Raw genomic sequence first — 61,607 nt, forward strand, 5'->3', positions numbered from 1 at the left:
CAAAAAAACATTTAAGTGTGAACTTACTATCCCATTGCCTCCTGCATCAACTATCACCAAGCCACCTTTCCTGGCTCCACATTTCCCTGGATTCCACGGACATAACTTCAACTTTTCACAGTGAGCTTCACCAAACTAGGTCCACTCCTGGAATGTTCTAAGCTCTAATCATGCTCATATCCATCTATCAAACATAGATTGTTGGTTTTCAAAACCAGTCTGAGCAGCACTGACAGATTAATGCTGTCAGGCATTTTTCCTCAGCCAGCAACCTCCCCATTTTCTCCAATCTCAGAACTTCTTCTGAGCCCATGCTGGGGATTGCAAAGAACACCCCATGTTTCTTTCCTTTCCAACCTTGGTTCTTGTCAAAACCATGTTAAGAAAAATTGTGACCTTTATCGTCCATTTCTCTTGAAAACTGGTCATAACTGATTATGCATGCAAAAGATATTTAAGTATGAAATGTGTTACAGTTTCCTTGGTTGCCTATTAGAATTGCCTTCTACATTCTGACAGCATAGAATCATAGAATAACTGTTATTGACTTCTCACTGATTCTCTTGCACAGAACCATGTAGTTTAGTTGTCTTACCAACAGTATAGCTAAAAAGTAGCATGCCTAACATACTAGTGAGCTTCAGTTCTTGTCTGCAAGCTTTCAAATTACTTCTCAGTGACTAACCCTGTCCTGGGTGATCTTGTGATAAACCCCACTCCTGTTGCTTGGCAGGTTGGACTTTGCCACCCAACAACATTTGAAACTGTCTGTTCAATGAATGCTACCAGTGATCAATGGCTTGCTCACTCAGTACTAAGAAGTATTTACAACCACAGTAATTCATCATGCGAAGTATATGCTTGGTTTTTATGTCAAATTTCTGAACTGTCAAACTTCTCAATTGGATAGCTGCCAATCGGGAAGACAAAGTTAATTCCAGCAAGTCGGGCTTCGAAGGAAATGCAAATCTGTCTATATACTCAACCTGCCACTTTAAAGACTGAAGTTTAACTTGAAGGTGAGAATCTGATTTTATGCCTCCTGCCAGATTAATTTCATCTGCCTACTGTTCTTCTCACCATGCTGGGGATTGCAAAGAGCACCCCATCTTTCATTTCTTTCCAACCCTGGCTCTTGTTAAGAACATGTTTAAAAAAAATTGAGATCTTTATGGTCCATTTCTTTTGGAACCTGGTCATAACTGATTATGCATGCAAAAGATATTTCAGTACGAAAAGTGCTACAGTGTACGAAAGACGAGCGGAGGGCATGAATTTCCCTAAAGATTCTTTTGCTGTGCAGCTTTATGCCCATATCCGAGAGTTTATGATTAAGACAGACTGGTGAAATGAAGATAAGGTCAAGATCTGTCCCCAGGCTTGACCTTCTTATAAGGCTAAATGTTACGCACGAAGGTTAAATGCTACAATATATTGAACTGAAATGAATTAAGTTTATAGTCACATGTACTGACACGATTACGGTGAAATGTTTACAAGTCACCACTTACAGTGCCATCTTAGGGACAAAAGGTACCTAGGTACATACAAAGCAGAAAACTAAGGAAAACAAAGTTAAAAGTTAAACATTACAGTCTTTCTTAACAAAAAGTATAAAATAAAGAAATACAGTTAACACTTCAATACCACAGTCCATAAGCACCTAGCCTCTCACTCCTCACAAAGGCTTGTCTTCCAAACACTCCGGGCTCAACCTTGCCCCTGCCTATGCTCTGGGCTGCTGGCTCTCACAACCTTACAGCCTGTTCCTGCTACCACCGGCCACCCAAGGCTGCCTTCTCCCACTCTCACCGCACACCACCCCGGGCTGCCTTCACCTAAATCCCATTGCACACCACCCCGGGCTACCTTCACCCAAATCCCATTGCACACCACCCCAGGCTACCTTCACCCATATCCCATTGCACACCACCCCAGGCTACCTTCACCCGAAACCCACCGCACACCGCCCCCGGACTGCCTTCTCCCATATCCCACCGCATACCGCCCCAGGATGACTTGTCCCAAATCCCACCGCACACCACCCCAGGCTGCCTTCTCCCACTCTCACCACACACCACCCGGGCTGCCTTCTCCCACTCTCATCACACACCACCCCGGGCTGCCTTCGCCCTTTCCACCGCACACCACCACGTGCTGCCTTCTCCCACTCTCACTACACACCACCCCGGGCTACCTTCTCCCAAATGTCACCGCACACCACTCTGGGCTACCTTCTCCCAAATGTCACCGCACACCACTCTGGGCTACCTTCACCCAAATCCCATCGCACACCACCCTGGGCTGCCTTCTCCCACTCTCGCCGCACATCAGCCCGGGCTGCCTTCTCCCACTCTCACCGCACACCAGCCCGGGCTGCCTTCTCCCACTCTCGCCGCACACCAGCCCGGGCTGCCTTCTCCCACTCTCGCCGCACACCAGCCCGGGCTGCCTTCTCCCACTCTCACCACACAGCACCCCAGATTGCCTTCTCCCACTCTCACCACACAGCACCCCAGATTGCCTTCTCCCACTCTCGCCGCACACCACCCCGGGCTGACTTCTCCCACGCTCACCACACACCACCCCACACTGCCTTCTCCCACTCTCACCGCACACCATCCGGGCTGTTTTCTCCCATTCTCGCCACACACCACCCTGGGTTGCCTTCACCCAAATCCCACCGCACACCACCCCGGGCTGCCTTTTCCCAAACCTGACCATACACTACCCCGAGCTTCCTTCTCCCATTCTCACTAAACACCACCCTGAGCTGCTTTCTCCCACTCTCTCCTTCTTCACTACCTGCTGTACCTGCATGCTTACCTTCATTGACTGGTGTACAAGAACACCCAGATCTCTTTGTACTGTCCCTTTACCTAAATTGATTCCATTTAGGCAGTAATCTGCCTTCCTGTTCTTGCCACCAAAGTGGATAACCATACATTTATCCACATTAAACTGCATCTGCCATGCATCTGACCACTCACCTAACCTGTCGAGGTCACCCTGTAATCTCCTAACATCCTCCTCACATTTCACCCTGCCACCCAGCTTAGTATCATCAGAAAATTTGCTAATGTTATTACTAATACCATCTTCTATATCATTAATATATATTGTAAAAAGCTGTGGTCCCAGCACTGATCCCTGCGGTACCCCACTGGTCACTGCCTGCCATTCCAAAATGGAGCCGTTTACCATGACTCTTTGTTTCCTGTCAGCCAACCAACTTTCAATCCAAGTTAGTACTTTGCCCCAATACCATGCGCCCTAATTTTGCTCACTAACCTCCTATGTGGGGCTTTATCAAAAGCTTTCTGAAAGTCCAGGTACACTACATCTACTGGATCTCGCTCGTCCATCTTCAGAGTTACATCCTCAAAAAATTCCAGAAGATTAGTCAAGCATGATTTCCCCTTCATAAATCCATGCTGACTCTGACCTATCCTGTTACGACGATCCAGATGTGTCGTAATTTCATCCTTTATAATAGACTCCAGCATCTTTCCCACCACTGAGGTCAGACTAACTGGTCTATAATTTCCTGCTTTCTCTCTCCCACCTTTCTTAAAAAGTGGCACAACATTAGCCACCCTCCAATCCGCAGGAAATGATCCCGAATCTATCGAACTCTGGAAAATAATCACCAACGCATCCACGATTTCCCGAGCCATCTCCTTCAGTACCCTGGGATGCAGACCATCAGGCCCCGGGGACTTATCAACCTTCAGACCTAACAGTCTTTCCAACACCAATTCCTGGCAAATATAAATTCCCTTCAGTTCAGGTCCTTCAGTCACTGTTACCTCAGGGAGATTGCTTGTGTCTTCCCCAATGAACACAGATCGAAGTACCAATTCAATTCTTCTGTCATTTCTTTGTTCCCCGTAATATATTCCCCTGTTTCTGTCTTCAAGGGCCCAATTTTGGTCTTAACCATTTTTTTGCCTGTCACATACCTAAAAAAAGCTTTTACTATCCTCCTTTATATTTTTGGCCAGTTTACCTTCGTACCTCATTTTTTCTTTGCATATTTCCTTCTTCGTAATCCTCTGTTGTCCTTTAAAAGCTTCCAAGTCCTCCGTTTTCTCACTTATCTTTGCTACGTTATACTTTTTCTCTTTTAACTTTATATGTTTCTTAACTTCCCTCGTCAGCCACGGCCACCCATACTTCCTCCTAGGATCTTTCTTCCTTTTTGGAATGAACTGATCCTGCATCTTCTGCATTAGACACAGAAATATCCACCATTGTTCCTCCACAGTCATCCCTGCTAAGGTATTGAACCATTGAACTTTGACCAGCTCCTCCCTCAAAGCTCCATAGTTACCTTTATTCAACAGAAATATTGTCACTTCCGATTGTACCCTCTTCCTCTCAAATGGCAGATTGAAGCTTATTGTATTATGGTCACTACTTCCCAATGGCTCCTTCACTTCGAGGTCCCTGATCAATTCTGGTGCGATGCACAATACCAGATCGAGAATTGCCTTCTCCCTGGTAGGCACCAGCACCAGCTGTTCTAAGAATCCATCACTGAGGCACTCCACAAAGTCTCCACACACCATCCTGAGCTGCCTTCTCCCACTCTCACCGCACACCACTCTGGGCAGACTTCACCCAAATCCCACCGCACACCACTCCAGCCTGACTTCACCCAAATCCCACCGCAGACCACCGCGGGCTGCCTTCTCCCAAATTCCACCGCACACCACCCCGGGCTGCCATCTCCCAAATTCCACCGCACACCACCCCGGGCTGCCATCTCCCAAATCCCACTGCACACTACCCCGGGCTGCCTTAACCAAATCCCACAACACACCGCTCCGGGCTGCCTTCTCCACTCTCACCACACACAACCCTGGGCTGCCTTCTCCCTTCCTCACCGCACATCATCCCGGGCTGACTTTGCCCTTTCCACCGCACACCACCCCGGGTTTCCCTCTCCCACTCTCGCTGCACACCACCCCGGGCTACCTTCTCCCAAATGTCACCGCACACTACCCCGGGCTGCCTATTCCCACTCTCACCGCACACCACCCCGGGCTGCCTTCTCCCAAATCCCACCGCACACCACCCCGGGCTGCCTTCTCCCACTCACACCGCACACCACCCCGGGCTGCCTTCTCCCAAATCCCACCACACACCACCCCGGGCTGCCTTCACCCAAATCCCACCACACACCATCCCGGGCTGCCTTCTCCCACTCTCACCACACACCACCCAGGGCTGCCTTCTCCCACTCTCACTGCACACCTCTCCGGGCTGCATTCTCCCACTCTCACCGCGTATCACCCTGAGCTGCCTTCTCCCAAATCCCACCACACACCACCCCGGGCTGCCTTCACCCAAATCCCACCGCACACCACCCCGGGCTGCCTTCACCCAAATCCCACCACACACCATCCCGGGCTGCCTTCTCCCACTCTCACCGCACACCACCCCAGGCTGCCTTCTGCAAAATCCCACCGCACACCACCCCGGGCTGCCTTCTCCCACTCTCACCGCACACCACCCCTGGCTGCCATCTCCAAAAATCCCACCGCACACCACCCCGGGCTGCCTTCGCCCAAATCCCACAACACACCACCCTGGGCTGACATCTCCCACTCGCACCGTGCACCACCCCATGCTGCCTTCTCCCACTCTCACCACACACCACCCTAGGTTGCCTTCACCCAGATCCCACCGCGCACCACCCCGGGCTGCCTATTCCCACTATCACCGCACACCACCCTGGGTCGCCTTCTCCCAAATCTCACCACACACCACCCCGGGCTGCCTTCACCCAAATCCCACCGCACACCACCCTGGGCTGCCTTTTCCCACTCTCACCGAACACCATCCCGGGCTGCCTTCGCCCACTGTCACCACACACCAACCCAGGCTGCCTTCTCCCACTCTCACCACACACCACCCCGGGCTGCCTTATCCCAATCTCACCACACACCACACACCGCCTGCCTTCTCACACTCTCACCACACATCACCACCATGGGTTGCCTTCACCCAAATCTCAACGCACACCACCCCGAGCTGCCTTTACCAAATCCTGCCACACACCACCCCGGGCTGCCTTCTCCCACTGTCACCGCACACCACCCCGGGCTGCCTTCTCCCACTCTCACCGCACACCACCCCGGGCTGCCTTCTCCCACTGTCACTGCACACCACCCCGGGCTGCCTTCTCCCAAATCCTACCGCACACCACCCCAGACTTCCTTCTCCCACTCACACCGCACACCACGCCGGGCTGCCTTCGCCCACTGCCACCACACACCACCCCGGGCTGCCTTCTGCCAAATCCCATCGCACACCACCCCGGGCTGCGTTCACCCAAATCCCATCACACACCACCCCAGGCTGCCTTCTCCCAAATCCCATCACACACCACCCCAGGCTGCCTTCTCCCAAATCCCATCGCACACCACCCCAGGCTGACTTCACCCAAATCCCATCGCACACCACCTCGGGCAGCCTTCACCCACTCTCACCGCACGCCATCCCGCGCTGCCTTCACCCAAATCCCACCACACACCACCCCAGGCTGACTTCACCCAAATCCCACCACACAGCACGCCGGGCTACCTTCTCCCACTCTCACCACACACAACCCTGCATTGCCTTCTCCCACTCTCACTGCACACCAGCCCAGGCTGCCTTCTCCCAAATCCCACCGCACACCACCTGGGTGCCTTCGCCCACTCTCACCGCACACCACCCTGGGCTGCCTATTCCCACTCTCACCACACACCACCCCAAGCTGCCTTCTCCTAAATCTCACCGCACACCACCCGGGCTGCCTTCGCCCACTCTCACCGCACACCACCCCGGGCTGCCTTCTCCCACTCTCACCGCACACCACCCCGGGCTGCCTTCACCCAAATCCGACCGCACACCACCCCGGGCTGCCTTCTCCCACTCTCGCCGCACACCACCCCGGGCTGCCTTCTCCCAAATCCCACCGCACACCACCCGGACTGCCTTCGCCCACTCTCACCGCACACCACCCTGGGCTGCCTTCTCCAACTCTCACTGCACACCACCCCGGGCTGCCTTCACCCAAATCCAACCGCACACCACCTGGGCTGCCTTCGCCCACTCTCACCGCACACCACGCTGGACTGCCTATTCCCACTCTCACTACACACCACCCCGGGCTGCCTTCACCCAAATCCCATCGCATACCATCCCGGGCTGCCTTCTCCCAAATCCCACCGCACAGCACCCCCTGCTGGCTTTTCCCAAATCCCACCGCACACCACCCTGGGCTGACTTCACCCAAATCCCATCGCACTCCACCCCGGGCTGCCTTCTGCCACTCTCACTGCACACCACCCCGGGCTGCTTTCTCCCAAATCTCACCTCACATCACCCCGGGGCTGCCTTCACCCAAATCCCACCGCACACCACCCCGGGCAGCCTTCACCCAAATCCCACCACACACCACCCCAAGTTGCCTTCACCCAAATCCTACCGCACACCACCCCGGGCTGCATTCCCCCAAATCCCACCGCACACCACCTCGGGCTGCCTTCCCCCAAATCCCACCACACACCACCCCGGGCTGCCTTCTCCCAAATCCCACCGCACACCACCCCGTCTGCCTTCTCCCAAATCCCACCGCACACCACCCGGACTGCCTTCTCCCAAATCCCACTGCACACCACCCCGGGCTACCTTCTCCCACTCTCACCACACACAACCCTGCATTGCCTTCTCCCACTCTCACTGCACACCAGCCCAGGCTGCCTTCTCCCAAATCCCACCGCACACCACCCGGACTGCCTTCGCCCACTCTCACCGCACACCACCCCGGGCTGCCTTCTCCAACTCTCACTGCACACCACCCCGGGCTGCCTTCACCCAAATCCCACCACCCCAGGCTGCCTTCACCCAAACCCCACCGCACATCAGCCCTGGCTTCATTGGTCCATTCTCACCACGCACCACCCCGGGCTGCCTTCACTCAAATCCCACCGCACATCACCCCGGGCAGCCTTCACCCAAATCCCACCACACACCACCCCAGGCTGACTTCACCCAAATCCCACCACACACCATGCCGGGCTGCCTTCTCCCAAATCCCACTGCACACCACCCCGGGCTGCTTTCTCCCAAATCCCCACCGCGCAGCACCCCGGGCTGCCTTCTCTCACTCTCACCGCACACCAGCCCGGGCTGCCTTCACCCAAATCCCACCGCACACCACCCGGACTGCCTTCGCCCACTCTCACCGTACAACACCACGGGCTACCTTCGCCCACTCTCACCACACACAACCCTCAGCTGCCTTCTCCCAAATCCCACCGCACACCACCCGGACTGCCTTCTCCCAAATCCCACTGCACACCACCCCGGGCTACCTTCTCCCACTCTCACCACACACAACCCTGCATTGCCTTCTCCCACTCTCACTGCACACCAGCCCAGGCTGCCTTCTCCCAAATCCCACCGCACACCACCCGGACTGCCTTCGCCCACTCTCACCGCACACCACCCCGGGCTGCCTTCTCCAACTCTCACTGCACACCACCCCGGGCTGCCTTCACCCAAATCCCACCACCCCAGGCTGCCTTCACCCAAACCCCACCGCACATCAGCCCTGGCTTCATTGGTCCATTCTCACCACGCACCACCCCGGGCTGCCTTCACTCAAATCCCACCACACACCACCCCGGGCTGCCTTCACCCAAATCCCACCACACACCACCCCTGGCTGACTTCACCCAAATCCCACCACACAGCATGCCGGGCTGCCTTCTCCCAAATCCCACTGCACACCACCCCGGGCTACCTTCTCCCACTCTCACCACACACAACCCTGCATTGCCTTCTCCCACTCTCACTGCACACCAGCCCAGGCTGCCTTCTCCCAAATCCCACCGCACACCACCCGGACTGCCTTCGCCCACTCTCACCGCACACCACCCCGGGCTGCCTTCTCCAACTCTCACTGCACACCACCCCGGGCTGCCTTCGCCCACTCTCACCGCACACCACCCTGGGCTGCCTTTTCCCACTCTCACCGCACTCCACCCCGGGCTGCCTTCTGCCACTCTCACCGCACACCACCCCGGGCTGCTTTCTCCCAAATCTCACCGCACACCACCCCGGGGTTGCCTTCACCCACTCTCACCACACACCACTCCAAGCTGCCTTCTCCTAAATTCCACCGCACACCACCCCGGGCTGCCTTCACCCAATTCCCACCGCACACCACCCCGGGGCTGCCTTCCCCCAAATCCCACCGCACACCACCTCGGGCTGCCTTCCCCCAAATCCCACCACATACCACCCCGGGCTGCCTTCACCCAAATCTCACCACCCCAGGCTGCCTTCTCCCACTCTCACCACACACCATCCTGGGTTGCCTTCACCCAAATCCCACCGCAAACCACCCCGGGCTACCTTCTCCAAATCCCACCGCACACCACCGCGGGCTGCCTTCTCCCACTCTCAGCGCACACCACCCCAGGCTGCCTTCACCCAAACCCCACTGCACATCAGCCCCGGGTTCATTGGTCCATTCTCACCGCACACCACCCTGGGTCTGCAATGGCCCATTCTCACCACACACAACCCCGGATTGCCTTGGTCCACTCTCACCGCATGCCGCCCTGGGCTGCCACGGCCCATTCTCATCACACACCACCCCGGGCTGCCTTGGTCCACTCTCACTGCATACCATCCCGGGCTGCCATCACCCAGTCTCACTGCCGGCTGCCCCAGTATGCCCAGTTCCACCTTCGGTACGGCCACCCAGGACTGCCTGCTCCCCATCCCACTGCCAGTTGTCCGAAGGCTGCCTTCTCCCGTTTTCGTTCCCAGCCAGCCTAGGCTGCCTGATCCCACTGCTGCCCCCTTCTTTTGGCATTAGGCTCAGGAGCTAAGCACTGCCTACCCTGCAACCCCCATATAATAATTTCCAATCTCGCTGTAACATTACCGATGGACTTTACAATAAACTCTGCCACTTAATGCTCATCGATGCACTCCACATGCTTCTCTGCACATGTTTGTAACATTCACCTGGCTAGATTTCAGACTTTTGCCTAGCTCTCCATCTGTTTCTCTTTTCTTTCTCTTGGCTCCATTTATACTGTGCTATTTATACCTAGTGAGGAGCCACTCTGAGTCATCATTGCAAGATGGCTGACAGTCTCCAGACAGACGTTTACTACAACCCACAGACTCACATAACTACCTGGACTACACCTCATCCCTCCCAGTATCCTGCAAGAACTCCACCCCATTCTCCCAATTCTTCCACCTCTGCCGCATCTGCTCAGATGAGGAGACATTCCGCTTGCAAGCTTTCCAGTTGTCCACCTATTTTGAACAACATGCTTTCTTCCCTCTGTCATCCAGACAGCCCTCTGCTTCACCACCTCCATTCATTGTTCCACTGCTCTCAACCATCCCCCCTCCCAATTCTATAAAGACAGAGAATCCTGGTCCTCACCTAGCACTCCACCGGTCTCTGCATCCAACACATCATCTTAAACACCTCTACCAACTCCAACTGGACTCCATCACCAAGAATATCTTCTCCTCCACATCCCGCTCAGTGTTTAGCAAAGACAGTTCTTTCCAAAAGTACTTGGTTTGCGCTATTCTCACTACTGACACCCCCGAAACCCCAGGTACCTCTCCCTGTGGCTGGAAAAGATGCAAAATTTGTCGGTACATCACCCTGCTCACCTCCATCCAGGGCCCCAAACAGTTCTTCCAGGTGAGACAGAGGCTCACCTGCCTCTCTTCCAACCTAGTTTACTTCATCAGATGCCCCCAATGTGGTCTTTTCTACACCGGGGAGACCAAACGTAAACTTAGGGAACGGTTCACCGAGATCTCAGCTGGGCTTGCAGGAGCTGACTGGACCTCCCAGTCACCTCCCATTTTAATTCCCCTAACTACTCACTTTCTGACATGACCATCCTTGGCCTCCACCATTGCCAAAATGAACCACACCGCAAATTGGAGGAACAACACCTCATCTTCCGCTGGGACAGCCTACAACAACCTCCCTTTCCATCCCTTGACTCCCTACCACCAACCAGATTCACTCCTCCAAATGTTTTCACCTATCCCCACTTCACCACCCTGCCCTCCACCACCCCTTTTATTAGATTAGATTAGATTAGATTACTTACAGTGTGGAAACAGGCCCTTCGGCCCAACAAGTCCACACCGCCCCGCCGAAGCTCCCCCTACACCAACCCCCCAGTTCTGACGAAGGGTTACACTCAAAACATCAACCTCTCCACCTCTTGATGCTGCTTGGCTTGCTGTGTTATTCCAGCTTCCTGCCTGGCTATACAGGGTCCTAAATGCCTTTACACAAGCTTTTCTCCCCAGTCGTACCACTATCATTTAATAAATATTCTCAAGTGAGTTAACAAGATTACTTCTTTTACAACATTTATTGATCACTTTTCCTGATAATATCCACCTTTTCTCAAGTCTTTAACTTATAGTCTATGTCAGTAGGTGGGTGAGAAAAGTCTTTGATTAATAAAGGAGAATGTGAGGTAAAGTTGCTGACCTTTGAATTTCTTTGCTGGTTTCTGTTAGTTCAGAGATTTAATTGATTTGGTGGCCTGGCCACATGTCTAGAACGGGTGATACAAACCAAGGAGTCAGTCAAAGGAGGTGGTGCTATGATTTGTTCCAGTTGGATAGGTGGCTCCTGCGATGATAGAAAATGATGTGACTGCAGTTGTGATGCAAGAATCCTTCAGTTGATCTAAAAGATGCTGCCTAGGCAGGTGCTCTCTGATGGTATCCCTTCTAGTTAAGATTAATTGTCCATGTTTCAATGTCAGTGATGTTTTTGGTTGCATAACATTTGTTGTAGTTCCACAATAACCCACTTCAGAGTTGACATTCTTTTTTGGGAAACAATCCAGATTACTCTATTATTGTCCTTTGGAACTAAGTTGCTTGGTAGCATGGGAAGATGAACTGTGTCCCATCAACAATTCTGATAGTGACAGCCCTGAGGAGAGTGAGCAAACTGGTAAATGAGCTGAACAGTAAGGACGTCTGAACTTTTCTTCAGTAGATTTTTTGTTCTTTGAGCCACTCATTCTGCATATCCTAGACTGAGGGTATCTGGCTGAACTTGTGATATGTCGAAAGTCCAGTGCCTTTGTAAACGCTTTGAACATTGTGCGAGTTATTTTCAGAAACAACATATGGAATACTATGAGTGGTGAATACCTGTCTTAGGACTCTCACAGCAGTTTCAGTGGTCATTCATGTCAGTTTTTGAAACAAACTATCTTTAGCAGCACCGAACTGGCATGAGGTACAACTGGCTCTCTTACATGAAAAAGTCAGTGCCAAATGGGCACAGGATCTAGGAATGAGAGGTACCACCATTCATTACTGTGTATGACACATGTATTAAAGTTAAAAACAAGGCCCTCAAACTGTTTGAAGATCTCTATCAACTGACCTCACAAGCTCTTGTTCTACTTTGGTGAATGTGCTGAAGAATGCTGTTCCACAGTGAATGGGAAATTACCAGTCAATTATTGAAAAACTAAATCCTCATTGATAGCAAAGTGCTGCCTACATTCAAAGTAAGCCTTCAGAACACAGTCTCCAAATGAGATCCAGGTCCCCCTTTAGTGCAATACTTGGACACAATCATGCATTTAGAATCCTTCCTTTGTATCTTATTATGAGGTTAAGTTTGTTTGGTGGGACTGGCCATAGTTATTGCCTGGACATTGGATTGTATTTCAGCCCCAAAATCATGCTGATCAGATGTGAGTTTATCAACTGGGGTTCTGAAAAAAGTACCTGCCAACATCTGATACTTACCTTGGTCATATGAGATTCAATAAGTTTGAGATGAAATTATTGTACACAAGAAGGCATTTTTGCAAACTTGTTTTGATCTAGCGAGGAGACCAAAGGTCTCAATCAGTCTCAGTCATAACTTTTGAAGTCCAAACTGTCGCAAAACATTTTTCAACAGCCCATGTAACCAGAAAAGCCTCTTTCTCCATGACAACATACCAAGTTTTGTATTCAACAGGGCTTAAATTGTAACATATTAGGTTTTCATTTTCCTTCTGACTATTCCTGATTAAGAACTCTTCAATGCCTGTGGCTGAGACAACATCATGGAATATGATGAATTGTAATGTGCTAAAACATCAGTAGAGGTCAATATGTCCTTAATGTTCCAAGATGCCTGTATACCAATCTTATGCCTTTGACTCCATAGAATCATCATGGAATCTCTAGTGTGCAAACAGGCCATTTGGCCCAACAAGTTCACACCGACGTTCCAAAGAGCATCCCACCCAGAATCAACACCCTTCCCTTTCCCTGTAACCTTGCCTTTTCTATGGCTAATCTACATAACCTACACATCCCTGGACATGATAGGCAATTTACCATGGCCAATCTACCTCACCTGCACATCTTTAGACTGTGGGAGGAAACCGGAGCACGCAGATACTGGGAGAGCATGCAAACTCCATACAGTCACCCGAGGCTGGAATTGAACCTGGTGCCTGGTGCTGTCAGGCAGCAGTGCTAACCACTGAGCCACTATGACAACCTTAAGAGATTTTTCAAGGGTTCTGTAACAGAGCTGAGATAAAAACTTAGATAATTCATTCACCACACCCAAAACTTATTACAAACCATACAATTACTTTGGAGTCAGAAGTCTTTGACTAATTTTTCAGAGGAACAGCTTATACACCATCCTTGCCAATAATATGACATAGGAGATGAATGAAATCTATCAAAAATTCACGGGTCATTCAGTGTAAGGCTTCATAGAGTCATAGAGATGTACAGCCCAGAAATAGACCCTTTGGTCCAACTCGTCCATGCTGACCAGATATCCTAACTTAATCTAGTCCCATTTGCCAGCACTTGGCCCATATCTCTCTAAACCCTTCCTATTCATATACCCATCCATATGCCTTTTAAATGCTGCAATTGTACCAGTCTCCACCACCACTTCTGGCTGCTCATTCCATACATGCACCACCCTCTGTGTGAGGAGGTTGCTCTTTAGGTCACTTTTATATCTTTCTCCTCTCACCCTAAATCTATGCCCTCTAGTTCTGGACTCCCCTACCCCAGAGGGAAAAAACCTTGTCTATTTATCCTATTCATGCCCCTCATGATTTTATTAACCTCTATAAGGTCACCCCTCAGCCTCCGAAATTCCAGGGAAAACAGCCCCAACCTATTCAGCATCTCTCTGTAGCTCAAATCTTCTAAACCTGGCAACATCCTTGTAAATCTTTTCTGAACCCTTTCAAGTTTCATAACATCCTTCCCAAAGGAAAGAGACCAGAATTACATGCAATATTCCAAAAGTGGCCAAGCCAATGTCCTATACACCCGCAACATGACCTCCCAACTCCTGTACTCAAAGCTCTGACCAATAAAGGAAAGTATACCAAACGCCTTCTTCACTCTCCTATCTACCTGCAACTCTGCTTTCAAGGAACTATGAACCTGCACTCCAAGGTCCCTTTGTTCAGCAACACTCCCCTTAGCAAAGGCAAATCTTAGCAGGACCTTACTATTAAGTGTGTAAATATTTGCTTTTCCAAAACACAGCACCTCACATTTATCTAAACTAAACTCCTAATTGTAAACCTTCCAGAAGTGATACCAAAAGTCTATTGGCACAATATCAATTGAATAGGGTGATAAAAATGGAGACAAGTCAAAATGTCTTGTCCAGAGGGATGTATTCAAAACCTACTATTGATATTCAGATTCAATTGATGAAAAGCGTAGTTAAAGCCTATTGACTGTAGGCAAACGAGGAATTTCTTGAGCAACTGCTTTATTAGATTGTGTGATATCCACACAAATTCATAATAAGCCACTAAACTTTGGAACTGTGACCAAAACTGAGCGCAATCCTGTGGGTTTTACCAGACAATCTATTTGTTTGGAGTCAACTTTCAAAGTTTTCCTAATCCTGTAAATAATTTGGGATACTGGCACAAAAAGACTTTTTTTTGTAGTGCTTGTGAACTGCTGTAACCTATATTGAAGGTTAAGGGCAATGCATGTATTCTTACCAAGTAGGAAAGATTCCTGATTGGTAATGTTATATGCTTTCTCCTCACGTGTGTTCTTTGAATGTCAGGATGACATGCAACATTCCTTTAACTATAGGTAAGGCACCCCTGACTGCACACAGCTTTAAACCAGGTCATAAAGTATTCATCTCAGCTAACCATGGGATATCATCCACTGTAACCATTACACTGGCACGGGCATCAAGTTTAAGTTTGGTTGGATAACCATTTCCATAGAAAACTTTTATCAAATCTACATCAGGTGACTGTTTAATATCTCCATGGGAAGGATAATATTTGAATTCCATAGGTAATTGCTCCTTGAATTAAAAACACCTGTTCTATTGCAATATTGACCTATTCCTGAAGGCGCTGTTTCAAGATACACACTGGTTTGCAAATGATTTGGTTTGATGCTGTGTATGTTCTTTAGGTTGCAGCTGTCTTTGACAAGTAACTTCTTTTCCAACAATGAATATATTATTGGTGTAAGTCTGAACAGGTTTTTCTTTGCTCATGTAAGGATTGAGACAAGATACTATAGTATTAGATTGTTTAGGATTTCATATTGATGTTGTCTCATCCAAAATATTTTTCAGATGAGATGTCTGTCTTCACTGTCTTCAAATGCTGTATTGTACTTTAAGTAATTAACACTCATTTATCAATAATGAATCAATGATCAATGATGATCCTATTAAAAATTGAATGTTTCCATAGCTTCATTGTTAAATAGCACATTCATACTGAGTCTCCTGGGAGTTCATATGTGATACTGAAACATGATCTTGCCAGTGTCTTATTTGATTTTGAAGTGAAATATTAATCAAAAACCACTTTGAGGTTGTGATGCATCATTTGTTTCTCATCAATCTGTTGCTTATATAACCAATGATCTGACATTCTTCCCATGTAGTGAAAAATTGCAAACCTGTACTTCATTTGATTTGGTATCCAATTCTGAAGCCAGTCAAAATCTTAGGAGTTGAGCTTTCCTCATTTGTCAATTGGTTGATCCATCAAATGGAGCTGATAGATTTTGTTTCTAGGGGGAAGCTTAGTACAGGTGAATTTTGTTGGATGTGCTGATTGTTGATGAGCACTTCAAATTGTTGTTATTTTCTTGACTTGGATGATCATTGATAGAACTTTTATATTCATACACTGCACTATTTTCTACTGTGTTGTATTCTTAGCTGATGAAAGCTCTTGTTGGATCTTTGTTGTTGCAAAACTTCTAATACTAAAACTGAAAGCAGTCCAAGTGTTTGCTGTTGTACATACCATTTACAATGTGAAGTTGGGTCTTCCTTTACCAGTATGGTGTTTTCTTAGAAATGAATGAAGTTATTCCTTTTATAAGATTGCTAAAGGGGCTTTTCAAAAGATCTGGAGGCAGAAACGTTCTTCAGTTAGCATTGGTCAAAAATATTCAATAATTTCTTATCAAAGATAGCTGCTATCAAATGTGCTATCTATTCCTGAATTCCACACAGTGATCAAAATTGCACTCCTCAACCTTTTCTCTTATTTATTGGGTTTTTAATAAAACTGCTTATATTGCATTTCTCACTCAAACCATTAAAATAATAAAGATGAGATTAACTTTATTGTCAGGACTAATTTTCTTAACTTGCTTAGTGCTAATTTTGTCATCATCTAAATGGTTTAGAAATTGTAAAATCACCATTGGAAGTCTTAACTCTGATTCTCACTTTACATTTTGGGTGGAAACAAAACTCTGTTTTCTTCTAAGGGACTCAATATGTTGGGGTGCCTGGTAACTCGGTCTTTTCATGAGTGCTCAATCCAGATTTATCCCCTTGATTGTACGATGCTGCTCCTTTAACAAGCTTAAACTGTTCTTGTTTTTTTTTCAGAGAGGTCATAAAAGCAGTGATTCTGAAAAGTTTGGGCTTGGATGGGTTCTGGGCCAATTTGATTATAGCTAACAGATACTGCCCCAAGAAAAAGGCTTTCAAGTTTTTCAAAGAAACACTTGTACAATGAAAGGGGAGTGACAAGTTCTCCCAGCTCAGCTTTTCTCTGGTTTGGTTTAGTTTTAGCAGTCTCACTGTTCACTGAAAGCAGTCAGTTAGTTTTGAGGCTGCTGATCTAAGAAACAGCTCCATGGAAGGGGATATTCCATGCTGCCATCTCTCTCTCTCTCTCTCTCCTGTAAGACCCGATGCTTGATTTTAACTTTTGTGAAAAGGAGTGCTTTATGGGGATTATTGCAAGTATTTGGAATAGCACCATTAAGTTGGGATAATCTGTTGAGTTTTTAGATAGGTTAATCTTTTTTGTGTGTTTCATTCGGTAATCTTAAACAAAACAGACTTTATTTACAAAACTAAGTAGTTTGACTAGCTGCATCTCCTGGACTGTCCACTTTTCACCTGCTGAAAACAGTGAGCAAAGTTAATATCTGGGCTACTTTCTTGAAATGTTTTGAGGGGATCTGGCCTGGTCCATAACAGATGCTGATCTCGCTGGTTTTTTTCTTTAAAGTTTGTTTCCAATTGTTCTGAGGTTGAAGGTGTGTACTGTACCTTTCAGAGAGAGTAAATGCTGTTCTGCACCAAGAGCTTACAAGCAACCATGTATATGGCTGAGGTGCATAACCACCTGATGGAGGAGCAGGTCTGAAAATTAGTGCTTCCAAATAAACCTGTTGGACTATAACCTGGTGTTGTTTGATTTTTAACTTGTTCCCATCTTTTTTTGTGTGTGAAGCTTTATGCCACATCCAAAAAGAATTTACTTCTCCCATTGTTCATTTTTTAAAATCTCAAACTGCCTTAGCTAAATGTTATCCAATATGATCATGGAAGTGAGTGAAGAGACATGAAATCCATACATTCTGTAGCATCAGCAAAAACCGGACAATAGTATCAGCTAAATTGTGTCCTTGTATACTTAACTCTAAAGTATCCTTGTAATGAACAATGTTTAGGCATTTCAGTACTACTAGCTATAATACAAATCTGCAAGTCAAAAGAAAAAAAGAAACCAAGCCCTAATCTTAATTATAAATGTATACACAACTATATATCTCAACTGTACACATAAAACAGAACAAATCCAATTAAGCCATCATGTATTATTTTCAATCATGAGCAAAGTATTGAAAATGCCTTCAGCAGTACTATTAAGAGTTATCCATTTACCTCTAACCTGCATGCTGTTGCTCAGTTCAGGTGGGGCCAGAAATACTCAACTCCAGTCCATATCGCAGCCTTGGTCCAAACATAGATAAAAAAGCTGCATTCCACATGATGGGTGAGAGTACATCCCAAGATAGCTTTTGATCAAGTGTATAATCAAAGAGTCCAGGTAAAATTGAAGTCATTGGAATCTGGAGGAAACTCTTCACTAGTTGGAGATATAACAATCACAAAAGGAAGATTGTTGTGGTTTTTGGAATCCAATTATCTCAGCATTAGTGCATCACGACAGATGTGCTTTAGGCTAATGTTCTCAAACCATCCATTTTAAAATGTATTATCAATGGCCTTCTACAGTTAAATCATCGGTGAAAATGTTCATGGATGATAGCATCTGTACAGTGCCATTCACAACTCTTCAAATAATAAAACCAAACATGCAACAAGAACTAGACAACAACCATTAAGTTGCTTGATGACAAATAACAAAAATGCCAGGCAATGATCACAAGTAAGAATGGAGCTTAAGCATTTCCCTTTTACATTCGACACTACCATTTTTGAATACAATATACAACCATCAACATCATGAGGTCAAGATGACCAGAAATTTAATTGAGCCATCCATAAAATTCTATGGCTATGAGATAAAATTGGGCTGGATATTTGATGGTGGGATACTTATCTTCAATATCCAGAAGGTTCAAGACTGGAGTGCAAAGGAATATTCAATTCTTGCCTGAATGAGAGCAATTCCAATACACAAGAAACTTAACACTATTCACAACTAAACAGACCCCTTGACCAGTATGCGACTTAACATCCAGTCCCTCCTCCAGGAGGAATAGCAACACAAAAGCAGCAGCAATGTGCCCATCTACAAAATTAATTGTATCAAATTGCCAAAACTCTGTTAGCAGCAGGTCCTAAACCCACAACCTCTATCACATTCCTCTGGGGAAGGGTTACTGAACCCAAAATGTCACATGATTTCTCTGCACAGATATTGCCAGACCTGCTGAGTGTTTCCAGCAATTTCTGGTTTTGTTTCTGATTTCTAGCACCTGCAGTTCTTTCAGTTTTTATCTCTAACACCTCATAGAAGAGGAGCAACAGATGCCTGGGAATCTGGACGTTCCCCTCCAAGTCACATAATATTCTGACTGAGAACTATCCCTCTATTCCTTTATTGATGCAGAGTCAAAATCCAGGAACACCCAACAGCAGTCTTGGTACACCTTCATCTACACAGACTGTAGTTGTTCAAAATGTTTCAGATGAAACTATGCAAGTAGCAAGTGACAACAAATAAGCCCTGTAGTGTATGTCGTAAATAGCATGTGCAAGACACAAGTGCAAGCAAATGGCCATGACCTACAATAAAATTCAACCATCTCCTCTTGACCATATTGCCATTTTTCAATACAACACAATTAACATCATGGGCTCACCATTTACAAGAAACTTAAGGTAATTAGGGCTGGACAATAAATTCTGGCTTTGCCAGTGACAGTCTCATCCATAAAGGAGCTAACAAAAAGGAACACTCAGTCTACCATGTCTTTGTTGGCTCATGCTGAAGTTCTGTCAGATACTTTTAAGATGATGTACTGAAGGCAATATAATATCCAGACTTGGGCTGACAAGTGGAGAGTAACAGTCATGCCACACAAACATCAGGCCATGATCATCACCAACAAGAGGCAATCTAACCACCGCAACTTAGCATTCAATGGTGTTACCATCACTGAATTCCCCACTATCAACATCCTGGGGGCTATCATTGCCCAAAATTCAACTGGACTTACCACATAAACATTGGCTACAAGAGCAGGTCAGAGGCGAGGAATACTGTGACAAATAACTCACCTCCTGATTCCCCAAAGTCTATCCACTATCTACAAGACACAAGTCAGGAGTGTAATGGAATACTCCCCACTTGCCTAGATTAGTGCAGTCCCAACACCAAGAAGCTTGACACTATCCAAAACAAAGCAACCCACTTGATCGGCACTACATCCACAAACTTTCACTCCCTGGACCACCAACATTCAATAGCAGCAGTGTATCCATCTGCAAGATGTACTGCAGAAATTACGAAGGTCCTCAGACAGCCTTCTGAACCGACAACTACTTCCAACTAGAAGGTCAAGGGCAACAGACATATGGCAGCACCACCAACTTCAAGTTCCCATTCAAGCCACTCACCATTCTAACTTGGAAATATATTGCCGTACCTTCACAGTCGCTGGAACAAAATTCTGAAATTCCCTTCCTAATGCATTGTGGGTCAACCACAGCAGGTGGACTGCATCAGTTCAACAAGGTAGCTCACCAACACCCTCTCAAGGGCAACTACGGACAGGCAAAGAATGCTGACCAGCCAGCAATGCCCACATCCCACAAACAAAAAAAAGTAAGTTGTTGTTAAGTAAGCCTGTTGAGCAGAGGTGGAACAAAAACTTGCTAATAACAATAGCTAAAATTTATATCATGAATTTTCTGCCAAAGTGCAAAAGCAATGCTTATTATTTTTATTTGAACTGCAGTTAACAAATTATTAAATTGAATGCATGATTCATGCATAGTATTCCCTTATAAAATTGGCAACCGGTTTGTTAAGATTCAAGTACGTGTTAAACTTTCTACAGAAAACGTTGGCGGCAATAAAGTGATCAGTGGCAGGAATGCTACAGGACAAGATTTTCCAGTGAATCCGTAGTGAACACATCTCTGTGGATTGTGAGACAAAGTCAACAGGGCAACTTAACCAAAGCATAGAAAACATACACAAAGCTGTGCTAGATAAACTTTGGTTGAGCTACGAGTGAAATCTTTATCAATTTAATGAATATGTTTATTGGAACACAGAAAACAATAATGAACAGCAGTATTGCGAGGGAACAAATAAAACTATTCAATAAATCATCTCAACAATTCTTCATTTTAAAATGTATCCATTAAAATATGTTAGCATCAAAGCAATCACTTTGATAAACATAGTAATTAAGAGCAGAGGTTGACTATTCAGTCCTTTGAGTCAGCTTTATCATTCAATAAGATTGTCACTGATTTGCTTCCGTTTTGAATTCCACATTCCCATCTGCATTTGATAACCTTCTGTTCCTTTGCCTAACGACAATCTTTCTGAAACAAAACAGAAATTGTTGGAGAAATTCAGCAGGTCTGGTAGCAACTGTGCAATGAAAGCAGACTTAACATTTCAGTCCCGTGACCCTTCTTCAGAAATCTGCCTTGATCTGTCTTGTTCACAACATACTTTCCAACTATTATTAGAGTCTTGGAGATGTACAGCACGGAAACAGACCTTCGGTCCAACTCATCCATGCCTACCAGATATCCCAAACCCAACCTAGTCCCACCTGCCAGCACCCGGCCCACATCCCACCAAACCCTTCCTAATCATATACCCATCCAGATGCCTTTTAAATGTTGCATTTGTACTAACCTCCACCACTCATCATCACCACTATTCTATACACATACCACCCTCTGTGTGAAAATGTTGCCCCTGATGTCTCTTATTTCTTTCCCACTCAATCAACACTCAATAGCAGCAATGCCCTCTAGTTCTGGACTTTCCCACCCCAGGGAAAATACTTTGCCTATTTACTCTATCCATGCCCCTCATGATTTTATAAACAGCTATGAGATCACCCCTCAGCCTGCGAAGTTCCAGGGAAAACAGCCCTAGCCCATTCAACTTCGTCCTATCGCTCAAATCCTCCAACCCTGGCAACATCCATGTAAATCTTTTCTGAACCCTTTCCAGTTTCACAACATCTTTCCAATAGGAAAGAGACCAGAATTGCACGTAATATTCCAAAAGTGGCCTAATCAATGCTCTGTACAGCCACAACATGACCTCCCAACTCCTGTACTCAATACTCTGACCAATAAAGGAAAGCATACTAAATACCTTCTTCACTATCCTATCCACCTGCAACTCCACTTTCAAGGAGCTATGAACCTGCATTCCAAGGTCTCTTTGTTCAGCAACACTCCCAGGACCTTACCATGAAGAGTATAAGTCCTGCTAAGATTTGCTTTCCCAAAATGCAGCACCTTTCAATTATCTAAATTATACTCCATCTGCCATTTCTCAGCCTTTTGGCCCATCTGATCAAGATCCTGTTGTAATCGGAGGTAACCTTCTTCACTGTCCATTACACCTTCAATTTTGGTGTCATCTGCAAACTTACTAACTGTACCTCTTATGCTCGCATCCCAATCATTTATATTAATGACAAAACGTAGTGGACCCATCACCGATCCTTGTGGCACTCCACTGGTCACAGGCCCCCAGTCTGAAAAGCAACCCTTCACCACCACCCTCTGTCATCTACCTTTGAGCCAGCTCTGAATCCAAATGGCGAGTTGTCCCTGTATTCCATGAGATCTAACCTTGCTAACCAGTTTTCCATTGTGAGACTTTTCAAATGTCTTACTGAAGTCCATATAGATCACATCCACTGCTCTATCCTCATCAATCCTCTTTGTTACTTCTTCAAAAAATTCAATCAAATTGTGAGACATGATTTCCCACACACAAAGCCATGTTGACTATCCCTAATCAGCCCTTGCCTTTCCAAATACATACACATCCTGTCCCTCATGATTCCCTCCAACAACTTGCCCACCACCAACGTCAGGTGCACTGGTCTATAGTTCCCTGGCTTGTCCTTACCACCCTTCTAAAACAGTGGCACCACGCTGGCCAACCTCCAGTCTTCTGGCACCTCACCTCGGACTATTAATGATACAAATATCTCAACAAGATGCCCAGCAATCACTTCCTCAGCTTCCACAGAGTTCTTGGATACACCTGATCAGGTCCTGGGGATTCATCCACTTTTACATGTTTCAAGACATCCAGCACTTCCTCCTCTGTAATATGGACATTTTTCAAGATGTCACCATCTATTTCCCCACAGTCTATATCTTCCATGTCCTTTTCCACAGTAAACACTGAGGCAATGTACTCATTTAGTATCTCCCCCCGTTTCCTGCAGTTCCGTACAAAGGCCACCTTCCTGATCTTTGAGGGGCACTATTCTCTCCCTCGTTACCCTTTTGTCCTGAATGTATTTGTAAAAACCCTTTGAACTCTCCTTAACTCTATTTGCCAAAGCTATCTCACGTCCCCTTTTTGCCCTCCTGATTTCCCTCTTAAGTAGACTCCTGCTGACTTTATATTCTAAGGATTCATTCGAGCTATCTTCTCTATACCTGACATGTGCTTCCTTCTTTTTCTTAACCAAACCCTCAATTTCTTTAGTCATCCAACATTCCTTACAACTACCGACCTTTCCTTTCACTCTGACAGGAATACATTTCTCTGGATTCTCGTTATCTCATTTCTGAAGGCTTCCCATTTTCTAGCCATCCCTTTACCTGCGAACATCTTCCCCCAGTCAGATTTTGATAGTTCTTGCCTAATACCATCAAAATTAGCCTTCCTCCAATTTAGAACTTCAACTTCGACCTTTCCATCACTACTTTAAAACTAATAGAATTATAGTTGCTGGCCCAAAGTGCTCCTCTACCGACACCTCAGTCACCTGCCCTGCCTTATTTCCCAAGAATAGGTCAAGTTTTACATCTTCTCTAGTAGGTACATCCACATATTGAATCAGAAAAGTTTTTTGTACATACAACAAATTCCTTTGCATCTAAACCATTAACACCATGGCAGTCCCAGTCTATGTTTGGAAAGTTAAAATCTCCTACTATAACCACCATATTATAGATTAGATTAGATTACTTACAGTGTGAAAATAGGGCCTTCGGCCCAACAAGTCCACAGCGACCCTCCGAAGAGCAACCCACCCAGACCCATTCCCCTACATTGACCCCTTCACCTAACACCACAGGCAATTTAACATGGCCAATTCACCTAACCTGCACATTTTTGGACTGTGGAAGGAAACCAGAGCACCTGGAGGAAACCCATGCAGACACAGGGAAAATGTGGAAACTCCACACAGAGATGGGAATTGAACCTAGGTCTCTGGCGCTGTGAGGCAGCAGTGCTAACCACTGTGCCACCGTGCCGCCTACTTTTTAAAAAATCCAGACTGACCATCCGAAGAGTAACCCACCCAGATCCGTTCTCCTACCCTATTACTTTACACTTCCCCTGACTAATGCACCTAACCTACACACCCCTGAACACTATGGGCAATTTAGCATGGCCAATTTACCTGACCTGCACATCTTGGGATTGTGGGAGGAAGCCAGAGTACCCGGAGCAAACTCATACAGACATGGGGAGAATGTGCAAACTCCACACAGACAGTCACCCAAGGCTAGAATCGAACCCAGGTCCCTGGCACTGTGAGGCAGCAGTGCTAACCACTGAGCCACCGTGCCCTATCTTACAGATAATTGAGATCTCCCTACAAATTTGTTTCTCAATTTCACACTGACTATTAGGGGGTCTATAATACAATCCCAATAAGGTGATCATCCCTTTCTTATTTCTCAGTTCAACCCAAATAACTTCCCTGGATATATTTCCGGGAATATCCTCCCTCAGTACAGCTGTAATGATATCCCTTATCAAAAGTGCCAAAAATGCAGTTTAATTTATCAGTCCTATCCTGTTCTCTGCTTTGTCCCTGCCTGCCCTGACTGTGTGACTCTCTTCTCAACTGTACCAGTCTCAGATTTATCTCTTTCCTCACTATCTCCCTGGGTCCCACCCCCACTTTAGTAGCTTAAATCCTTCTGAGCAGATCTAGCAAATCTCCCTGCCAGTAAGATTAATCCCCTTCCAATTCAGGTGCAATCCGTCCTCTTTGTACAGGTCACTTCTACCCCAGAAGAAATTCCAATGATCCAAAAATGTGAATCCTTCTCCCATACACCAGCTCCTCAGCCATGCGTTAATATGCTCTATCCTCCTATTCCTACCCTCACTAGCTCGCAGCACCAGGAGTAATCTGGATATTACTACTCTCGAGGACCTCCTTTTTAAATTCCTGCCTAACTCTCTATATTCTCCCTTCAGAATCTTATCCTTTTACCTTCCTATGTCATTGGTTCCAAGGTGTACAATGACTTCCTGCTGTTCCCTCTCCCCCATGAAAACGTTCTGCACCCTCTCTGAAACATCCTTGAACCTGGCACCAGGGAGAAAACACACCATTCTGATTTTCATTGCTGGCCACAGAAACGTCTGTCTGTACCTCGGACTAAAGAGTCCCCTAACACAATTGATCTCTTGAAACCTGAGATTCCAACCATTCCAGCCAGTCTCAAGACCAGAAATTTGGCAGTTCTTGCTACATTCCACTGAGAATCCATCATATTTTCCAAAACAGCATACTTGTTTGAAATGGGGATAGCCACAGAAGACTCCTGCATCACCTGCCTACCTCTCTTACTATTCCTGGAGTTAACCTATCTATGTGACTGTAGCTGCAACATTTTTTTCCCTTCTATAACTGCCATCCATCACATCCACTTGCTCTTGTAAATTGCTCATTGCCTCTAACTGTCTCTCCAACCGATCCATTTGATCTGCCAGGATTCGCAACAGACAGCATTTATTGCAGCTATAATCCTCAGTAACACGCAAACTCTCCCTAAACACCCACATCACACTACTAAAGGCCATTTTTGCTTCTTCCAATCTACAGACACAGAAAATAGCACAGATCCAGGCTAACTTAATAGGTAATTGGTCTGAATCTTATCTGAAATTGGTTAGGTGTCATTTGTGTCAAGTTTCATGGAAGGTTTTCCACATTATCATCCTAAATGCAACTCATTAACTACGTGCCATACTCCTTTGGTTCTCTGTTTGGCTGATGCTATCCAATTCTCTCACTCCTTGTAAGCAATAGTAACCCCACTGCCAGGATCACTGTGTGGTGTTATATTTAAAATGCTTTGTGCACCTGGTAAACAATCAGCAGCTTGGAGCTGCTCTATCTAGAGTCTTAGAAATGTACAGTATGGAAACAGACCCTTGAGTCCAATTCGTCCATGCTGACCACATATCCTAAATTAATCTAGTCCCATTTGCAAGCCCATATCCCTCTAAACCCTTCTGATTCATTTACCTGTTTGGATCCCTTTTAAATGCTGTAATTGTACCAGCCTCCACTACTTCCTCTGGCATCTCGTTCCATACAAGCAGCACCTTCTGCATAAAAAAAGTCACTCTTTAGTTCCCTTTTAAATCTTTCCCCTCTCACCCTAAACCAATGCTGTCTCATTCTGGACACTGCCAACCCATGGACAAGACCTTGTCTATTTACTCTATTCATGCCCCTCACGATTTTATAAACTTCTACAAGGTCACTCCTCAGCCTCCGACGTTCCAGGGAAAACAGCCAGGCAGGAGACTGGAAAAACACAGAATCCAGGCAGCATTAGAAGATGGAGAAGTCAATGTTTCAGTGTAACCCCACAGCCCCAGGCCTATTGACAACCACATTCAATGTATTTGCCATGTTTGCTATTCTGCACGTGTGACATTGATGTAGACAGTGCTGTAAACTATCATTAAAATAACAAGTTACTAATAAGGATCAACATTCTTGTCTTCCTAAATATTTGTTGTACCTCTATGCTAGCTTTCTGTACTGGTATAAAAATCCATTTGTGTTGCATTTTCTCCATTTAAACAGAACTGGTCTTTTGTTCTCCCATCCAAAATAAACAACTTCACATTTCCCCTCATTATACTTCATTTGCCAACTTTTTGTCCACTTAATCTATCGATATCTCTCTATACAGAGGAACTCTTTTATCTTAAGAAGATCGCAAGGTCCTGATGGAAACATTACATCAAAGATGTGTTTCCAACACTGATCGTGTCTTTTGTTTAGTGATTAAACGTGAACTCGGCAACTGAAATGCTGCTCAAAACAGTCCTGGACATCGATGGGAGCCCAGGCACTGTCTCCAAGTGTCTGACCTCCCGTCCTCTCTCTCTCCACCTACATTTTCCCTGGAGTTCTACATAGGGATGTACCCTACACCCCACCCCCTTCCCTAGATAATCTCTCAACATTATCCTGTGCAGTAAGAAATTGTATGTGCGTGCTATTTGGAGACTCACTGCCCCCACCACCCCCAAAAAGGCAGCAGCAGTGTACAGTCCATCCGCCCTGGAGAAGGGGCAGTGGTGGCCAGGAGTGCACAAGTGGTGAGGTGCACGAGGGGGCGGGGCATGGACGGGGTTGGATGGGGAGACGGGTGCGGCTTGGACAGGGCTGGGACACGGACAGGGGATGGGTTGCCAGCAGATGAGGGGTGGTGTTGGGCAGGGTTGGGGCAAATGAGGAATGGTGTTGGATAGGGTGGGGGCAGGGGCCGGGTGTGGGGCCAGTGTTTGGGGGATGGAGGCTCACGCGCGATGTTCTGCTACCTAGTTCCCTGAACGGGAAGCAGACGTAACAGAAAATTCCGAGCCCCAGAGGAAAGGCATTGAATCAAATTAACCAATAGTGCCCACCCTTCTCATTCAGATAATCCAGGTTCCTCTGTAAACCATTTGTATCTCCTTCGCAATTTGCCTTTCCACCTATTTTTGTGTTGTCTGCAAATTTGGCTCAGTAATTTTGCTTCCCTCGAAGTCATTAACATACATTGTAAATACTTGCTGTCCCAGCACTAAACCCTGTAGAACCCGACTGGTTACAGGTTGCCAACCTGAAAAAGAACCCTTACTCCCGACTCACTGTTTATTGCCCATTAACCAATTCTTTAGCCAAGCCAATGGGAATCAGTTTCACTCAGCTGACTGGGTTGGTGGTTTGCAGTGCTATGTGACACCAACAATGTGGGTTCAATTCCCATCACTGGTTTGAGATTACCATGAAGTACTCTCCTTCTCAACCTCTTCCCTCACCTAAGGTCTAGTGGCTGTCAGGTTAAATCACCACCAGTCACTTCTCTCTAATGAGAGAGCAGCCCCTTTGGTCCAGTAAGACTATGGGGACAGACAATATCTAAGCCAATACAATGGGATCCTCTTTTATGACTTAACCTTTTGTGAAATATCTTGTCAAACACCTCCTTGAAGTCCAAATACTCACATATACTGGCTCTGTCTATCCATTCTGGTTGACACTTTCTCAAAAAAAACTTAGTCAGATATGATTTCCCTTTCATGTCCCAGAATATAGAATAATCAAGGAGTTGCTTTACTAAGTGTGCTAGTTTGTCGATCAATAATTCAAGTTGAACATAATCTGTTCAACTTAGTTTGTGCAACAAAGCAAATCCAATTTGAAGAAAAGATATAATGCCCATGAAACTAGATTTTTGGGTTGGAAAGTTCTGCAATTTTCACAATCAACCTCAAAACAATATAATTCTATCAATTCCAACCTTAACTTAATCAGCCCAGCACAACTGTCTCTATTGATGGGACACATTTCATATTGCATGCCAGCTGAACACCTGACTTAAACAAAAAGGTCTGTGTTTATACCACTGCTACTCAACTGTGCTCCAATTAAATTCTTAAAATAATCATTATCTCTGTTCTCATTCCCATATTAATGGGAACATTTATTACATAATAATTGCTAATTTTTCTATGTCAATATTTGAGACCAATTAACATTTTTCAACCTAAGCATCACTTAGAGATATCAATGGTGAGGAAGTGCTACACAGGACTGTCAGATGCTTGTAGGATGTTGTGGTATAAAATATGGACTACTAGCTATCAAATTCCATCAACTAATTATTAGCTTATATTTCAAGAGCTTTTTTCAAACAGTACACAGTAGATTTCTGACTGCAGAAACAAAACAAGCTGAAAGAAGGCTTACCTATCCTGTTGGAATATTGCATGCAATTCTGGTCTCCTTCCTATCGGAAAGATGTTGTGAAACTTGAAAAGGGTTCAGGAAAGATTTACAAGGACGTTGCCAGGGTTGGAGGATTTGAGCTATAAGGAGAGATTTAACAGGCTGGGGCTGTTTTCCCTGGAGAGTCAGAGGCTGAGGGGTGACCTTATAAGAGGTTTACAAAATTATGAGGGGCATGGATAGGATAAATAGACAAAGTATTTTCCCTGGGGTTGGGGAGTCCAGAACTGGAGGGCATAGGTTTAGAGTGAGAGGGGAAAGATATAAGAGGCCTAAGGGGCAACCTTTTCACACAGAGGGTGGTACATGTATGGAATGAGCTGCCAGAGGAAGTGGTGGAGGCTGTTACAATTGCAACATTTAAAAGGCATTTGGATGGGTATATGAATAGGAAGGGTTTGGAGGGTTATGTGCCAAGTGTTTGGCAGGTGGGACTAGATTCTGGATTCTGGATTCCTGATGAAGGGCTTTTGCCCGAAACGTTGATTTTACTGCTCCTCAGATGCTGCCTGACCTACTGTGCTTTTCCAACACCACTTATCTAGAATCTGGTTTCCAGCATCTACAGTCATTGTTTTTACCCAGGTGGGACTAGATTGGGTTAGAATATCTGGTCGGCATGGACGGGTTGGACCGAAGGGTCTGTTTCCATGCTGTACATCTCTATGACTCTAAGAACAGTTCAACGACAACACTGACTTGAAAGAAACATCAGAATCCAGACAACTTAGAAGGTACCAGCTATATTCATGACTGCTGATACCCATGACAATTTAACAACTTTGGTCTCAGGTTAAACTTTTATGCCACAAGGATATCCAAAGGATTCTAAATGCATATTCTTTTTGGACTGGAGACTATCCTTAAGAGATAGAAATGCTGTATATTATTGGCTTGCAAGTTCTGCTGATGAAGGACTCTGTTACATGACTTTGATAGGACCCATCCTCTCCTTTTTCAACATGATGTGGAGGTGCTAGTATTGACGTTACCTGACGAAAGAACAGTGCTCCAAAAGCTTGTGATTTGAAATGTACCTGTTGGACTAAAACCTGATGTTATGTGACTTCTGACCTTTTTCTGGATATTGTGCTAATGATGCTTAGTAGACCTGCGGTGAAAAGCAGTTTCCACACAGGTTTCTCTACAAGGGACAGCTGGTATGACACAGTCTAACTATATGGAGTGACATTGTGACCAGACCCATTCTTAGGATCACAAGGGACACCAGAATGTCAGCACAGAGATGTCTGGTGTTTGCGTACCGAGGGGCCATACACATGCTACAAAAAAACGATAAGAATACAGGCAATGTTGGGTACATTTTTTCCTGCTTTATTTACAAGTTTGTATATCATAACCCTGCAAAAAGGGCTTATTTTCAATTCCAAGTAAAGCAGAAAATGGTTCAGGCAATTACCACAGCTTATGGACAAACAATGGGCCAGGCCTGTACCACATACAGTGATACTAACCACCTAGCACCCACTGACCTGATTCTTAATTGAAATAAAGAGAAAGCATTACTTCCACATATTCAGTTTTCAATCTCACCTTGGTGACTTACTCCAAGTTTAGTGCACATCCAAGCCTCCTCCAAAACTATATCTTCAGCACTTCCTGTTAATATGACCAGATTGTGAAGTAGACAGAGGATTGGTTAATCCATTTCCCAAAGAACATTGACTCATTTCACCTTGGCTCATAAGGCCCCTTGGAACTAGTCATAAGTGCTAATTAGAACCACTGATGGTGATGTCACTCATGTACAGGGAGGTTTGACTGGAGCACCTTCATTGCCTGGGACACATTTGTTCCAAATATATATTTTATTCATAAAATTTGCAAAAACAATGCAAAACATTTCAACTTGAATCTTACAGAATTTGAATTAAAATTCAACTTGACTCCAAACAGTACTTTCCAGTCAATCCAACTGCAGATTTTACATTTAAGAAATGTATGTCAGTCATTCAGGCAGAGGGCAAAATATTTCAAATTGCAAATTATGGAAAGTACGATAGATATAACATTTTTCTCTATATTACTTTCTACTTCAAGGTGCCTCAATATATATTCAAAACTTTTCATTTGCAGCGTGCATTTGAAGATACAAAGGCTGCGGGATTCTACAGTTTCCAGTCCCCTGGTACATGATGGCTGAAAGGCCTTTCACCACTGCACATCTAGGACAGCTATGCCAAGCTTTAGCATATTCTTCAGCATGATCTGAATTCCTGGACATTGAAATTGCCAGTCTGTAACACTCATTCAAAGACAAACTGGAGACCAGCAAGCTTCAGGGAGACCAAAGCACATTTTTCTACCAGGTTGGTAGTGCTTCATGTAGTAGCTGTGTCTCATTGTGCACCCACAGGTACAGACTACCGAGCACAGAACTGCTCAAAGTGAATCTTGACTAAATGTTACATCCCTATCCTGGCTCATTGAAAAGGGACATTCCTGAGAGTAACTGTCTCCTCCCACAGTCACAAAGATGTGCAGGTCAGGTGAACAGGCCATGCTAAATTGCCCATAGTGTTAGGTGCATTAGTCAGAGGGAAATGGGTCTGGGTGGGTTACTCTTTGGAGGGTTGGTGTGGACTGGTTGGGCGGAAGGGCCTGTTTCCACACTGTAGCAAATCTAATCCAATATCTAACCATCAGCATCCATAGCCAAAAGATCATCAGCTGCTACTTCCAGCACCTCCAAACACATATTCCCCTCCCTTCCCTTGTCCACTTTACACAAGTACCATTCTCTCCAGGACATCCTGGTGCACTCTTCCTTCACTCCCAACACCCACCCTACAGTCCCACAGAACCTTCCCCTGCAACTGCTGAAGGTGTAATACCTGCCCATTTACCTACTTCCCTCCTCAGTATCCAAGGGCCCAAATATACTTTCCAGGTGAAGCAGTGCTTCATCTGTACTTCTCACAATCTAGGTTACTGCATTCACTGCTCACAACATGGTGTCCTTTACATTAAAGAAGCAAAGCATAGATTAGGTGACTGCTTTGCATAACATCTACATACTGCCTGCAAAACAAAAAAAAGACCCTGAGCTTCCAGTTGCCTGCCACTTTAACATTACCCTGTCCCCTTGCCAACATCATACCTCAGGCCTGCTGCAGTGCTCCAGCAAAGCTCAGCGCAAGCTGGAAGAACAGCACTTCATTTTCTGCTTACAGACCCTGCAACACTCTGGAATCAATATAGAATTCAATAATTTTTGGGCTTGAATTTACCCCATGTCCTAGCCTCCTACCACACACACCAGGCCATGTTGTCACACAGGAGAAAGTGAGAATGCTGGAGTTCAGAGTTAAAAAGTGTAGTACTGGAAAAGCACGTATATACCCTCACAAGCAACAGGAGAGTACACTTAAAATAATCTTTCTATATGTACATATGCACATATATACCCTCACACGCAATCAGAAGGTAGTTTTAAACAAGCATCTAAAGAGCCGGAGGATCGAAGTTTTGAGCGTAAGCTCATCAGGACTTGTTATCACATAGTCTGCCATTACACACTACCTATTGTTAACCAATAACAGTCTCCATTAACAGCTATTCACCCTCCCAGCCAAATCGTTGTTGAGTCTTTTGTCTATCCAACTGTACTTCTCTCTCCTTCCCTACCTATCATTTACTCCTTACCCCTTCTCTCCTCTTGAGATGCCTCATCTCCTGACACTAACATTAAAACATAACCTTTGAGGCAACAACCTAAGGTATATTTAGATTCCTGCCTGCACAAAATGATTGCTGGTATTCAGTAATACAGTCACAGAGTTGACAAGAAACAGACCCTTCAGTCCAACTCATCTATGTCAATCAGATATCTTAATCTAGTCGCATTAGCCAGCATTCGCCCATATCACTCCAAGTTAGATAGATAAAGCTAGATAACTTACAGTGTGGAAACAGGGCCTTTAGCCCAACAAGTCCACACCGACCCTCCAAAGAGCAACCCTTCGCCTAACACTATGGGCAATTTAGCATGGCCAATTCACCTAACCTGCATATTTTTGGAATGTGGGAGGAAGCCAGAGCACCCAGAGGAAACACACGCTAACACGGGGAGAATGTGCAAACTCCACACAGTTGCCTGAAGCAGGAATTGAACCTGGGTCTCTGGCACTGTGAGGCAGCAGTGCCACCATGCCACCCGAGTCTTTCCTAATCATGAACCCATCTAGATACTTTTTAAATGCTGTAATTTTACTAGCCTCCACCACTTCTTCTGGCAGCTCATTCCATACACACATCACCTTCTGCGTGAAAAAGGCTCCCCAAGGGTCCCTAGTTAGGCTTACTATTTCCTGTACCACAGGAGTTTCTAGTCTTCCAGGTCTGCTTGGGACACGTGTCAGCCATACAACATTCATAGTTTTGTAGGTGAAGCTGTAGACTTATAATACATCTGGGGTTTGACGACGAAGAAACAAAAAGATACTCTTGACTACTTTAGCCCAATGTTCAACTTGACCACCCTAATTAAGCTATTGAGTGAAAGTGAAATATTTTTAACAAATATACAGTAAGTCTCAAAAGTTGGTCTCGTGTCACTCAAGCAAGGCTTCAGCCTCTCACTCCTCCTCCAGAAAAGAGCCATTTTACTTCAGCGATTCAAGAACACGCCAGAGTGACACCAAATTCAATGTCTCATAAAATCCTAGTCCTGCAAGCAACAGGAGAGTACACTTAAAATAATCTTTCTATATGTACATATGCACGTATATACCCTCACACGCAACAGAGGCAATCAGAGGGTAGTTTTAAACAAACGACAGTTTACTTGGCGCTCGAGGCGTCCATTTTAAAAGGGCACGTCCATCATTCTGCCTTTTTGAGAAATACACGAGCTGTTGATTCGCTGCCTGGAACACTGATCGGCCCTGATTGGGTAATCCTTCTGACGATCAGCTTGGTGCGCGGCCTGAGGCGGCGATTGGTCACAGGGATGGCCCCGCCCTCTTGTGCGAGAGCCCGAGACGCGATTGGTTGTCCGTGGTGGGCGGGGACGGCGGTCGGAATTTTAGATTGGTGGGAACGCATCACGTGGCGGGGTTGATATATGTCAAAGCGTGACGTTAACGGTGGCTTTTTCTTTTGGTGCGCAGCTCGCGGGGAGAACGGCGACACGTGGGATCGCTCCGTCCGCTCGAGCCGACAAACAACGTTTATCAAGATGGTGAAACTCGCTAAGGTGAGGGCGCTATTCTTGTAAGGCCGGACGTGCGATCTACCAGGTTATTTATGGCGTTCGGCTGAAGAGCCCCGGATCTGACGGCAGTGAGACGGGGCACGAGCGAGTTTCGTACTGGGTCCCCAAGAGCTGGCAAGATCGAGGCCCCTGGACCGCGTGTTAGCCTCGGCCTACTACCACCTCTCCCCCCCCCCCCCCCCCAACTCCAACCCCACCGCACGCTCGCTATCGTGTGCACGCACACGTTGGGGGGAGGGAGGACATCAGGTGGCTCCTTCCTTTCACCGTGCGATCCCATCCTTCTCCCCACGGGCCTCGCGTCTGTTTGAAGCCGCTCCCTTCGCTCGGGCCATCCAAACTCCGGGCTTGTCCGATCCGTCTCTTCCACGTGGGGGGTCGCGATGGTGCGCGGGGCTGGCTCTCCGGTGTTCCTGTTCACCGTGGACGGTGCATCGCACGTGTCTAAAGGGACACCCTTGTTTTTACCGACGTCCATGTCTTAGTTTTGATTTTGTTTTGAGTCGATTTCGATCTTCCTCCCCACATTCTCTCCCCCACCCACCCATAACTGTTGCACCCTGGAAAGAAATCCGCCTTGTTCAGGCAGGGCCACGTTTTGCGGAACACGTGTGAGGTCTTGAATGCATGTTGACCATTTCAGGCGGCCTCCCGATCGCTTTTGCTCGCTCGGAAGTTGTTTGTGCATTACTACTGAACCATCCCTCATCATCATTTAGAGTATTTCGTACTTTTGTGTTCACAACACTTAATTTTAAAAGAACGTCCTATGGTCGATTATTATTAAGAGATTTTGTAGGCCTGCAAGCAAGAAAATCATTCTTTAGACATGTTATTTAGAGTATGCCCGAATTACTTTATGGGCAGTGAAATGCTTTTGAAGTGTAATTGCTATTCCGTAAAATACCACGAACGGTTGCGGGTGATCAAACCAAAAAGGCGAGCTGTAGTGTGATACTTGAGCAGCAAATAGTTATTTAAAATAATAAACTTGTACCAAGTTCCTTGCTCTGATCCAAAATAACTTGCTTGTGCTGGGAATCGCAAGTAAAACCCGAATGCTGGAAATCCTTAGGTCTAACAGCATCTGTGCAAAGAAGTTACTATTTCATGTCGCAGACCTTATTAGAATTCTGTTGCTTTTTCCCCCAGTATAGAGTAATACAAAAATATAGCACAGAAATAGACCCTTCAGTCGAACTCATCCGTGCTAACAAGGTATCGCAACCCAATCTAATCCCACTTGGCCCATATCCCTCCAAACCATTCCTATTCATATACCCATCCAGATGCCTTTTAAATGTTGCAATTGTCCTAGCCTCCACCACTTCCTCTGGCAGCTTGTTCCATATACATAGCACCCTCAGTGGAAAAAGTTGCCCCTTAGATCTCTTTTATATCTTTCCCCTCTCACCCGAAACTTTTGTCCTCTAGTTCTAGACTTTTCCTGCCCCAGGGAAAAGAATTTGACTATTTGTCCTATCCATGCCCCTTATGATTTTATAAACCACTATAAGGTCACCCCTCAGCCTCCGACGTTCCAGGGAAAACAGCCTCAGCCTCTCCCTATAGCTCAAATCCTTCAACCCTGGCAACATCCTTGTAAATCTTTTCTGAACCCTTTCAAGTTTCACAATATCTTTCCAATAGGAAGGAGACCAGAATTGCACGCAATATTCAAACAGTGGCCTAACCAATGTCCTGTACAACCGCAACATGACCTCCCAACTCCTGTACTCAATACTCTGACCAATAAAGCAAAGCATACCAAATGCTGCCTTCACCTGCGACTCCACTTTCAAGGAAGTATGAACCTGCACTCCCAAGGTCTCTTTGTTAAGCAACACCCCCTAGGACCTTACCAGTAAATGTATAAGTCCTACTAAGATTTGCTTTCCCAAAATGCACCTCACATTTATCTGAATTAAGCTCCATCTGCCACTTCTCATGCCATTGGCCCATCTGATCAAGATCCCATTGTAGTCTGAGCTAACGGTCCTCACTGTCCCATACACCTCCACCTTTGCTATCATCAGCAAACTTATTAACTATACCTCTTGTTTTATCCTTCAGGCAGGTAAAAAGCAAGGAAAACCTAAAAAGGCTGCCCAGCCACCACCCCCTGAAGAGTTTGAAGAGTCCACTTCGGGGGAGGAAAATGAAGAGGCGGTAATTACTATATTCCAGTCAAACTTCAGAGTTGTGATTTTGTATTAAGCCCATCAAGTCTCCCAAGTGGGCAGGTCACTTAATGCTATTTCTTCACATCTCCCTGCAGCCTTGCAGAATTCCATTACTTTGGATGCAGTGTGGTAGTGTAGTTGAGATGTTAATCCACTTATGGTGTGAACAGTTTTTCTCTCTTGTCTATTCTGTCCAGATACGTAGTGATTCTTGAATGCCTTTTTCAAATCTCATCTCAGCTTTTTCTCCAAGATCTTCAAGATCCAACTTGTGACTAAAATTTTTCATACTTGTAACTGTATTTGTAAACTTGTTTTGCACTTGTTTCAATGTCTTCACACTTTTCTTTAAGTAGGGTGTCTAGAATTGAATTCAGACCATTTTGCACTACTGTCTTGCAAGATTTCACTGTAGTCTTCTTGCTTCAGTACTCAGTGACCCAATTAATAAAGCCAACACTATTGTAAACTTTACTAAGTGCTATCTAAATCTGTTGTGTAACCTCATGACTTTTATGCATATTCACCCAGTTCCCTCTGCTCCTTTCAATTAGCACTATTTGTTCTCTGCCGTATTCTTCCAATCTATAAGTTAGAGTCCTAGAGATATACAGTGGAAAAGTGGCACTGAAAGCACACAACATGTCTGGCAGCATCTGAGGAGCAGGAGAGACGATGTTTCGGACTTAAGCCTCTTCATCAGGAATGTTCCTGATGAAGGGCTCATGCCTGAAACATTGACTCTCCTGCTCCTCAGATGCTGCCTGATGTGCTGTGCTTTTCCACTCTTGATCTCTTGCATTTGCAGTCCTGACTTTCTCAGAGATGCAGCATGGAAATAGACCCTCCAGTCATCTTTGATGCCCAGAGATCTCATATAAATCTAGTTCTAATTGCCATCAACTGCTCCATGTCCCTGCAAACCCTTGCTATTTGTATACCCATCCAGATGTCTTTTAACTATTGTAAGTGTACTAGCCTCCACCACTTTCTTGTAAATGTTTTCTGAACCCATTTAAGTTTCACAACATCCTTCCAATATGAGGGAGACTCAGAATTATGGGCAATACGCCAAAAGTGGCTGAACCAACGGCAATATGAACTCCCATCTCCTATGCTCAGTGCACTATGTCTGCATGGATAGAGGATTGGTTGACTAACAGGAAGCAAAGAATGTGGCTAAGTGAGTGTTATTCTGTCTGGCAATCCATGACTAGTGGTGTGCCTCAGGGTTCAGTGTTGGGACTACAATTATTTACAACTTGTATGGATGACTTCAAGTTAAGGACCACATGTAGGGTGTCAAGAGTTTGCAGATTACACGAAGGTGAGTGGAAAACAAAGTGTTCAGAGGACTGTGAAACTTTGCAGAGGAAAGTAGATACTTTGAGTGAGTGGGCAGAGGTCTGGCAGATGGAATACAATGTTGACAAATGTGAAATCAGCCATTTTATTAGGAGTAACTGTAAGTAGAATTATTACTTGAATGGTAAAAAGATGCAGCATGCTGCTATGCAGAGGGACCTGGGTGACCTTGTACATGAATCACAAAGTTGCTGTACAAGTATAACAAGTAATTAGGAAGGCAAATGGAATTTTGCCCTTCATTGCTAAAGGGATTGAGTTAAAAGCAGAAGTTATGTTGCAGCTGTGCAAGGTACTGGTGAGGCCACACTTGAAGTATTGTGTACAATTTTGGTCTCCTTACTTGACAAAAGGTGTGGAGGGTCTGCAGAGGAGGTTCACTAGGTTGATTCGATGTTGTTGGGGTTGGCTTATGAGGAAAAATTGAGTAGACTGGGAATCTATTCATTGGAATTCAGAAGAATGAGAGAGGATATTATATAAAATGTACAAAAATATGAAGGGAATAGATAAGATAGAAGTAGAGAGGATGTTTCCATTGGTAGGTGAAGCTAGGACAAGAGGCCATAGCCTCAAAATTAGAGGGAGCAGATTCAGGACTGAATTGAGAAGAAAATTCTTCACCGGGTGTTAATCTATGGAATTCCTTGCCCAGTTAAGTAGTTAACGCTACTTCAGTAAATGATTTTAAAGCTAAGGTAGCTTTTTTGTTAACAATTAAGGGATATGGTAAGTGGTTCCGGGTCCATGAAAAGTTCAGCCGTGATCTTATTGAATGGCTTGAAGGGCCGGATGGCCTACTCCCTCTCCCAGTTTGTATGTTGTCTGAAGTCCTGCTCTGATTTGGAAAATGCAGCATCTCCCACAAACTCCATTTGATCCTCTTGTACTCTGAATAAACCTTCTTTGCTGTCCACTATGTATCCACTTTTAATATAATCTGCAAACATATTAACAATGCCACCTACGTTCACATCCAAATCCTTTATATAAATTACAAAAAGTAGTGGACCCAACACCAATCCTTGGGCATATGACTACACCACTTGACATTGACTTTTATCGGCAACAAGACTCTCCCCTTTCACTGATGACTATCCTTTTGAAGTTCTGGTTGCAATGGTTTCAAATTAGTTGTATAGCGGTGATGTATTAAACTGGTTCTTTGGGAATTTATTTTCTTGAATATGGAATGAAGTTATCTAAAATTTGGTATTTGTCCCAATTATGTTATTTCTGACCAGACTTGGGCATGTTCATTGTATTAATGCTTGTATTAATCTCATTTCATTTAAACAATGTTGATTTAGGAATTGCCAGCAACTCCTGTTAAAAAGGTTAAGACCCCACAATCTTCCAACAAAAAAAATGGTAAAGCTGTAAAGAAAGAGAGTAGTGAGGAAGATGATGTCGAAGAGGAAGATGATTCTGGTAAGTTAATGAAAGCTGCAGTACTTGTCATCTAATCTTGCCTCCTTTAGCCTAGTAAAATGTTCCAAGATATTTTCGCTGGATTATTGGTTGAAACTTAGTCTTTGTGTGACATGATAGAAACAGTCCCAATTCACCACCAGGCACATACTTAACAACTTCACCTTTTGACATGGAGCTAGTGAGAGGCCAAGGGTACCCATGGACACTAATTATGCCTCTTTTTTTTGTGTGTGTTACATGGAACAATACTTGTTCTGGTGCTATTCCTTCTTACAACGCGTTCTCCGGTGCATTGATGCTCTTTTCCACCTCAACTGGAATTGGGAAAATTTGTCAATCCTGTCTCTTTTCCATCCTGCTCTCACCTTCCTTACTTTCTGAGACATCTGTTTCCACATCTGGTGATAAGATGGGTATCGATGTTATTATAAAGGCATCAACTAGTACAGATATGTTGACTCTACCTCGCACCCTGCTTCCTGTATAGACTAAGTTCCATGGAATTTTGACCTTCATTGCTAAAGGGATTGAGTTTAAAAGTAGAAGTTATGTTGCAACTGTACAAGGTGCTAGTGAGGTCTCACTTGGAGTACTGTGTGCAGTTTTGGTCTCCTTACTTGAGAAAGGATGTGCTGGCACTGGAGGGGTGTAGAGGACGTTCACTAAGTTGTTTCTGAAGACTTCTGTCTCTGTTGCATCTATTCTGATGGCAACTTCTACAGGGAGCTCCAGGGCCTTTTTCCCTCAGCTCATCATTTCCTGCCACGGTGTTTGACAGGGACCTCAGCTATGTCTGACCCATTTTCCCCTTCTTTCTGTCTCTCAGCAATGATTGGGAACCCTGGTCATCACTAGTCAACCTACCAGCCTCTGAATCCAAAAGTTTATAAACTGCCATTTCTGCCACCAGGGTTTAGGAGAGGGGAAAGTTAGGCCTTCAAAACCAGTGGATATGGCAGCTAAACAACAATGCCCAAAGTGGGACAGAGAATACATAAACAAAACAGCATTGGTTAGGTCAAAGTGGGAAGGAGGGGTGGGAGAAGAATAGTAAAGAAGCAAAAATAGTTGAATGCTTCTAATATTTACAACAAAATAAATGAATTGACGACAGATATTAAAGGGTATATGAATTTTGGAAAGGATGGTAAAAGTATGATGGCAATAAATGATTACATGATGTAGAATCAATTTGGTGGATAGGGGTAAGTCATAGAATCATTGATACACAGCATGGAAACAGATCCTTCAGTCGAACTTGTTCACGCGAACCAGATATTCTTAATAAATGTAGTCTTATTTGCCAACATTTGACCTATATCCCTCTAAGTCTAAAAGTGTGGTTCTGGAAAAGCGCAACAAGTCCGCCAGTATCTGAGGAGAAGGAGAGTTGACATTTAGGGCATGAGCCGTTCATTAGGAATGATCCCTCTAAACCATTTGTATTCATACATCTGTCCAGATGCCTTTTAAATGTCGTAGTTGTAATTGTACCAGCCTCTACCACTTCTGGCAGTTCATTTCATATACACACCAACTTCTGTGTGGAAAATGTTGCCCATTGTATCCCTTTTAAATCTTTCCTCCTGACTTGTACGCTCTAGTTTTAGACTGCCCCACCCTGGGGAAAGGACTTTGTCTATTTACCCTATCCAGGCCCCTCATGATTTTATAAGCCTCTACAAGTTCACCACTCAGCCTTTCACACTTAGGGAAAATTGCCCCAATGTTCTGTACAATCGCAACATTACCTCCAAACTACTCAATATATTGACCAATAAAGGCAAACATGCCGAGCACCACCTTCACTATCCTATCTCTGTCTTGACTTCGGTTTCAAGAAACTGTGAACTTGCAATCTGAAATGTTGTTCAGCAACATCTCCCTGGTCCTTAACATTCAGCAAATACACTTGTACGTTTACACAAGAAAACCAGTGAGATTGTATTTAAAATGCCACTTAGCTGCTCCCTTGCTGTGAGTTACCACACAGTGTTAACTCCAATGTTGGCTTTGAATTTCATGGTTTGTCTGTTTTTCTTGGAACTCCAATGGTTAGAAACATTTAGACAGCAGTGGCAGAAGCTGTGCAGTTGAGACAGCTGTGTAGGTCTCTTTTCTCCCTTTGAATCACTACCTTTTTTTTATAAAGTATTGTTGTTTTCATCTTTTTTTCTTCAATTCTAAAACAATGCATGAGCTTATAAAACAGTAATTACTGCTCCTAGAATTTGAGGAAATTGGCTCCAAAAAGGAGCAGCTTTGTAATAAATGGAAACAAGACCATGGTAGCAATCCTCGAAACATTCCCTAACAAATATATGGCAAGACAGAATAAATGAGATTGAGAGTGTGGATTCAGTCAGGCATCTGCAATGAGACCGATTTAATAAATAATGTTGAGTAGACTGTGCCTGCAATTAATAAAGTCCTACCTTAACATTTTTATTTCAGCAGAAGCATCTGAAGAGAAACCTGTTCCTAAGCGTGCAGCTGTAATGATTAACAAAGCAAAGGAAGAGTCCGATGAAGATGAGGATGGTAAAGAAAATTTTACTGTATGGAGAAGCCCATTTGAAGCTTGCTTATTTGAATTAATTTAACTAGATAACTTGGAATACAGAAGAACCTCAATTATCCAAATTTCAGATTATCCAGCAAGAACCCGATGCTTGGTTAAAATATGTCATCCAGCATTCGATTAATCAAACAAAATGCTCCCTTCTGTCCTTCGGATAATTGAGGTTCCCCTGTAGACAGGGGCCTGAGATATTTGTAGCTCACAGATTCAGTTCTGCAAGATCTACCGCCTTGTATGAGATTAGGTTGTGCTGCTTCATAATTTCTTTATAATCGGTCAACACTCATTGGCAATTCCTGAAGTTGAATACTGTATCTTATAACTGACATATCATAATCACTCTTCAAGAGCTGGGAAATCATGTCTCGTGAACTTGATTGAGATTTTGAAGAAGTAACAAAGGATTAAGGGCAGAGTGCCAGATGTAATTTATTTGGACTTCTGTAAGGGGTTCGACAAGGTTCCCCATAGGAGACTAGCCAGCAAGGTTAGATCACATGGAATACAGGGAGAACTAGCCATTTGGATACAGAACTGCTTGAAGGTGGTGGTGGGGGTTGAGTTTCAGAATGAGGCCTGTCCTCGGTGGTATGCCATAAGGGTTGGTGCTGCGTCCACTACTTTTTGTCATTTTATATAAATAATATGGCTGTGAAGAAAAGTATAGTTAGTAAGTTTGTAGATGACACCAAAATTGGACAAAAAAGGTTACCTCCGATTACAACAGGATCCTGATTAGATGGGCGAATGGGTTGAGGAGTGGCAGATGGAGTTTAATTTAAATAGGAGGTGCTGCATTTTCAGAAAGCAAATCTTAGCAGGACTTGCACACCTTAATGGTAAGGTCCTATGGAGTGTTGCTGAACAAAGAGACCTTGAATTGCAGGTTCATAGCTCTTTGAAAGTAGAGATGCAGATAGGTAGCACAGTGAAGAAGGCATTTGGTATTGGTCAGAGTATTGAGTAAAGGAGTGGGAAGATCATGTTACGACTGTATAGGACATTGGTTAGGCCACTTTTGGAATATTGCGTACAGTTCTGGTTTCCTCCTTATCTGAAGGATGTTGCGAAATATGAAAGGGCTCAGAAAAGGTTTCCAAAGATGTTGAAGGGGTTGAGCGACATGATGCTGAATAGACTGGGGCTGTTTTCCGGGGCACTGGAGGCTGAGGGGTGACCTTATAGAGGTTTATAAAATCATGAGGGGCATCAGTCGGGTAAATAGATGGTCTTTTCCTGAGATGCGAAAGTCCAGTACTAGAGCACGTAGGTTTAGGGTGAGAGGGCAAAGATAAGAGACCTAATGGGGCCATTTTTTCATGCAGAGGGTTGTGCGTGTTGCCAGAGGAAGTAGTGGAGTCTGGTACAATTGCAACATTTATAAAACATGTGGATGGGTAAATGAATAGGAAGGGTTTACAGGGATATGGACCAAGTGCTGGTAAATGGGACTAGATGAGGTTAGCATATATGGTCAGCATTGACAAGTTGGATTGAATGGTCCATTTCCATGTTGTACTTCTGTGTGACTAGACACATGAACAGGCAAGCAATAAAATGATACGCACCATCTGCAGGTATATGGGATTTGTTTAGAATGGCATGGTAGTCAGCACAGATGTGGGTTGAAAGGTCTGTTCCTGTTCTTTATCTGTGGGTGTGTCCATCCTATTCTTTTTTTTTTGTAGTAGATGTTCAGGGCAAAATGGTGAGAAAATGCTTAAGTTTAAACCAGTTGCAGAAAGGGAGCAAGGAAAGTCAAAATGAAAATTTCAAACAAAAGAAAGCTAATTTCATTGTTGAGCAAAGGTGGAGTATCCAAAGCTAGTCTGGAAGATAAAGGACGGAGGTTGAAGTTAAGCAAAGCACATCATAGCAATATTACATCCCAAAAAAGTGATAGAAGCGCTACTGAATAATGTGTATATGTAATTGAAACAAAAGGACAAAATTGGTTGCGTGGTATAAAAAGGACCTTTTTCATTTTTTGTTACTGAGGACAGGGATCCCATTGAGGCACAGGATATGAGTAAAGCATTCAATCTGTGCTGTGGCTCTGTTTTCTAGAAAATATAGTAAATGATACAAAAGATTTGCACATCCAGATGCCATCCATCCTAGCTACTAAGCAGGCTTAAGTAATAGTGGAATAAGATGTAGCAATAATATTTCAACAGATATATAATGTCTGCTCAGAATTATTTGGAGAAAGTGCCTACCAGTAAGGGCTTGTTGTTGATTTGGATATGTAATTAACCAAGGTGCAGAAACTAGTGGGAAACAGATGAACTGTAGAGAATTATGCTACCAAATTCCCTGAGGTTCACATGTGAAGAGTTTGCTTTCTTGCTTATAACCTGGTGTTGAGAAAGGACTAGCTTTGAAGTTCAGATGACTTAAAGCTCGGTGACCTGGTAAGTAGTGAACAAAACCTGCAGAGACCTGATGGGTCAACATAGATATGGATTAGAGTGATGTTGGAAAAGGACAGCAGGTCAGGCAACATGCGAGGAGCAGGAAAATTGATGTTTCAGGCAAGTTGGATTTGTTGACAAAGCATGTAGGTTACTTGCCTTTGTAAATAACACAACTGCAAGTAACCTGCGCTGAAACATCACAGCACCAGTTGAATATCAACTGGGATTTGTGTATACGTCTAGGTATGAACTTTTGGGCAAGGCTGCTTTTGATGTATACCAGGGATGAGGAAGTTCATATATTGTAGAGACTTTGGAGAAAACAACTGCAACTGTTAGGCTTGTCTAATATAGTTATTTAAGATTGCGAAGACCTAATTCCTTTGGCAAACTAGTGAAGAAATTGAAATAATTGGTAAGAAGAACCAGAAGAATGATGACAATTTTCAAGTGGACATACGCTTGAAGATTAGTGGTTTGTGAGTTTTGCAGGAAAGATTTGTTTGTTTGAACACAGCGGGCAGTCTATTTAATGGTGATGGCCTCCTGTAATATATTAGTTGGAGGTGCTTCTTTCTCCATCTGCTCTGGTTGAATAACTTAGCACCCTATCTGCATTTTAGTGTGGTTATTATTGGTCTGGTTTTTTTAAAGGTTCTAAGTATTGTGACTCTTGAATATGTGACTCATATTTGTGGTGCTTAAATATTTTTTAATCCAAAGAATCTGGGGAAGAAGAGGCAATGGATGTCACACCACCACTCAAGGCAAATAAAGCTGGCATGGTGAAAGCTCAGGAAGATGATGAAGAGGAAGAAGATGAGGAGGAAGAAGATGATAACGAAGAAGAAGAAGAAGAAGAAGAAGAAGATAATGATAATGATGATGATGAAGATAAAGAGGATGAAGAAGAAGAAGAAGAAGATGAAGAAGTTGGTAAGTTCAGATATCGTGTGGTAAAATATGCAATCCCAAATGGGAATTTAAATATTTAGTCCAGGTCTTGTGATATTTTTCTAAATACTGATGCTCATTCACATCATACACAAGCCACAATTGCAGTGATTGTAACGGAGTCCACCAGGTGGACTGCATAGAGTATGAGTTCCTTGACTGGGGTTGTTAACCTGGTTCAGTTAGGGAACTGTGGCTGTCAGAAGTTCTGTTCACCAAGAGCAGTCCCTGAGGAAGGTGGACTGCTTTCAAGTTATCTAAACACCAGTTATCCGAATTTTGGATTATCCTAACAAGATCTCAAGATCCCGAATTGTGGCTAAACTGTGTTATCTGAACATTCAGTTATCTAAACAAAATGCTTGCCACCCGTGTCATTTGGATAATTGAGGCTGCCCTATAGTGTGCTTGTGTAAATAAAGGGTGACTTGGTGACAGGTGCCTCTGGCGTTATTTCACCAATGTTGAAAGAAACTAGAATTAGTTTTCAGTGTGATTGTCTGGAATATTCTAAAGGTTTTTGGCCACTGTCAGAAACCTGTCACAGGTGCTGAGTGTTTGTACCTTACAAATGTACTTTGTAAGTGAAATGATGTTCACAAACCTCATCCCTTTGAGTAGTTTTTCGAGTAAAACAAATGCATAACAAAGTTATACACATCAAAATGTTTGTTCGATGTCTGCTAAGGTCTCTGCACCCAAGTTGGTAGGAACTTCTTTTCATATTTCTGTTATTTGATCAATCCATCTGTAATGTTCCCACTTCTTGAGTAAATGGCCTGCAATTTGGAAATCCTTTCAGTAGTACAGGATTGAATATCCATGCAATAACTGCATGAAATCTTACTTCAGTAAGAAGGACAAAACTTAAAACTATTAGGGCAGTGTATTATCCTAAATTAATAATTTGATTTGACTGAATTTTTGCAGAGATTGCTGTACCAACCAAAGCTGGAAAGAGAAAGAAAGTTGAACAGAAGTCAGTGACTCCAGCTAAGAAACAAAAGTCTGACAGTGATGGTGAGTGTGTTTTAATCATAGACCTGTACTGAAATCCACCTTTATATGTTTACATGTTACTGTAACAATGGAAAATCATTTGAAAACAATTCTGAAAACTCAGGTCAGTGGACACCAATCCAAATGAGACTTACCACTGGTGACCAGGAATGTGAGAGATTGTAGAATCACTAGTTAACGATGTGAAGGTTCTGCTATGGCAACTCTACCGTTCCTCAAGGGAGGTTGTAGAGTTTGACAAGTCTTTTTAAAAACGTGAACAATTTTAAATTATTTTTAATATATCTTGGAAACCCCAAGACCCAGAATTTTTAAGCCCAACCATGTGGGAAATTGCGATGTGTCTGGTAGATTGGATAACTTACATGGGTAGTGTACAAATAATGTTCAAATTCATATGTAACACAAAAATCAAGATTCAGATCGAACTTATCCGAATTGTTATATTGCATTTATTTTCTTAAACTGTATATGCAAGTGCAGATGTTTGCACCAATTCCCCTATGAACCAAGGTGTTTTAACTTTTGTAGATATAATTTTCATATTAATGAATTCCCATACAAAAATATTGGAGGTTGCCGATTAATGATCCATATCATAAAACAAATGTTCATCCTAAAAATAATAAAATATGATTTGTGTCCAGTGCCAAGTAAGTTAAGAATTCGTGACACCATGTTCAATTAGCAAGCCCTAAGTTTTTTTGAACAAGTGAAGTGTAATTTTGGGTCAAAAGATGTTGACTGCAAAGATTCTTGTTCTGCTTAAGGAAAGTTGCAGCTTACCAGAAGCAATTTTCCCTGGAGCTCTGAAGAGGTAAATAATTTGCAGCCATAAATTGCTGCTAACAGAATTTTGTAATTTCATTCTGGTGTTTCCCGTACTTTATTTTGCTTGCTTTAATTTGAAATAGTCGCTAACTGCTAGCTTCCAAGAGTACATCAATAGGAAGGCTGGAAGTATGATAGCTTTAGGAATTAAATTTCTTCATATTACTAAATTTTTTCGATTTGCACAGAGGATGATCATCAAAAGGGACTTAATACTGAAGAGTGTGATGTTTCTTTGTTCTGATGTGCAAGTAGTATGCATTATGATATATTGAAGGCTCAAAACTATGCACACTGAGTTTTCTTTCTGCTTTGTCAAAGAATCGTTCTCACTGTTTGTTGGAAACTTGAACTCTGAAAAGAATTTTGAAGAACTAAAAAAAGCCCTGAATGGTTTCTTCACTAAAAAGAAACTGTCAGTCGTTGATGTCCGAATTGGATACACCAGGTAATGTTTCAACTCTGTTATATGAACTGGTTTTCAGGAACATGCCCAACTGGGGGAACCACTAATAGAGAGTTTGGACAACTTCAGTTATTTTACTGATTAAGTTATTAACTGATAGTGATTAATAGTTAGGGGAGAAAAAAAGATCAGGGCGGCATGGTTGCTCAGTGGTTAGCACTGATGCTTCACAGCAGGTTTGAGTCCCGCTTATGTGTAGAGTTTGCATGTTCTCCCTGTGTCTGCGTGGCTTTCCACCAGGTGCTCCAGTTTCCTCCCACAGTACAAAAAGCTGTGCAGGTCAGATGAATTAGCCATGCTAAATTGCCCATAGTGAGGTGCATTATTTGAGGGTAAATATAGGGTAGGGAAATAGGTCTTATTAGGTCATTCTTCGGCGGGTCATTGTGGACTTGTTGGACTGAAGGGCCTGTTTCCATATTGTAGGGAATCTAATCTAATCTAAACATGCATCAGGATTGGCCCTGGCTGATTTGTTTACCATAGAAATAAATGCACTGCTGACTGTTCACCGGTTTTAAAGGGTGGCTGGCCAGCATAGTCTCCTACTAAGAAGATATAAATTTAAGTCTTTTGACTAATCTGTCTGATATTTCGTGGAGATTTTCCACAGTTTCAAAACAGTCTTGAGTGGATATGGCAATTGGATAAACCTTGTTTTCGAGTGGCTACATTTGATCTGTTAAGTTTGTCTTGTGTTTATGTGCAGTTAAGTTTTTTACAACGAGTGTATCATTTCTTAATGTAGGAAGTATGGTTACGTGGACTTTGAAACCAAAGAACAACTAGAAAAGGCATTGAAATTCAATGGAAACAAAGTGCTGGGCCTTGCAGTCAAACTTGACAAAGCACGCAGTAAAGAAAGCAATACAAGTGCCAAAAGAGGTATGAATGATCTGGCTTTTATTTTGTCATATTTTCACATACCAACTTGTACATCTAGTCAGTAGTTTGAATTTATTTAAGTGGACGTTATGTGCAACATCCACTTGACTGATCATCAGATTGGTAATTTTGATTTACTGGATTGGCTGGATGTGTCAGTGTTGGGTTAAGTTTAAACAGGATGAAGAGGAAAACAATTGTATGCCCATTTTTTGCCAGAATATTAGTGATTTGGTCCTGTTACTTATCGATTTTATGTTTACGTAACTTGATGAAGAAACTTTTTTTTTGCAGAGAGAGACTGCAGGACGTTGTTTGTCAAAAACCTCCCTTTCAAGATAACACAAGATGATCTGAAAGAGATTTTTGATAATGCAATTGATATTAGAATTCCTGTTTCTCGTGATGGTTCAAGTTCACGAGGGTACGTTTTAAAATTTTAATTTTGATGGTTATGTATTCAAAACATGGTTTCTAAGCAAGAGATTGACTGTCTGTCTTGAATTCAGCATTGCATACATCGAATTTGAAAGTGAAGCTGCGGCAAATTCAGCATTGGAAGAGAAACAAGGCACTGATGTTGATGGTAGGGCCATCGTTATTGATTTCACTGGGGACAAGAGTATATTAAATGTGAAGGCTGGACAAACACAACCAAGTAAGTGTTTTGATTTTGATTGCTAAACATGAAGTTCACTTAGAAACATCATGACAATGGTTCAAAATACAAATTATTTTTTTGAAAGCTGGATATGATGAATGTCAGTCTGAAACACATGATGAACCTTCTTTTCAGAATTCCTCTAGATAGTCAAGTACTGATCCAACTTTGGCTTTTGAAGGCAAAACTGTATTGAAAATTGAGGAGCTAATATTGACTTTAATTTCATTTCATTTCAGATTCTGATACACTCGTTGTAAATAACTTGGCGTATTCTGCAACAGAAGATACCCTCCAGAATATTTTTGAAAAAGCATCATCAATCAAAATTCTAGAAAAGAATGGCAAACCAGTAGGGTAAGATTAAAGGAATATCTGAAGCACTGAGAATCCTGAAAGTCTCCTACGTAATGTGCCTTTAAAGCTGCAGATGCTCTCTCAAGAGCCAATATTTGATCATTGTTGGAATAGTAACATTTTTTTTAACTTCAATGTAATTTTCCCCAGCTTAGAGTTCTTTTCGTGAAAGACTGAATTTTTTTTTAATTGTTCCAGGATTGCATTTGTTAAATTTGATTCTATTGAGGATGCTAAAGAAGCTCTGGAGAATCATAGCAACACAGAAATAGAGGGGAGAGCCGTGAGATTGGATTTCAGCAATCAAAGGCACAGGAGTGGGGATGGTAAGATGCTGACGATTTGTCCACTTGCAACTTTTCAATTTCTCATTAATTAGTTCACATTCAGTACAAGTATATTTATTTGCTGATCATGACAACTTTTCTAGGTTTTAGCAAGACATTGTTTGTTCGTGGCCTTTCTGATGAGACAACTGAAGAAACTTTAAAAGAAGCCTTTGAGGGTGCTGAGAATGCTAGAATTGCAATAGACAGGGAATCTGGAAGATCAAAAGGGTATGTCAACTTAATAACCCCTTCCATGCCTTCTCATTGAGCTCCTTGCTGTCGAAACTGTGACAGTGAATGGATTCGCAAGAGAAGAATAGTAAACTACAGGCTGCTTCCATTTGAAAGAATGGTAGCTAGTCTGTCACAATTAATATAAAGTTTGTTTATTTCACAAGTTGTAATGAAATTTGTTAAACAGCTTTTTAAAAATATATATTTAATTTTTCTTTACTGGAGGAAATTTCTGCAGTAGTGTTTTTAAAATGCTGTTACTTTGCTTTTAGTTTTGGCTTTGTGGACTTCCCATCAGAAGAAGATGCAAAATTAGCTAAGGATGCGATGGAAGATGGAGAAATTGATGGATGCAAAATTATGCTTGACTTTGCTCGACCAAAGGGTGACAACCAACGAGGTGGTCGGGGTGGTAGAGGTGGTGGAGGATTTGGAAGAGGTCGAAGAGGAGGTCGTGGCGGATTTGGTGGCGGTGGCAGAGGTCGTGGTGGTCGAGGCGGTGGTCGGGGTGGATTTGGAGGTATGAAACTAGGGGTTTTGTGATTTGTTCAGATACCACCAGAAAAGTTTGCAAGTCTTCCCTGGAGACTTGAGTGACTCTTGCTTTTGGATGAAAACAAGTTTTCAGTGCAGTTGGCTGTGTTGCTTTTCATTTAATTCCAATGCTTAGATGCAGCAGTAAATTTTCAAAATTCTTAAAACTCTTGAATTTTCATTTTTATGCCTGAGTTGAATATTGTCCTTGCGGTGTCGAGACAGTGTTGCTGGAAGAGCACAGCAGGTCAGGCAGCATCCGACGAGCAGGAGAATCAATGTTTCGGGCCGAAGTTCCTCCTGATGCCTGAAATGTTGATTCTCCTGCTTGTCAGATGCTACCTGACCTGCTGTGCTTTTCCAGCAACACTGTCTTGAATCTGATCTCCAGCATCTGCAGACCTCACTTTCTCCTATTGTCCTTGCATTGCATATCAGTAGTCTGGTAACCTTGCTCTTCCGAATATAGTCCAGTAGAACCGAGGCCATCTGTAATGGCGTACTTGTTCAAACTGTGTTCCATGCAGCCCTTTTCTGCCATTTTGTAGCTCAGCATTTTACTGAAACACCAAATAATACTATTTAGTCCGCTCCTGGCCTGTTCCAGGGAGTTGCATTTCAATTAGGTCATTCTGTATTGTAGTGCTCATATTCAGATTGAATCTGAATGTTCCTTTTCTTTTGTAGGATTCAGAGGTGGAAAAAATACTCCTCAAGGAAAGAAAACCAAATTTGATTAGTGGGGCCAGTAAGACTGCTTTACCTTGTTGTGTTCAGACAGAGCCTCTGATTGCCTCATAGTTGGGACATTCCACGATTCTGCATGGACTGACTGGCTGTGCAAATTGGAGTCTGGTGGGAGCTCCTTAAGTTTCTGAATGGACTTACAATTAAGTAAAGACAGAAATTGTTGGTATATCTTTGTGCATTTTGTCAAATTTAAGTTTCCTGTTTTACCAATGTGTAAATGTATTGCTCTTTATGATTTTTTTTTAGTTACAATGTAAATCCAAAAATAATGTTTTAGAATGTTGTGCTTGACATACTGTCTACTGGATTAAAAGGACCTTATTTCACATTTTTGGTATTTAATAGTGCGCATTAAATTGGCTACTAAACTTCTTTATAGTATTGCAGAACTTGGTAAAATACCTTGCCAGAAGCACCACTAAAGGTTCCCACTGGACTTTTCAACAGTGCTGTTGGTGGTGTATACTTTGCAAACTTATGTTTTTGATGTTGTCCTGGAGCTGGATTTGCAAGCTGGGCTACTTCTCTAACCATCTCCTGCTGAGTACAGTGCCCAGCTAGGATCAGCTAATAGATAAAGGCTATGAATTAATTCTAGAGCACTCTCTGCTTGTTTTAAAATTGCTTATTTTGCAGTACACTGAAAATAATTTGGTCTAACCCAGCTATTTGTTTCTTTTGACAAAACTAGCATGCAAGAAATATATGAACACTTTGATTTGAACTGAGCTGTTGAAAGTGTGGCAATTTCCCGCTGTACAAGTTCGGTTAAAATTTAAGTTAAGCAGTAAAATTAATTTGGTTACTGAAATATAATATAGATTATTTTTACAAAACACTGAATCTCTGCTCATGGCTCTATGTAGTTAGCAGTATTAAATGGATCAGTCAATAAGACCTGTTCAAATATATAAAAGCAAATTACTACAGATGCTGGAAATCAGAAACAAAAACACAAAATAGGTTATGAAAAGGCCTTATTGGATTTCGAAACATTGACTGTTCCTCTTTCCCTAGATAGTGCCAAGCCTGGCTTTCTCTAGCATGTGTGTATTTGATCATGTTTTTATGAGCTATGTTAATAGCTATTTTATAAACAAAGTAACCCAATCATGCTATCATCCGGCTAGTTTTTAATGATGTGTATTTTCTGATCAATCATGTCAATTCTTGAGCATTTCCCATGTCCTTTTGATATGCTGAATTCCACAAATTAGATCAGATTTGGCCCGTGATGCCTGACATTTGTAGGTTTAATCTAAGATGACTGCTATTTGTGGGTTCACTGCAGCAGATTTTTTCTTTTTGTAAATCCTGGATTCAAATTTTTGGCCGTGATGATTATCCTATGGACATCCCCCTGACTTGTAACCAAGAACAGCTGTTCTAGCTGTTCAGTTTCTGATGGAGTTATACATACTTCAGAAGAATTTGTAAATATCCTAATTAAAGGGATGATGCTGGTTTAGGACTGAACATGTTAACACTGGCTTGAATTGTCTGCTAAACTCTAGTACTTGTCTCATGTCTGTGTTTTAGGATTGTAGATTGGAAGCACTATAGCAAGGCTCAACTGTACATATGATTTTTTTAGTTGTCTTAATTTTTACAAAGTATCCAAGGTGCAACATTGTAGAAAATATTTTTCTGAAAAGTGGAATAAATGGACATGTAACTCTGTTTCCCTGTTCGATGTGCATTAGTCTTTTGTAAGCTGTGAAAGAAGCCCTCAGTGGGTTTGTCAGTTTCAGACTAATGTTGATTTGCCATACCTTGGGTACAATATCAAAAATGCATCTGTGTAATATTTTATTTTTCTGTACCAAACATCCCCCACCAAAATAATTGCAGGTGCTTCCTCTAAATCCATTGTTTTTTTAACAGTAAAAGGTTTGTGGCTTTCATGCACACAAAATGCATTGCAATTTCTACGAAATCTATTGACTGGAGTGACTGTCTTCAAAGGTCTGTTGGAATTAACAAGTGGTGCACAAGTTAAAATTCATCTGTTGCTTTCAAACTGAAGGTGTGTTGGTAAAACTTGCCTCAGTGTGTGGATGGAGCAGTTAAAGCATGCCGAATTCACAGTGGAGTTTGTAATGATCCAGCTCAATTATGCATAATGGCCAAATGAAAACTCATCCAATCGCTGTACATCTGTCCACTGGATGTCAGAACATATCTCAAGGCAAGCAATCTACAGATGTGAGTGGGTGCTTGACCTGAGGTTGAGTGGAGTCTTTGAAGCAATGTGACCGGGGTATTGATTTTGAGTGAGTCAGTGGGAGCAAGAATTACTCTAAGTAAATCAGACTTGAAATTAAAATTTATAGCTCAACTGTTGATTGCTACAAATTAACATGGTAAGTTGACTTTCTAAAATTTAACTGCCTCTATTTTGTTTGTTGTGAAACCTCCCCAGCCTACACAAGCTTTATTCTCTATCCTCAATCCTAGCCTGTAATGCACCATCACTATTTGTTTTTGTTCCAATCTATTCTTGTTGCTAATTGATACCGCCCTCGGCATTATGCCATTTCAATTTGGGTTCAGTGTGGTCAGTTTTAATGCCAAATCTAAAGGCCATAATATTCTTCATATAATAGGATTCATAATGACAGCTTAACTGGATGATGTTATGAATAGGATATTGCTAATAACTCCAAAAAATGGGAGCTTTCCATTCTCACTGTTTGATTTTTATATTGAGCCAGTTTCAGATTGGCTTAGCAAGCCACTTAGTTTTAGTTGAAGAGGTATGATTGTGCTAGGCAAATGAGCATTGAGTTTGCAATTAGCTCCTAAATATTGGGAAGTTGCATTTTTTAATGGGTGATTTAATGGTTTGAAATTGTGAATGAAAATTATTAATAAGGACAATCTAAAACTAGTTTGGGGAATCTCAGTTCATTCTTTAAGAAACTGATTAACTTGCTTTTTAAAAAAAGGAATATTAAGGCCATGATTGAATCTGCTGTGACAACTGTTGGCTCGTATATTTCAGATTTTTAGGCGCTCTGTTTTTTAAAAAACGTATCACTGACTACTGTCATTTGCTGCCTCTGGTGCTCAACCCTTCTGTCAATTGAAGTGGTTTCTCTGCTGTTGAGACCCCGCAGAACTTACCAATTCTTAGTCATCTTTGCTGACAATTGCCCCAGCTGCTGTAGTCTGTCCCTTTTATAATTAAAAGTTCCTCATACATAGAAGATTTTGTATCTATTTATTTCTTCCCTGTCCCCTTTTGTTATATGTTTATCTCTTTTCAGGCTGGAGTGCATCATCAACATAATACTTCCAAGCGAGGCTTAGCCATTCACAAGATATTTTATTCACAAGAGCTATCATGCTATTGTATTCCAGGCCTCTTTATAAAAGTTGAGTGTGTAAAAGCACAACAGATAAGGCAGCATTCAAGGGGCAGGAGAATCGATGTTTTGGGCGTAGCCTTTCATTTGATCTCCAGCATCTGTAGTCCTCACTTTTTCCCCTATTTGTAAAACCCATGTTTGTGTTCATTTTCTAGACTTGTGCTGTGACTTGTCTATGATTTTGTATCCTTTATTTTGCATTGCCTATCCTAACAAATTATATAATTCCACATCATTTTCCCTGCATATTCCCTTTCAAGTTTTATCAATGTTTCAATGATAGAAGGTACATTTAACATACGCTGATCATTGGTTATTTGCTAGATCCAAGAAGTTAATAGTTCTGATCCTGATCTATGGGGAGTTTCCCCTTGATTGCAGAGACTGCTAGCCGTTAAATTAGTGCTAATGCTTTCCTTAATGAGTCCATAGACCAATTGTTTTAATTTTGTGCCAGATTATCATTTTGAAAAACCCTTCTTTTGACTGCTGAGGTTAAGTTGATGGATCTGATTCTGGACTTAACCATTTAAATGCTGTAAACACTAAAACGTTTCAAATGTAATTGGTTACAGTTCTATAAATCCATAAGACACAGGAGAGAACTTTGGCCATTCAGCTCATCCATTCTGCTCTGATAAGTTTCACATCCTCATTCTCCTACCTTTTCCTTGTAACCCTTGACCTTGATCTCTTCAACAATCAAAAACCTATCTATCTCAGTCTTAAATACGCTCAATGACCTGGCTTCCACAGACATTTATAGAGATGTACAGCATGGAAACAGACCCTTCGGTCCAACCCGTCCATGCCGACCAGATATCCCAACCCAATCTAGTCCCAACTGCCAGCACCCGGCCCATATCCCTCCAAATCCTTCTGATTCCTATAAATGTTGCAATTATATCAGTCTCCACCACTTTCTCTGGCAGCTCATTCCATACCCATACCACACTGTGAAAAAGTTGCCCCATAGGTGTCTCTTTTACCCTCTCACCCAAATCCTATGCCCTCTAGTTCTGGACTGCCTGACCCCAGGGAAAAGACTTTGCCTATTTACCTTTTCCATGCCCTTCATAATTTTGTAAACCTCTATAAAGGTCACCCCTCAGCCTCCGCTCCAGGGAAAACAGCCCCAGCCTGTTCAGCCTGTCCCTATAGTTCAAATTCTCCAACCCTGGCAACATCCTTGTAGATCTTTTCTGAACCCTTTCAAGTTTCACAACATCTTTCCAATAGGAAGGAGACCAGATTTGCACACAATATTCCAATAGTGGCCTAACCAATGTCCTGTACAGCTGCAACATGACCTCCCAACGCCTGTACTCAATCCTTTGACCAATAAAGAAAGCATACCAAATGCCGCCTTCACTATTTTGTGGTAGTGAATTCAGTATGACTTCAGCTGAAGAAGTTTCTTCTCCATTCTTTAAATGTGCTCTGTATTCTAAGGCTGCACCCTCAGGTTGTGCCAATGGAAACCTCTTCCAAACAAATACTGTGTCCAGGCCATTCAGTATTCTGTAAGTTTTCAATCTGATTCACTCACTCATCTTTCCAAACTCCACTAAGTATAGATCCAGAGTCCTCCAAATGTTCTTTGTATGTTAAGCTTTTCATTCCTGGACTATTCTCATGAACCTCCTCTGGACACACTCCAGGGCCAGTACATCCTCCTTGACATTGGGGCCCAAAACTGCACACAACACTGCAAATGTGGCCTGACCAGAGCCTTAGCGCCTCAGAAGTACAACCCCTGATTATGTATTCAAGTCTTGTCAATAATTGCATTTGCTTTCCTAACTACTGACTCAACCTGCAAGTTTACATTGAGAGAATCCTGAAGTAAAACTTCCAAGACTCTTTGCACTTCAGACGTTTGAATTTTCTCCCCACTTAGAAATTAGCTCATGCCTTTGTCCTACCAAAGTGCATGATCTCAGTTTCTCATCTTGTTTTCAATGTTCCACTGTGCAGAACCTTGTCAGAGGTCTTCTATAGGTTCAATTGAGAATGAGGAACTTGAATAGAATCAGATATTTTCAGGAGTAAGTGATGAATCTGCTGGAACTGATGGTGCTTTATCATATAGCGAAGGTATCTTTAGAGTTGGTGTATTGTTTTGGAAGGTATCAGTCATTAATGCGTTGGTGCAAAGGTGTAGGCTAGTTAGCTTAGCATTAGATGTGGGCAAATATGTCTATCAATATGGATGAAGTAACAAATCACTTGTGGAAGCATATTTGGTGCATATTTTACAAAGATTTGAATTTGTGGTATTGGGTGCAATTATAAATTAAGGATAGATTAATGGAAGCAACAGTTGGAATAAATAGCGCACTAGCTGAATACTGAAAGGACTTTACCTACTACAAGCTGTACTAAAGGTTACTGGTAGAGTAATACATCCAAGTTGGTGGAAAACTGGGAAAATGAGAATGTAAAGGGATATGCCATATGAATGGGTCAGAAAGTGATAAATGTATTGCATTGTGGAAAGCTGTGAAGTTGCCCACTTTTTAGGAAAAGAAGAATTTAGTGTTAAATGAGGAAAAGCAACTTACGAGATAGGGTCTGAGGTAGGAAAATAGTTTTGGGCCATTGTAAGCATAGTCTTCTGAAAGCTGCCTTCCTAATGTGATAACTCCTCGTTCTTCCTCTTTGGATAATTTGTTCTGCTTTTTGCCACAGCTCAGTTTTAACACCCGTGCTTCTGGCTAAGTTTTTTGTGCTCCTTCAACCATGTGGGAACTGATTTGTGTAGAGTCCTTGGTGCCCAAAGAAGACATGCAAACTATAACTGTGGCATGTTGAAGCTATTTTTGAGCTGAAATAACATTAAGTACTGCAAAGAGGTGTGATAAAGATCTGAAGTTTTCAGCTAGGATGAAATATTTTGGAAATTACTATTGCCATTTTGAGAAGTGATCTTTAGCAGACTTACAAAATGGCAGTTATGTATTGATGTCATACTACCCATGCACTGCAGATGGCACCCTTTATATGAAACAGTCATGAGTCAAAGGTTTATTTTATGTTGAGTTGCAGAACCTAATATTGGGGAAGTGAAGTTTAGTTATTTTTGTGGTAACTTATTATTAAATCCAGATCAAAATTGTCATATTGCTAAATGAGATTTAATGTTCTGTTTTTCCTTGGGCTTAAATGTATGAAATTTAAGACTTGAAAATGAATGAATAGGGAAAATTGAGGAAAACGTTATCAACACTATGTAGACTCATTTTGAAAAAAATGATCTATAGAAAGGTTTAATATCGGCTGTTCTGCAGCACTCCACCACAGGAGACCGAGGTAGAAAAGAAGAGAAAAAACTATTGCCTGGGGTGAGATGCAGAAATGGCAAATTGTGCCTAATTAATCTGGGTTTACATAATTGTGTGGATCTCTAGGTGTAGTTCAAAAACACAATTAGACATACTATTAACACTACACAAATATGTGCATGCATGGAATATTTATCAATTCAACGCATAATACAGTTGACCAACAAAACTAGAGGTTTTCGTGTTGACATGCCATATGAAAATATTTCTCTTTATTGGGAAATTCCAATATTTTTGGACACACTCTTCAAGACTTCATTGTTTCTACTTCGGATATTTGCATTTTTTTTGTTCTTAACCTCGGGACACAGGTTAATTATTGCACATTAACTTATGCTGCTCCTACTAAGATGTCTATTCAAAGATTTTGTCAAAAGAGGTAAATATTACAGGCTGCATATTTTGCTTTGTGCTTTAAAACTAGTTAATTTGTATTGGTTCTCACATTCAAATCCTAAAACTCTTAGCTTTGACTAATCTTGCAAGATTGTCCATTTAATTCATTCAGGTATGTGTTCTGCCAACATCATGCATTAACTCTGTTTTCAAATACTTAGTTTACCTTTCAAATACTTACCTTTCACCATATGAAAATGTACACGTTGGTCTGAAAAATTGTTTCTTGACGTATTTAGATTAATCTTGTGATCTTAAGATAAATGGTTATTTTTTTTCAATTGCTTTTTAACGTTTTTGAAATTTCTATTGAATGAATGAACAGATGGCTCCTTCCAAGGTCCAAGTCTCAATTCTTTATTCAACTCCAGCCAGAAATTGGAGATTCTACTTGGGCCACCTTACTACTGAATTTTAATATCTTTATACTTTCCTGCTGATCAGAACTGGATGTAGTATTCAAATTCAAGTTTAATTACTACATTTGTAGCTTGAATTCTGATGTTTTGGTTATGTGCTTAACATTATGTAAGCTTTTCAAATTACTGTTCTCTATTGGCTGCATATGTTTAGCATCAAATCTACTACAATTCAACCTTAAGATTCTTTTTTAACTTGATCCCAAGCTATGTGAATATCATTCATAGAGCTAATGTAAAGATCTGTTTAACAGTCTGGTGTAGGTATATTATGGTGTTATTCAAGAGGGAATTTCAGCTTTATGATGTTTTGAGTCAGGATGTTGCATGACTTGGGATATTGCTGTTCCCTTGTCTATTGCACTGATCGGTTTAGGTTGGGAAAAAGTTGTCATTGGTGCAGCTGAAAGATAAGTACTCTTGCCAGGTTTCAGTGATAGAGAAGTGGATGTTCATGGCACTTGAGAAGTTACTTCAATGAGCTGTTGATGTTGACTTATTTTTGTTAGACTTGTACTCATCGAGGAAAGTGAAAAATATCTTGACATGTGCCTTGAAAATGGGCAAGTTTTTGGTGAGCAGTCACCAGAAAATACCCAGTCTGCGATCTGTTGTGGCAATTGCATATGTGGTGTGACATTTCTAGTCACTGGTGACGCTAAAAATTTGCTGGTAATGTCATCAGTTAATCTGCATGAATTACAAAAAGTTAGTATGCAGCTACAGCATATAATGAAGAAAGTGAATAACATATTTTTTACAAGAGGAATTGAACATAAACTGTTGTTCGTCATTTGTATAAATGATTTGGATGTGAATATAGGAGGTATGGTTAGTAATCTTGCAGATGACACCAAATTAAGTGGTGTAGTGCGGAGTGAAGGTTTAACTACAAATGGGCCTTGATCAGATTGGCCACGGAGTAGCAGATGGAGTTCAATTTAGATAAATGTGTGATCTTGTACTTCAGTAAGGCAAGCCAAAGGAGGTCTTGTACACCTTAATGGTAGGGCCCTGGGGAATGTTGCTGAGCAAGACCTTGGGTGCAGGTGCATTGTTCCTTGAAAGTGATGTCACAGGTAGACCGGGTGACGAAGACATTTGGCATGCTTGCCTTTATTGGTCAGAAGATTGAGGATAGGGATGGGACGTCATGCTGTGTCTGTGCAGGACCTCTGTGAAGCCATTTTTGGAATACTGTGAAAAATCTGGTCGCCCTTCTATAGGAAGGAGGTTGTTAAATATGCAGGCAAGATTTACAAGGATGTTGCTGGGACTGCAGGGTTTGAGTTTGTGCTGTGACTGACGCTATTAAAGTAAAAATGTTATTATGACTGACTTATTGGTGAGACCAGATCTGAAGAAAATAGTTTTAGTCTCTCTACTTGAGGATGGGTGTAAATATTTCATGTTAAAATGTGATTTGATTGGAAGAAGTCATAAATTTACAACTGAGACACAGGATCTATTTGTTGCTCTGCGCCCCTGAGACTGCGGAAAAACCTAATGAGATGGTAGGAGTCACCAATTTAAACTAAGTGAAAATGGTACCAAAAGGAGATTGGAGGAGGAGTAAAAGGGGATTTTCATCCAGCACGTATTTTAGATTCAGGTTGCACTGCTTGAGAATGAAGTAGCGAATAGGTTAGGTTGAGGTTTTGATAAGAAACTTGTGATAGTTTTCTGAAAAGAAGTTTGTAGGGCTGTGGTGGTGGGGGTGGAGGAGTAGCTAGATGATTGTTTGTTTGTGATCAGCTGAGTTGCTTTTACAGAGAACTACAATGGGCCAAATGGTATCCCTTTATCCTGTAACCATCCTATAATAGTTTTTAATGACTGTGATTTAGTGTCAATTTTTGCTTTATCATTAATGTAATTTTTTCCTTACTTTAAGAATGTGGTTTATTTTACTTTGCAGAGGAATGTTTGACGTCAATACTAAGTGATCACCAGGGGGCACTAATGTATAATGCAAGAACTGCAAAGATTTGCAGATTACAACTTTGAAATATGTTGTAAACATAGCTTTGCCTGTGATTTTGTTTCCTAAGCTGTTTTGCTCTTGCATAAAGATATTAAACAATAAATAATCAAATTTTAAAATTTCAATTCCAAATCTGTTCTGCATTGTCTGTGTGATAACTATGCTGTATCAATTACTGACAGTGCCTCTAGGCTGGGATGGAACAAAATCTGGTCATGTTGATTCTGTTCCAACTCATTGACCTGTGATTCCTGAAAAGTACTTTTTCAATAATTGAAAACCGAATGCAGGAAGATTATGGGTGACACCATGCTGGATGGGAGGATGACCTTGTGAGGATGATGCAGAGATATTTCTGGATTTGGACAAGTTGCATGAGTGGGTAAATGCTTGGCAGATGAAGTCTCATCTGAGGTTATACACATTGATAGCAAAAAAACAAGGTTGATTAACATCTGAATGGAGATAAATTGGGAAACTGAGAGGAGCAATGAGAACTCCTCCTTTGTACACCTACCACTTTTTAAAGGAAGCAAGCAGGTGGTGAGGAAGGCAAATGGTGTTCAGAAATTGGAAGTAAAGTGCAGGGAATGTCATGCTGCAATTGTAAAGGGCCTTGGTGAGAGAACACCTGGAGTATTGTGATGTTTTGGTTTCCTTAGATGAAGAAGATTGCTCTGATTGTAGAGGATTACCATACTGATAACTGGGATTGCAGGACCAGTTACTTCTGTATTCACTGGAATTTAGAAG

General features: G+C 42.8%; 1 protein-coding gene and 2 non-coding genes across 3 annotated transcripts; all 3 read left to right on the top strand.

The window, feature by feature from the left end:
- The first annotated feature begins 34,154 nt into the window (after positions 1-34,154).
- Positions 34,155-51,666, top strand: ncl (nucleolin). Its single transcript, XM_072572504.1, has 15 exons — positions 34,155-34,321; positions 36,413-36,508; positions 39,198-39,318; positions 41,776-41,862; positions 45,043-45,255; positions 46,204-46,293; positions 47,446-47,572; positions 48,339-48,475; positions 48,770-48,899; positions 48,985-49,133; positions 49,376-49,493; positions 49,692-49,819; positions 49,924-50,050; positions 50,329-50,576; positions 51,278-51,666. Exons 1-15 carry the CDS (start codon positions 34,190-34,192, stop codon positions 51,328-51,330), a joined length of 1,956 nt encoding a protein of 651 aa, XP_072428605.1. The 5' UTR covers positions 34,155-34,189; the 3' UTR covers positions 51,331-51,666.
- On the top strand, positions 47,306-47,373 carry LOC140479223 (small nucleolar RNA SNORD82). Its single transcript, XR_011961000.1, has one exon. It is a non-coding gene; the product is annotated as a small nucleolar RNA SNORD82 (small nucleolar RNA).
- LOC140479224 (small nucleolar RNA SNORD20) lies at positions 49,223-49,302 on the top strand. Its single transcript, XR_011961001.1, has one exon. It is a non-coding gene; the product is annotated as a small nucleolar RNA SNORD20 (small nucleolar RNA).
- Positions 51,667-61,607: the final 9,941 nt, after the last annotated feature.

Source organism: Chiloscyllium punctatum, chromosome 6 (genome assembly GCF_047496795.1).
Source record: "Chiloscyllium punctatum isolate Juve2018m chromosome 6, sChiPun1.3, whole genome shotgun sequence".
In the NCBI taxonomy this organism is placed as follows: Eukaryota; Metazoa; Chordata; class Chondrichthyes; order Orectolobiformes; family Hemiscylliidae; genus Chiloscyllium; species Chiloscyllium punctatum.

Coding starts and splice junctions, on each gene's coding strand:
- ncl (XM_072572504.1), top strand. CDS start 34,190: ATGTCAAAGCGTGACGTTAACGGTGGCTTTTTCTTTTGGTGCGCAGCT. Junction 39,319..41,775: donor CGAAGAGGAAGATGATTCTG/GTAAGTTAATGA, acceptor TTTTTATTTCAG/CAGAAGCATCTGAAGAGAAA. Junction 49,494..49,691: donor AAGAATGGCAAACCAGTAGG/GTAAGATTAAAG, acceptor TAATTGTTCCAG/GATTGCATTTGTTAAATTTG.